This window comes from Lithobates pipiens, unplaced genomic scaffold (assembly GCF_037356315.1).
Source record: "Lithobates pipiens isolate NorthernLeopardFrog02 unplaced genomic scaffold, aLitPip1_a1.2 Scaffold_13, whole genome shotgun sequence".
NCBI lineage: Eukaryota > Metazoa > Chordata > Amphibia > Anura > Ranidae > Lithobates > Lithobates pipiens.
In genome coordinates, this window is record NW_027507718.1 from 499317337 (window position 1) to 499389425 (window position 72089).

The 72089-nt window shown below is 42.9% G+C and overlaps 1 long non-coding RNA gene across 1 annotated transcript; it reads left to right on the plus strand.

Moving 5' to 3' along the window:
* Positions 1-16088: 16088 nt before the first annotated feature.
* LOC143975558 (uncharacterized) lies at positions 16089-23714 on the plus strand. Its single transcript, XR_013272394.1, has 2 exons — positions 16089-16555; positions 21917-23714. It is a non-coding gene; the product is annotated as an uncharacterized LOC143975558 (long non-coding RNA).
* Positions 23715-72089: the final 48375 nt, after the last annotated feature.

Sequence of the window (72089 nt, forward strand, 5' to 3'; positions counted from 1 at the left end):
CCCTGATGAGTTTACTTCCTCTTTCATTCCCTGCAAAGGTAAAGCATAATGTACTACTATGCATCGCATAGTCACTTACCTGACACAGGAGCCAGCAAAGTCACCGCTGTCCCCTGTAGTCCGGCGCATCCATCTTCTCGGTGGGTCTCGCTGCTCCGCCGCTGTCATTCGGCGGAGCCGCGATGATGTCACTCCCGCACATGCGCACGGGAGCCGCCACTCGCGCCATATCGCCGTTGACTGCGGCTCGCTCAGTGCGCCGTAGACATCGGTGCCTGTCTTTCGGGAAATATCTCCTAAACCGTGTAGGTTTAGGAGATATTTCTTGGACCTACAGGTAAGCCTTAATCTAGGCTTACCTGTAGGTCAACGTTGGTTGTAAGGGTTTACAACCAATTTAATCTAGGCTTATCTGTAGGTTAAAGTGGTTGTAATGGGTTTACAAGCACTTTAAGCCCAGTATACATGAGGCCTTACTCCTCCTGGTCTAGCTCCAATGGCATCACCAACATTCGGTACAGTAAAGAAATTAGTTCCTACTGTACTATTGCTCTTTTCCAGTACTTTGAAAAAAGTTGAATGCAAATAAAAAAAATTTACATGCCGCCTCAGTGAACTACTTTTTTTTCTTTTTTTCTTTTTTTACTTTAAGCTCAATCAAATACAATCAATTGATTAATCAGTTCATTCACTTCTGTTCTCTAAAATTAGGAACATGTAAATGAATATTTATGAGAGTTTTTAATTGCAGACACTTGCTTGAATATATTATCCCAAGTTGCTTCTTGTATTTTTATTTTTTTTTTACTTTTATGCAATCCTTGCACCTGTGTATATAGTAATTGCAGAGGTGTAAGTATACAATACAGGTTGATGTAGGTGGTACTGAAGGGTCACATACTGATCACTAAATCAGAAATCTGTCATTTTGTAAATCATTGTATAGCATTGTATATTGGCTCGTTTAAAGCGGTAGTAAACTCTTTTTTCTAAATTGTACCTACAGGTAAGCCTATCATAAGACTTACCTGTAGGCACAGTGAATATCTCATAAACTTGTGGTGTTTAGGAGATATTCACACTGCATGCAGCCAGTGACATCACTGGCCAATGTGCTCTGAAGGTCCGGCATACCGTGGGTGTGACGTCTTCGCGGTCCTGACCATTCACACAGCCGGAGCTCTGGAACCCGGAAGGAAGACAGGGGAAAGATAGAAGCCCTGTCAGCGGTGACAGCGCGCCGCTGAAGGGCTTCTTTCTAAGGTAAGTATTTCATAATGTGCTAGTATGTCATGCATACTAGCACATTGTGCCATTGCAATTTTATTTATTTTTTACTTGGCACGGTCTACTACCGATTTAAAATGGAACTCAGCTATAGCTGAGCACCACAAAATGCTATTTAATATATTTCTTTTAACATAAGGAATGTTTATCAAGTCAATTGAACATTGCACTTGAGAATACAAAACGTATAACATAAACAGGAACACAATGGAACAAGTTATACAGTTTATGTTGGTATAGTCACATAAGCATACGTTAGGTAAGAGAAGCGTCCTGGCTAATATGATCTATCAATTTCAGGACCATTTTCCTAGGCTAAGTCTGTCAACATATAACCCATAGGTCAATGTAGCCCATACCTAAAAAGACCAACTTTCGTAACTAGGATCCATTCAGAGATGAACGGTAGGAAGGGGAAGGGGGCAGGGACAGGTGGGGTAAGGGGATGAAGGGGGATAGGGAGGGGGGTGGGTGCCAATCCTGCAGGGGAGCAATTAGGCGGACACCAGCTGAGGCCCCGAGCAGAAGGAGGGAAAGGGAGAGCAGGTGGGACGGGGTCCGGAGGGGAAAAGGGGGCTAGCCTGTTTAGCACACTGGAATCCGAGCCAGCTCCATATTTCTATAGCTCCCATACCATAGGGAGGGATATAGTCTACATAACATTCATTAAGCAGCTAACGTTTTAGGAGGAGGCCTCCCCCTCTATTAATATCGTAAGGTGTCTAGCCTCTATCCAATTCGTCCATATCTTGTCAAACTTTTGAGGGCAGTTACGGCCCATATAGGTAAGTTTATACAATGATAATTTATTAAGGCACGCCATGCTGTCACTGTAAGGGGGGGGGGGGGGTCCGGGAGCGTCCCCCTGAGCAAAACTTCTTTCCTGGCATAAGTATGCTGCATAAAATACGAACAGCTTTGCATGTTAAGCAGTGGCCAGGTTGTCCGTGATGCCCAAGAGGAAGACAAGTGGGTCAATAGTCAGGTGTAATCCTGTCACCATATTTATATTGGCCACCACTGCGCTCCAGTAGGTCTGAAGGACTGGGCATGACCAGACCACGTGAAAAAAGGTTCCCACCGACTGCCTGCATTTATGGCACATGTCCTCTACTCCAGGGTAAATGATGGACAACCTATGCGGGGTATAGTAGACTCTATGAAGAAACTTCAACTGCACAAATCTATCTCTGGCTGAGATCATAAGTGGAATGCATTGCTGCAGACCCTCCGACCAGTTCTCCTCGGTTAAGGCTGGTATGTCCATTTGCCATTTAGTGAATAGTGGAATAATTTTAGAGGAGTCTTTACATGTAAGTCTAAAGCAGATCAAGGACAGCGTGCGGTCTATATTAGCAGCCACAAGCAGGGATTCAACCGAGTGGACCACCAGTTCTATCCCGTCAGGAAATTGTGCTCGGGCAGCATGCCTAAGCTGCATGTACCGGAAGAACATCCACGGGTTTATACTTACGTTTTAAATCAGCAAACGAGAGAAGACGTCCCTCAGTAAATATGTGGCGCAATGTCCAGACTTCGTACCTGACCCAGACCTGAGGGTCAGGAACAGATTGGAAGTGCGGCATTGTGGGGTTACCCCATAGCGGAGTATATGGAGAGACAGCGTATCCTTTGTGGAAATATAGGGATACTTGTTTCCATAACTTTACCGTCACTTTCATAGGTATGGTGACCTGGGGGCTATATCTCGGGCCTCTATACACTAAATTACTAAGTTCAGAATACGAGTCTAGGATTGCTGCTTCTAAATTGACCGGTGGGTTGTTTTTGTCTTGGGAAAACCACCAACGCACCGAAACCAACACCGTCGCCCAGTAGTATTTCCTAAAATTTGGTAAAGAGAGGCCTCCTTCTGCAAGCGACAGCTGCAACGTGTGCCTAGCTACTGTAGGTGTTGCTCCCACCCAGACAAACGAGGTGATGATCTAGTTTAGCAAAAAAGGAATTTGGAATGGGGACTGGGGTATGGCAAAAGGCATATAAAAACTTAGGAAGGAAGGACATTTTAATTAGATGTACCCTTCCCACCGGGGTCAGTGGAAGTGTTTTCCACACCAAGCAGCACGTTGAGTGAACTGTTGCAGGATAAGGTAAATATTAGGTAGTGCTCCAATTTATGTTGGACTTGGATTCCTAAGTATTTAAATCGTGAAACGCTTTTCAGAGGAGGGGTATTTAATATATTTTTAATATTCAAAGCAAACTCCTGCTTATACGCTTCCTCCCCCCTTTGGGGTCACATTTGGCAACTTTCAAGGGGGGAACGGGGACCTGTTTGCGACAGGTCCCCTTCCCAACTTCCGGGAGATGGGTCGCGGCCCGACCTCCCAGAAATTCAGCTTCCCTCCTTTTTCCCCCGCCGCCGGGCCAATTAAAACACATGCCCAGTAGGGAACCACCAGTGATGCCGAAAGGTCAGGAATGGTGGCGGCAGCACCCGGGAGTCGATCCAGAGATCGGCTGGAGTACCGACATCACAGTACAGGTAAGTTCCCTAATATTAAAAGTCAACAGCTGCAGAATTTGTAGCTGCCGACTTTAATTTTTTTTTGTCCAGGTGACCTCCTCTTAAGTGTAATATTTATTAAAGATAATGACAGGTACAGATAAAAATAAAGAAAATATGACAAAAATACTTAACTAAAGATTCTGTTTTGCTACGGAGCCCCCTCCCATAAAGGCGTGGCAAGGTAATCAGACCAGCCACTTCCATGTTGCATGATGCAGCGCTGGATGAGACTAACCCTACAAGTTCTAGCTAGGGTATATAGGTCTTGTGTGTAGGAAATGGTCAAGTCCACCCTCAGAGCAAACTTACCTTACTAAGGAAAATAGCAAATTCCTGAAGGAGAGGGGACTGGCGTGTCCATATAGGCAGTTCACATTTCAATAAGATGAGTCATCCAAGATAACCAGAATAACCAGGATATCAAAGCGGAGGTCCACCCTAAAGTGGAGCTTCCGCTCATTGGAATCCTCCCCCCCTCCGGCGCCACAATTGGCACCTTTCAGGGGGGAGGGGGGTGCAGATACCTGTACAGTACAGGTATCTGCACCCACTTCCGGCATAGATATCTGCAGAAGGTACGCCCCTTTCCGCAGAATCTACGCCCCTTTCCGAAAGTCCCCCGCTGTCTGCTGGGAAACACACGGATCCCAGAGACAGCGGGGACCATCCTTATTGCGCAGCGCGACTCGAGCATGCGCAGTAGGGAACCGGGAAATGAAGCCGCAAGGCTCCACTTCCTGATTCCCATACCCAAGATGGCGGCGGCAGCACCCGAGAGACGATCGAGAGATCGGCTTCGGGTGCCGACATCGCGGGTGCGCTGGGCGGGTAAGTGTCATTATTTTAAAAGTCAGCAGCTGCAGTATTTGTAGCTGCTGTCTTTAAAAAAAAAAAAAAAAACTGCGGACTCCCGCTTTAAAGGCTTTATTAGATATATGTGAGGTCAACCTTAATATGGAATATGACATATGCAATTTCCTTAACAGCAAGCAAGAGGGCACACCTAGCTAAGAAAGTCCCTCCTCCACATAAAAAAAAACTCCCATTTAGACTTCCAGGATGCATGACATCATTGTGGCCTAGGCCAGAAACCAGGAACCAGAAACCAACTGAAGAAATGTAAAACAAAAGGTTAAAACAAATAAATATAATATACCTTCCTAGAAATTTACTAATGCTAGCAGCATAAGGATAACAAATAGTTCATGTTAAGAGAGTTTAGTTTCAATTTAAAGAATTAGAAGAAGGAAGAGAAAAATGTAAGTGTATGCCCATGAAGACTCCTGGCATATATGACATCATTTTGGCTTAGGCCAGAAACCAGGAAGCAACTGAAGAAGTATAAAAAATAAAATAAAAGCGTTAAAACCATTAGTCGACCAACTCACGCAGATATACTGCAGCAGATTAGCTCTCCTGTGCAAATCAACGTACCCGTACATCAGTCTGTGCAAGGAGGATATCGGGCACACGAGTTCTGCGTGCCCACGGGTCCCACTGACTCAATGTCCACCAGTGACCCGGTTAGGAGAGGCAGAACAGAGAACTGCCTATGTAAACAAGGCAATTCCCCATTCTGCCAGGTGACATGACAGAGATCTACTGTTCCCAGTAATCGGGAAACGTGATCTCTGTCATGTTCCAGTGAGCCCATCCCCCTACAATTAGAACACACCCAGAGAACACACTTAACCCCTTGGTCACCCCCTAGTATTAACCCTTCCCCTGCCAGTGTAATTTTTACATTGATCAGTGCATTTTTATAGCACTGATCAATGTAATAATGTCACTGGTCAAAGTGTCATTTGGGGTCAGATTTGTCCGCCGCAATGTCGCAGTCCAGCTAAAAATCGCAGATCCACGCCATTACCAGTAAAAAATATTTAAAAAAAAAAGTCCCTAAAACTATCCCATAGTTTGTAGATGTGATAACGTTTGCGCAAACCAATCAATATACTCCTATTGCAATTTTGTATACCAATAATATTTTTTATTAGATATGTATTACAGCAGAAAGTAAAAAAAAAAATATTTTTTTTAACTGTTGATCTTTTTTTGTTTGTAGCACAAAAAATAAAAAATGCAGGGGTGATCAAATAGCACCAAAATTTGTGGGTAAAAAGGATGTCAATTTGGTTTGGGTACAGCGTTGCAAGACCGCTCAATTGTCAGATAAATCGGCGCAGTGCCAAATCGCAAAAAATGACCTGGTTATTAAGGGGGCAACTCCTAAAAAAAGAGAGGCCTGGAGTCAGCCCAAAAGACATAACGGAGGTCCGGGCATGACAGGGGTTAACGGTGTCAGGAACCAAGGAGGAGAAGGAGGAGTGCGGTGGGGGGATGGAGAGGGGGACGGAGAGGGGAGGTAGCCTTGGAAGGGGAAGTGACATGGCACGAACAGGAGAGAGCGGAGCAACCTACATGTTGTGGTATTTTTCCTGTTAGTGCACTTGGTGGATTGCAAGGTTCTTTTAGGTCATGTGGGCACTTAAAAGGTATGGTGTAGGGACCTGTCTGAGGTATGGCCCCCATCACCTTCAGAACCAAGAATTTAACAACTTCAGGTTGGAATCTGTAGTGTAGGCCTATACGGGGGCCCACTACGGTGAGCTTACCATTAAATGAGCAGAATAAGTGGTCCCCCTCTCTGCCTTAATTATCTAATGGTCTTGTCTACATAGAATGCATTGCAGGTACAGACCATTAGGTAAGCAACTCCCCTCGTGCCACAATTGGCATGTTGGGGGGTGGGGGGATGTCCCCATTGGGAAGAATAAAGGTTTTACCTTCCTGAATCCAAGGACAGCGTGGACAATGACCACACCAGAAAGTACCCTGGGGACCCCCCATCACCCGGGGACATACCCGATAGTGGCTGCTGGTAAACCTGTCCCTAAGTGTGGTTGCTCTACGAAACACTAGTTCCAGATTGGGCCTTACATATTTGCCCAAAACATGGTGATCTGTTAAGAGATGCCAGTGTTCTGACAACAATGTACGTAATTGATTGTGGTGGGTGTAAAATTTAGTGACTATTTTCACTGTTTGGGATGGTTCTATATGAGGGGAGCCATATAAGAATGAGGATCTGGTCCGTGCAAGTACCCTATTGTAGGCCTTTCTAAGATTAGTATGAGTATAGCCCTGTGCTAATAGACACTCACGTAGAGCATCCGTTTGGATGTAGAAGTCCCTGTCCTCTGTGCAATTGCGACACAGACTCAGATACTGGGCATACGGGATCCTGCATATCAGAGGACGGGCTAGGAACTGGAGCCATAGAGCAACGTATTGCCCGCCGTGGGTTTCCAATATAACTTTTCTTGTAGTGGGGCAGCATTTTGAAGTAGCCCCTGATACACCCTTTTCCACAATCCTAATACAAAGGATGATGGTACCTGCCCCTATTCCATTGAATTACTTAGATTGAGGCAATACCATATATTCCGATATGGGGATATGGTCAGGATCATTGGTGTTCTCAATGCTGAAAAATACAGGCAGATATGTATCTGTAGCACCCTCACTGTTACTAGTGTAGGTACATTTAGTTTGGTTCCACTGTAGGCAGAGGAGAAATGGGTAATTGTGTTTAAGAGACTGCAGATTTTCAGAGAATAGTGGGTGGAAGGACAGTGATTGCAGCCTGAATATTTAATGAGTTCCCCTCAATCCCTGGGAAGGTGGGCTCAGGTGGGGAGACAACACAACCCATAAATACTAGCCTGGCAATCTAGGAGCAGAGTTCAGGGTCCAGCCATCTGGAGGAGGCCCCTGTGCTGGGGGCTCTGCCCCTGGAGTAGAATAAAGAGAGAGAAATAGAGCGAGAATTGGAAAAGCTTAAAGTCGTCACTCAACACAGTCTCAACTAGGCTTAGCTGCAGACTCCAAGCCAAGTCAGGAAGAGCCTGCCCAGTAGAGAGGCCAGTGCAGCAGCTTTCTAGATTTAAGAAACTACTTAAAGGGACTGAGTAAGTACAAACCAGCATAACACCCGATTCAACAAAGAGGAAAGTGTAGTGCAATACTGCACGTCTGGGACCTTAGGAGACAGCTTGAGTAAAGTGCAAGACAGCCAGAATATATCTTTACTTTGGGCCTAATACAGCCAAGTGCTGTGCAATACAATCAAGTGCTGTCTCTTGAACATTGATGTGTTTTTCAGAACCTTTATCATTTTGTTCAGATCCAGCATCACCCCCACTAGTATGCAGCATAGTTTAGTTGGATTTCAGCAGCCATTGACCTTAGTAGTTCCTCAACCGTTTGTTTGGAGTTTGCAAATTTCTTCAGTTCTGGGCATTCCATTGTACCAGAGTTCAACGTTCCCTAAATAAACAACCTAAACTAAAACTCCTAGACAGTTTTCTTGAGCCAATTGGAGTGTGGAAAATTCTTGTGGCCTGGCTGTGGGTGCTGTGTGGGGCAATAGGCCCAAAATCCAGTAGGTAGCACTACATATCTACCATGCAATTCCAACAGGGAGGTATCTGATAAGTCCCAAATGCATTTAGCAAGACAATGGGCGTTCTTTGCACTGCAAGTGTACTTGAAAGTGCAGTCGCTCTAAATCTAAGGGGTAGATCTGAAATGAGTGGAAGCTCTGCTGATTTTATCCTCCAATCATGTGCAAGCTAAAATGCTGTTTTTTATTTTACTTGCATGTCCCCCTCGGATCTACAGCGACTTTACTTCCAAGTGCACTTGCAGTGCAAAGTGGATTTTCCTTTAGTAAATAAACCCCAATGAGTCCAAACATACAGCCAAAGTTATTAACCCTTTCCCGCCGAGCGTATGCAGATGTGCGTACTCGGCTTCCGGGGGGTATACCGGGATGATGCCGGCACCTGCTAAAAGCCGCTCGGCTGTTATGCCGGAGGAGCGGGAGGGGACGTCCCCCCCTCCCGCCGCTGTTACCAGTGCTCCCGCTCAATCGGGAGCACCGATTCCTGCTGCGATGCCTCCGGCCGCTGGGGAGGAACTGGAACGAAGCCGTAATCGGCTTTGTTCCAGTCTCCTCATAGTGAACACGGAAGCGACGTCATGACGTCACTTCCCCTTTACTCGGCTGCCAATGGCGCCGGTTTAAAAAAAATATCCGGTATTCAGAATCGCCGTTTTCGGCGATCTGAATACATTGAAGTGTAAAGGAGAGGTGGGAGGTCTTTTAGACCCCCGATCCCTCCATAAAGAGTACCTGTCACCGCCTATTACTGTCACAAGGGATGTTTACATTCCTTGTGACAGCAATAAAAGTGATCAAATTTTTTTATTTTTATTTTAAACAATTTAGTCATTTTTAAATAAATAAAATAAATAAAAAAATAAAAAAACATTTTTTAAAGCGCCCGCCGTCCCCGCGAGCTCGTAAAGCAAAGAAAACGCATACGGAAGTCGCGCCCGCGTATGTAAACGGTGTTCAAATCACACATGTGAGGTATCGCCGCGATCGGCAGAGCGAGAGCAATAATTCTAGCACTAGACCTCCTCTGTAACGCTAACCTGGTAACCGTAAAAAATGTTTAAAGCGTCGCCTATTGAGATTTTTAGGTACCGTACTTTGTCGTCAATCCACAAGTGCGTGCAATTATAAAGTGTGACATGTTTGGTATCTATTTACTCGGCATAACATTATCTTTCACATTATGCAAAAAAATGGGATAATTTTACTGTTTTTTTTTTTTTTTTAATTCATGAAAGTGTCCCTTTTCCCAAAAAGTTGCATTTAAAACACCGCTGCGCAAATACCGTGTGACATAAAATATTGCAACAATCGCCGTTTTATTCTCTAGAGTCTCTGTTAAAAAAATATATATAATGTTTGGGGGTTCCAAGTAATTTTCTAGTAGAAAATATGGATTTTAACTTGTAAACACCAAATTCCAAAAATAGGCTTAGTCATGAAAGGGTTAAAGAACCATTTTCAGGGGAAAGAAGAACAAGAAGTCCTAGAAGAGATTTGAATAACCCCCACAGAGCCCTGATCTCATCATCTTTGAGTGGAATTACATAAAAAGACAAAATCATTTTTTTGGAAAAAAATACATTAAAATGAATAAAAAAAAAAAAAAACACAATATATACCCCAATTTTTAGTATAATGTGAAAGATAATGTTATGCCGAGTAAATAGATACCTAACATGTCACACTTTAAAATTGCACACGTTCAGGGAATGGCAACAAGCTAAAGTACTTAAAAATCTCCAAAGGACGACCCTTTAAATGCCTTCACAGGTTACATGTTTAGAGTTACAGTGGAGGTCTAATGCTAGAATTATTGCTCTCGCTCTAATGTTTGTGGCGATACCTCATATGTGTGGTGCGTACATCGTTTACATATGCGTACGTGACTTATGTAGGGCCGAAACAACGAATCGATTAATCGCCAACTAATTGATTATGAAAATAGTTGTTGATTAATTGGTCAGCCGATTAGATGGCCTGCATACAGAATGCATTATTTATTTACATATCAGGAAATACAGTGCAGCACACAAAAAGCTCAGTACACCATCCATACATGTCAGTAAGTGCCTGAGAACTTGTGAATGTGAAAGGAGCAATGCCTCATGGGACATGTAGTCCTGGGCAGGAAGTGAGTGGTTCTAAAGGCAGAAGTTTTTTCTTACCTTGCTATAGGGGCACTCTATATTATACTTTGCAGCTTGCTATTGGGACAATCTGAAGGCAGGAGGATTCAGAAGCTTAGGTGAGGGACCCCAGAAGAGGAGAATCAAGGCTGCTCTGTGCAAAACCATTACACAGAGAAGTTAAAGCGGAGTTCCACCCACAAATGAAACTTCCGCTTTAAGTGTTGGTGATCCCCTGACATGCCACATCTGGCATGTCTTTTTTTTGAGGGGGGGGAGCGGGTATCCTGTTCTTACAGGCTCCCACTTCCTCCCTTGGCGCTGTGACGCCTGAAGGAAGTTCAGCTATCGCCCCTCCCTCCCTGCAATCTTTTGGGACATGTCACAGGCCCCAGAAGATTGCCCGGCCATTCACAGTGCGCAGCACAGCTCTCACATGTGTAATGTGCACCCGGCTATGAAGGTACAGCCGGGGCACCCACAGTTAGGATGCGCCGCGGAGAGGAGTGGGAGAGGAGCGGGGCTTCGTATGCCCCCATTGCTGGACCCTGGGATAGGTAAGTGTCTGATTATTAAAAGTCAGCAGCTACACTTTTTGAGTATGACAAATTTGTTGTTTGAAGAAAAAAATCAATTTAAAGACTGTGTGCAGGGAAGATCAGCATCTGAACCCAGAGAAGGTGGAGGCTGATAGACTGGAGGTAATATAAGGCAATACAATTACATATTTATATATATGCTATAAGTAATATATATTGTTAAGCCCCGTACACACGAGAGGACTTATGTCCGACAGACTTCCGAAGGAGTTCCGTCGGAGTTCTGCCGGAGTTCCGACAGAGTTCTGACGGACTTTTCGGCTGAGCGGACTTGGCCACACACAATCACACTAAACTCCGACGGATTCGAACGTGATGACGTACGACTGGATTCGAATAAGGAAGTTCATAGCCAGTAGCCAATAGCTGCCCTAGCGTCGGTTTTAGTCCGTCGGAATAGCATACACACGAGCAAATTTTTCGAAGGGACCGGGTCCGGCGGAGTTCCTTCGGAAAAATTTGAAGCATGTTCCATATTCTAAAGTCCTTCGGACTTTGGCGAGTCAAAAGTCCGTTGCAGCCCACACACGATCGAATAGTCTGACAGAATCAGTCCGTCGGACTTTGGATGTTGAAAAGTCCGCTCGTGTGTACGGGGCTTTACTTTCACTGTTTTGCAGTATAAATTAACGTCTTTTTTGATCTTTTGGGACTCTTTGTCTTGATTATCTGCTCTTTTTGTACTATAAAGAGCTCACTTTCGTTTTTTAACCCCATTATGACCTGTAATACAGAAAAAAGCATGCTGCTGCTACTAGGCCTTCTTCACTCCTATGCCTTTTTTGTGCTTTTTGCAGAAACGCTTTACAGTTTATTTAATGTTTTTCGATTGTTTTTTATGCTTTTTTCAGCCGATGTGTATTTGGAAAGGGTCAAGGACTTTATTCAATTCATGCTTTTTTTTTTTTTTTGCTTTTTTACTTCAATAGACTTCATTGGTTGCAGAAAAGCATGTAGTGCGTTTTTTGCCACGATTTGCATTTTTAATCTTCCCAAGAAAAAGCATAAAAAAATGCAAATCACATGTGGCATTTCGCATGTGCAAATGCAAACAGCAAAAAGCACAGCAGAAACGGATCAAAAGCATTGGTATGAACTTAACCTTATGCTGGCCATACACGTATCAATTTTTGGATGAGAATATTCATACGAAAAATCTTTGTACATTTTCTGAATGAAAGAATGTCGTTTGAAAAATTTTCACTTTTAACATTCAGTTTTAAAATAAATGTAATTTCTCAACGAAAATTCCTGTGAGCAAGACGTTTTCTATTCTGCTCCCATGGGCGTCCGCAGGTAAGGGCAAGGGGGGTCAAGTGCCCCCCCCCCCTGGAATCAGGGATGAGATCTTTAATTCAACACAGTTCCATCCCTATCGGGGTGCGGGCAGCCCACACCCATGTGCAACCCGCCAGTGGGGTGACACCATCAAGGTTCTGCCAAGCCCCCCATCAGTGTAGAGTGACTGCGGGCTCTTTTGCGTGCTCAGTCCAGCAGAGAACTCGGCAGCGGTGCTATCAGGTTTACCCCCGGTCACCCCCTCCTTTCTCCTGTCAGGGAGAAGAGACGACGGCTCTCACCAGGTTCCTCGCCCAGCTTCCTGCCCGCTCTGTTCCTTCCCTATTGGCCATAACTGTTCCTGCCCGCTCTGTTCCTTCCCTATTGGCCATAACTGAGGGCCAATCAAAAGAGACTAGGAGAGGAGAGAATCATAGGACATGTAGTCCCAAAGATTGGTGGCCCCATTTTCCACAGGGAGGAGGATACAGCTTGATCGAGAGATTGAGAGACTGTAGCCTGGGAAAAAAGCTGAGGGACAGGGTGCTACAGGAAAAAGAACAAGGATTGTGCTGGGCAGAAGCCAGAGAGAGAGCCACGCTGCTCAGCGCCACCAGAGAGAGAACTACACTGCCCCATGCCACCAGAGAGAGCCATGCTGTCCAGCACCACCAGAGAGAAAGACTGAGTCACTGCCAGGGTACATACATGCTACACTACTGACTAGAGTCGCCCCCGTGGCGCGTGAGCAATCTTCCAGCCGGAGGGATCACTGGTGTTGTTTCGCTGGGTCTGGTAAGAGGGCCTGTTGGCCATTCTCCATTACCTATCCTAGGGATTGAAGTCTGCAGTCTCTGACCATGATAATCTGATAATGACATTGTCGAAAAGGGGCGGCGCATGGGTGACCCTAAAATTATGCCCCCCCTTGAAAAAAGTTCTGTGGACGCCCATGTCTGCTCCTTCAAATTTTCCCGTTATTGTGGTGGGAAATGAACGCCAATTTGACCCCTCTAAAGATTAGAAAATTGAACAAATGTTTTTTTTTGACAGAAGACATTGTTTTTTGTATGGCTAGCAAAAGTGACAGCAGGCGTAGGGAGCTTTTTTCAAGCCACCTGTCTATGACAATATAGTAGTATCAGTTCTGTCTGAAAAGCACCATAACAGTTTTAATAATTATTTTTTCTTTAAATGAAAAATTGATCTCTGAGTCTGATCATATTTACCATATTCAACCTCTAATGCCATGCACACACAATCGGAATTCTCATGGGAAAAAATTGAGAATTCCTCTCAAACTTGGCTTGCATACACACGGTCACACAAAAGTTCGCTGAACTTTCGACCATCAAGAACGCGGTGGCGTACAACACTACAATGAGCCAAGAAAATTACAGTAAGTTCAATGCTTCCAAGCATGCGTCGAATTGTTTCTGAGCATGCGTAGGAATTTTGTGCGTCGGAATTGCTACAGACGATCAGAATTTCCAATCAAAACTTTTTCTGTCGGAAAAATTGAGAACATGCTCTCAAACTTTTGCTGGCGGAAATTCGGCCAGCAAAATTCCAATGGAGCATACACACGGTCACATTTTCCGACTAAAAGCTCTCATTGGTCTTTTGCTGGTCGAATTTCCGATCGTGTGTACGCGGCGTTATAGTATATACAGTATATCTATTCTGTCTGTTATTCTCATAGTGGATTAGAGATTTTGCTCCCTTACCATTTGGCTGGATATTTAGCCTAACAAGTGATAGGGGCTGTTCCTCTCGAGCCAAATACACCAAGTATATTCCAATATACACACGGTAGCTTAATGATCATGCAAATGTAAAGGGTAGAGGAAGAATGCTCATTGCGCAAACATCTTTATGCCAATATGTATTAAAACAAAGTAAAATAAACTCACATTTGATAGATAATAAGCAAACATTGCAGAGCATACAGTGCTTCTAACCATAAAAATGGCCGCCGTCTCGCCGTCCTTCCGTGTCATTCGTTACACATCACTGACATCACCCAACGTTTCGTCATCAACATGCGTCTTCAGGGGCGTGATGATTATACCAAATAATAATATAATAATAATAAAAATTATTTAATAATGTAATCAAATCAAAAACACTGAAATTTGCTCAGTTGCCGAATTGTCTCTCTCATTACTTTCAGTGTTTGATGACGGATATCCTCACAAATCACTATCGCTCAATTCTGCGAGTGATTCTAATTTATTATCGCTGTTTTCTAGCTGGTCTACATCCACTTTTGATGTAAAGGGACAGTTTTGGTTGCTATGGACAATCTCCAGTTTCCAGGCAGAAAGAACAGTATTTATAATATAAAACTACATGTAGGGCAGACCACTGGGGACAAAAGGGATGTGAAAAAATGTCATACAGCAATGTAATCTGTATTATTTTGTGTGTTTCACTTTTTAAATTTGGCGCTGTTCTCCGTCCCGTACGTCGCAATGCTCGCAGGGAACGGAGCCCGGCTCCGTGATAGATCGAGCGGAGGACGAGCCGCTCACACTGCGGGGAGACATGGCAGGATCCAGGGGACAAGGTAAGTAAGCTCTTCCTGGATCCTGTGATGTGATCCAGAGTCTGGTTACCGCTTTTGGTTCTGAAATTCCACCCCGAGCCAGACTCGGGAATACCGCCAGGGAGGTTAATAGAACTAATCACAGCATGAAGATAGGCAGCTTCACCGATTTTTGGAATACAGTGGAAAAACACAAGGGGGTGCCTGGAAATGCAGTATTAAAACAATTTCAAAGTGGAGTTCCACCCAAAAGTGAAAACTCTGCTTATCTGCTTCCTCCCCCCCCCCCCCCTCCGGTGCCACATTTTCCACCTTTTGGGGAAGAGGGGAGAGCGGGTACATGTTTTTGACAGGTACCCATCCCCACTTACAGGGGATCTCACCACAACAAGATTACTGGAAAGTTTGCCCCCCCCCCTCCTCCTTCCCCCGACACCGGGCTATTTCAAAAGTGCAATGCGCTTTGGGCATGCGCAGTAGGGAACCAGCAGAGAAGCCGCAAGGTTTCCTTTACAGGCAATGGTGGTGGCAGCCAACATCGCTGGATTCCAGGACAGATAAGTGTCCTAATATTAGAGAGGAAGTAAACCCTGATGAGTTTACTTCCTCTTTGATTCCCTACAAAGGTAAAGCATAATGGACTACTATGCATCCCATAGTAGTCCATTATGTGTCACTTACCTGACACAGGAGCCAGCGATGTCACTGCTGTCCCCTGTAGTCCGGAGCGTCCATCTTCTTCCGGGTATCGCTGCTCTGCCGTTGTCATTCGGCGAAGCCGTCACTCCCGCGCATGCGCACGGGAGCCACCACTTGCGGCATATTGCCGTTGACCATGGCGCGCTCAGTGCGCCTGCGCGCCACTGTCTACGCCACCTGTCTACACCACCTGTCTTTCGGCAAATATCTCCTAAACCATGTAGGTTTAGGAGATATTTCTTGGACCTACAGGTAAGCCTTAATCTAGGCTTACCTGTAGGTCAAAGTTGGTTGTAAGGGTTTACAACCACTTTAAAAGTCAACAGCTATAGCATGTGTAGCTGCTGAATTGTATTTTTCGCTGGGGGGCGGGGGGGTGTGAAACGCCTCTTTAATATAGAAGCCAAATGTACACTCACATAATGCCGTGTTTAGAGCGCTTGTCAATATGGTTACATCTGTAAGAGGGATCGGCACCCCTCATAAGGGGTCGGTTGAAAAAGTTGAAAAACTTTCAACTGCTTGTTGAGAATGAAGGGATATTTAGCTTAACCGCTTTCATTATTTAAGAAATTTGGTTTCCATTTTGTGTCTTTCTCTAACATCCACCTCACAAAATGAATGCTCAAGTTTTGCTAGTCTAGTTTCGTTTCCCATGTTACTGTTATCTTCTTTCAGTTGTTTCGTTTCTTGGAAAGCACATGATTTTGAGGAATTGCTAGTTTCACTTTTATTGTAGGCTGTACTTGTATATGATTGGATAATCTGTATGACACGTTCAAAGGGCGGTACTTTCTGAAAGCCCCCTTTAAATATTCACACCAAAAAATAAAGATTAGATTTGCTCGGAGAGACTTTGTTGTTTTGTGTCATTGTCTCAATGGGCTAATCTCCCAGGCCTGTGTGGGGATTGAACGTCACACTTTGACAGACATGAAGGGGTTAAGAAATCACCTTTAGACAATCTACATTTCCTTCAGTTTGGGGGCTCGTCCGGGGTCGATTATAATATATGTCTATATGGTGAGTTGAATTGATATATGTATCTCTCACCGTGACATTATTCAGAAATCGTTCTCTGAACCTGTGATTTATGTAGAAGTTGTTTTCAGACCTCGTTGATAAGTTTAACTGCTCTGAGAAGCAGTAAAAAAAAGCTGTTCTGAGTTAACAGTGATAAAGCCTTGGGTGGGCTTTAATGGACTCTGAGAAGTTCATTTAATAAGACTGCTTTAAGAAGCAGCACCTGTTCCCGTGTGAACAGGTAGAGAAGCCTTGGGTGGGCTTTAATGGACTCCGAGAAGTTCATTTAATAAGACTGCTTTAAGAAGCAGCACTTGTTCCCGTGTGAACAAGGAGAAAGCTCTGGGGGGGCTTTCACGGACTCTGAGAAGTTCGTAGGAAAATGATTTATACAGTACTGTAATTATAAGAAAAAAGTCTGCTAAAGTGTGACGGACAAAACCCTTCTCTTTGCTTATCTTCCTATCGCCTGTAGAAGTTTATAAGATGATCTGTTAACTGTTTGTGTGGAATTTGTCAGCGTTGTAAGGTAAGACAACGCTTTCCACTGCACTGTGTTATAAGGATACGTAAATAAAAGGCGACAGACGCGTCTTGCCGTGAACTCCCGGCTCCTTTTTGTGATTGATGGAAGTTCCCCAACCGAAACGTAGAGCGATGCTACAGTATCCGGTGATGTATTTATGTTTTCTCTTAATGATTTACATATGAATGCTTTGACTCCAATGTATGAGATAGTGAGCATAGTAGCAGTGTTTATAACACTCTCTTAAGGTAATACATAAATTGGCATAGACGGTAGTATACTCTGAGGCTAACTTTTGATCAAAACATGCTATTTGAATAATTCTTTTTGCTACTGACATCTCTTGCACAGGGGAAGTCAGGTGCAAAATTTGGACATTTGGCTTTTTGCCAACAGGGTTCAAGTGCTAATATCTCACTGACCGTAATAGATAGTGAGGAATTGTTTGCGGCATTGGTACTACAGCAATTGAAAGTACTGTTTGAACCTGTTGGCACTCTGCCAAAAAAAAAAAAAAATTTGAAATATAAATAAAAATTGTTTGGTTATAAAAATAAGAAAAGTAATAATGCACAAAGCTTGCTTGTGATCAGGGGAACCTCCGGCCATAAGGAGTGCTTGTTGGAATTTTGCCAAAAAAATAAATAAATAAAAAATAAATAAAAAGTCAAAGAAATAAAAGTCAGAATGTTTAGAAAGAAAAATAAGGATGAAAATAAACATGCTGTGGAGATCCCCGGCTGGACCGAGGCTCCCTATAGCATCCTAGCCACAACATTGTCCACAATGGGTTTAACAGAGACATGAGATGGTGGATTTAAGGGTTAAATCAATGTTTTCTATGCATGTACCATGCACCCCCCTCCTCCCCCTTACATTCCACAACCAGATAAGAGTTTCATGAAAGACTTCATTACATGAGGACACACAGTAAATATCAGAGTGGGCTACAAGCACAATAACTGATTTCTGACAGCGAAGGATGCTGCAGGATGTTTTGACATCCTTAACCACTACAATAAAGGGCACTTTCGCCCCCTTCCTTCCCAGCCCAATTTTCAGCTTTCAGCGCTCTAGCGCTTTCAGTGAAAATTGCGCGGTCATACTACACTGTACCCAAATGAAATTGTTATCATCTTGTTCGCACAAATAGAGCTTTATTTTGGTGTTATTTATTCACGACTCCGTTTTTTATTTTTTGCGATATAAGCGCAAAAATAGCGGAAATTTGGAAAAAAAACAATATTTTCTTTTTTCTATTTGAAAAGAAATCCAATAAAATCAAATTTTGTCATAAATTTAAGCCAAAATGTATTCTGCTACATGTTTTTGGTAAAAAAAATTCCGTTAAGTGTATAATAATTGGTTTGTGTGATCACGGACATATGTACGCAAATGATCATGTACATATGTGTGCAGGTGATCACGTACATATGTGTGCAGATAATCATTGGGACATGTGATTTTAGTGGGACATATGTGGGGGACATGTTTTTATTATTAGGGACATGTGTTTTTATTATTTGGGGACATGTATGTTTTGGGGACATGTGTGTTTTGGGGACATATGTGGGGACTGTGTTTGTACTGTGTGGTGTGTTGTGTGTTTACACTACACTGATGATCAGTGAGTAAAAAGCTGTAAAAAGCAGCCCATACTCACTGATCATCAGCCGGCTGCAGCGTTCTGCTCTCCTCTCCTCAGCGGTGACTTCCGTGTGAGGAGAGGAGAGCCGATTGCCTAGCAACCGGCTGTTTGTTTACATCACATGACGGCCGTGATTGGACACGGCCGTCATGTGATCAGGAGGGCCAATCACAGAGCCCTCCTGCCGATCTGAGATGTGCCGTGTCCGGGTGACACGAGCACATCGGGATCGCGCCGCTGCGCGGGCGCGCGCTCGCACGATCCCGCTACTCCTGAATGACGTTCCTGAACGTCCTATCAGGAGTAGACGGCTCCCACCCGGCCGTATATATGCATTGGCCGGGTGGGAAGTGGTTAAACAAACTAGTGCAGACACATTATCAAAATGATTTCTCAGGAAATAAAAGGGGTAACTTTTATAAAAGGGAGGGGGCAAGGACAAAGAGGGGGTTACACACAGAGACAACCAAGAGGGAAATTGTCTCGCCCTACATTAACATTAACCCAGTAAGATGGCAAATGGTGACTATAGGTTTGTACAAGACCTAAGGGCCATCAATAGCCTAATGGTACCGATTGCCCCAATAGTGCCTGATGTGTCATCAATAATGCCATACCACAGGATGCAGAGTATTTTACTGTGATTAATTTATTGAATGCTTTTTTTATTTCCGTCCCTGTGGATGAGGAGACACAGCCAATCTTTGCTTTCTAACTAACATGGTGTAGAATGCCCCAGGGCTATGTAGACTCCTCTGCAGTCTATTCCATTGTCCTCCAAACTACTCTCAGAGCTTGGATACCAGGACACTGTTCATCCCTGCTGCAGTATGTGGCTCCTCATCTGCAGTTCTACTCGGTGGCCGCCCTGGAGGATGGGAGGGATCTTTTGAAATGTTTTTTTGAAAGTGGTCACAAAGTGTCAAAGAAATTATTGCAATGGTGTCAGGAAATGGTTGCATATCTTGGTTGTGTACTCTCAAAAGGAGAAAGGAAAGTCAATCACAAAAGAGCTATGGTTCTTGTGGGTCTGCCCCGCCCACTTACTAAGAAAGACATGCTTACCTTTCTTGGTATGATTGGTTACTGCCGCCAATGAATACCTGACTGTTCCTACTATGACAATCTCCTGAGACAAGCCATAGGTTCAGACATGCCAGACTGTATAAAATGGTCAGATGAAATGTGCAATGCTTTTGTGTATTTGAAAAATGCTATGGTAATGGCTCCAGGGCTCGGCCTCCCTAATTATGGAAAAATGTTTTATTTGTTTGCAAGGGAAAATTGTAAGACTTTGTCAGGTGTCCTCGCTCAGGAGCATGGAGGCAAGTTGCGCCGTATTTTTTTTTTTCCTCAAAGATGGTTCTGATGCAGGTTCAGGGCATGCCTGTGTGTCTCGGAGCTCTCGTGTCCTGTGCGATGATGGTTCAGATGACCACTTCTTTCACTCTCTCTGGGGCACGACACGACACTTCACACCACCAACAATGCATCAATCCTATTGAAAAATGTACATACACAGCACGTCTGCTCAGAGGTTGAGTGGCTATGAGGTGATCGTGCTGTCTAATCCAAAATTGCACATCAAATATGCTTCTCCCACTGCAGGACTAGCACCAATCTTAAATGCCCTTTAGAATTAAAAGGAGAGCAGGATGAGGTTGTGCCACAACATGATTGCATAAACCTCATTCACCAAGACACATCACCCAGGTCTGATTTATCTTTCACAGCACTGCAGAGCACACACAGGCCAACAAACAGATAGCCAAGGGCAATGCTCTGGCTGGTTTAGCTGCTAAACAAGCTGATATTTCACAAAATGCACAGATCTAAATGCCCATGCTAGCCCCAGAATTGCCCTTCTTTGATCAGGTTCTTTCAGATTTGCAGGGATGTGCAGTAGAAGCTGATCTCAGGGATTGGGACAAAATAAGTGTGCAGAAAGATCCAAAGACTGGACTTCTCTGCAAAGAGGGGAAGCCATGTATACCAGTAGCTAGTGCATCACTTTTTATTTCTCAGTACCATGGAATAGGTCACAGAGGCTGGAAGGCCACTTGTGAACTATTGGAGAAATATTTTTATTTTTCAGAACTTTCCTGGAGGGTTAAAGATTATGTATCAAGATGCATCACATGTATCAGGAGCAACCCACACAAGGCCAAACACTCCTTTTACACATTTTCAGACTGACTTCACACACATGCCCAAACTAGGCAAAAGACAGAAATATCTTTTGGTAATTGTGAACATTTTCTTAAGATGAGTTGAACTTTTTGTAACCACAAAAGAAGATGCACAAACAGTAGTGAGGATCCTCATTCAGGAAATCATTCCTTGATGGGGATGCCCACTTCAAATAAACTCAGACAATGGACCTGCATTTGTATCAAGGGTCTGCCAGGACTTGGTAAAAACTCTCAAGATAGAATGGTAGTTTCACATTCCCTACCACCCTCAAAGCTCAGGGATAATAGAAAGAACGAACAGAACAATTAAAAAGACAAAATAAGAAAGGCCACAGGAGGAATCTTTGCCAACTGGAAGAAGGTCCTCTCAGCAGTCCTGGCAGAAATAAGAATGACCCCTTCCAAGACAACAGGGTTTTCACCTTTTGAAGTCTTGATGGGTCTACCTTTCCCCACCCCATAGGCCAGAGCACCTTTAATGATGGAAAAGGTAGATTTAGACTTAGGCCTCTTTCACACGGGGCGGATCAGTAATGATCCGCCCCGTGATGATCCGCTTGCTCAGCGGGGATCGCTCTGTTGTCCCCGCTGAGCCGGCTGCGGACAGGGCGGTCCCCGCACACTGTGCGGGGACCGCCCTGTCAGCTCTCCGCTCTCCTCTATGGGGATCGGACGAGCATGGACCGTGTGTCCGTGTTCATCCGATCCGCTCTGCAGACGGAAAGAAAAATAGGATTTTCCTCCGTCTGCAGAATCGGACATTTGCGGAGGCGGACAATAGCGGGTGTCTGCGGATGCTCATCCGCAGACACCCGCTATCCCATAGGGATGAATGGATGTCCGTATTTCATCCGCAAACGGATGGATGAAATACGGACATACCATCAGCATGTGTGAAAGGGGCCTTAATACAGGAAGAATATGTAAGGAAATTGGTTGAAACATTGGATACAGTTGAGAGAAATGTTGCTCGCACCTCTCCTTTTTCTTCACAGGAAGCTACTCACCTCTTTAAGGTGGGAGACACCGTGGTGGTCCAATAGCTGAACAGAAGTAAGAAGCAAGAGTATCCCTATGGACCTCCTACCACAGTGGTTGCAGTGACCAGAACAGCCATCCCAGTGGAAAATTGCCAGTCCTGGATCCATGCCAACAGAGTGAAAAAGGTTGCCCAAAGCCCCAAGAGCTGGAAGGAGATCTTGGATACAGGAGACCCTCAAGCCGAAGTCCAAGCAGAGGAAGGAGGAGTTCCTGGGAAAGCAGGTCCGGCCAGAGAAGATGACCTCGCTTATTTCACCACAGACTTCTGGCAAGGCATTTTGCCTCCTGATCCTGATCTCTCTGGCAGTGTTCCTACCCACCTGAAGATTTGGGTGCAATTAAAAGTATCTGTGGGAACACACACACACACACACACACACACACACACACACACACACACACACACACACACACACACACACACACATACATACACACAAGAGAGCATTACAGTGACACAAGCTAGAATCAAGAGAGAGACTGGAGATAGTTTTACTGATAAGATGCTTTTGCTAAAATTTAAGTATGCTTATGCTCGGGAAAAAATCAGGGTATGAAGAATGTAGGATATGTAACAAATTACATCCTAGCACTGCCTGAATTTCCCTTTTGTCTGTACCTTTAAATATTTCCTCCTTTCTCAAGGAGACTCCTCCTCCGGTATTCCTGACTAACATATCCACTCTGTACATAAACAACTTTGTTACCTTTCCAATAGCAGGTAGAAGTCATTCCCCTGATTGGTGTTTTAATTTAGGGAATGAGACACAGACTAACCCTTCTTTCTGCAGCAGGTCAATATTTAACATCAAGACGTGGGAATGCCTGCTCACTGTTTCAAGTATCTGACCCAGGGCTAAACTGAACTTTGCATAACTTTTCTTCTTTCCCTAAAAATGTAGGTGAAATATTGCACCAATAATCGTGACACAGGACAAGTACACTCATGAGATTGTCGCTAAGAGACTTTTTGCACTAGGACAAAGTATTTATGTATGTTGTGGGAAAGTGTGTTATCCCTGGGTGCCCCTTCATGTTAAGGGATGGTGTTACCTTGCATACTTGGTACCTGTCATGGGAGTGGTAGGGGATGATAAAAGGGGACATCCCTTAGAGGTCAGCTCCAGCAGGAAGCTAGGGACATTGCTAAAACATGGAGCCCATTTGTCAATGCAGGATTTGGGCTTGGAGGTATATTTTCATGGTTAAAAGACATTGTCCTTGTTATTGTTATGATATTTATCCTTGCTCTGATTCTTTACCTCTGCTTTAAGTGTTACACTTGCATAGTTGCACGCCTTCAATCTCCCGATAAGGTTCTATCCTACATGACATACATGAAGAGTTATCAGGCAATCAACGCCACAACCCCAAAAGAAGTATTAAGACACAACATAGAATGTAGAGATCATCTTATATGATCTAAGAGGGGATTGAAGGGATATTTAGCTTAACCGCTTTCATTATTTAAGAAATTTGGTTTCCATTTTGTGTCTCTCTCTAACATCCACCTCACAAAATGAATGCTCAAGTTTTGCTAGTCTAGTTTCGTTTCCCATGTTACTGTTATCTTCTTTCAGTTGTTTCGTTTCTTGGAAAGCACATGATTTTGAGGAATTGCTAGTTTCACTTTTATTGTAGGCTGTACTTGTATATGATTGGATAATCTGTATGACACGTTCAAAGGGCGGTACTTTCTGAAAGCCCCCTTTAAATATTCACACCAAAAAATAAAGATTAGATTTGCTCGGAGAGACTTTGTTGTTTTGTGTCATTTTCTCAATGGGCTAATCTCCCAGGCCTGTGTGGGGATTGAACGTCACACTTTGACAGACATGAAGGGGTTAATAAATCACCTTTAGACAATCTACATTTCCTTCAGAGAACATGTAAATATTTGAATGCCCATGGTCAGGACAAAGGAGTACTTTAAAAGTGTGTTTTAATTTGTTGCGACAGATAAAATATTCCTTTCCGATTCCCAAAGCCAATCTGACAATTCCCTGCATCAACATTTAACGGTCCTTCAAGAACCAAGCTTGATCTAGGTGTTCGTGAACCGAACAAACCATGAATAATTGTTTTCCCCATATTGAAGTGGGATTTTTACTTAAAAGAATTGCAGGCTGCTCATTTTTAATTATTTCCGTGCCCTTATATAATACAGTAATTAATCTGATTGAATCATATGATTTCATTTTATATTAAACTATGATTAAATTATTATGCTACTCCAATCAAATTTATAATCTCTTAAAGCGAGGTCCGTGCTTGCTGTCTTGAATTCTAATTTAATTAAACCAACGTTTTTTTATGTTCTTTGTTAACTTACAAAATAAAAAAATTATTATTAAACTTATTTAGCTTTAGCGTTCATCTTTTTTTTGGGGGGGCAAATTAAAATACAACGTAAGTCAATGTGCTACATTTATGAAACCTGAGAGGAAAGATAGTATGGTGAATGTTGCCACCAGATTAGAATATTTTCTTAAGGTGGCCAAACAAGAGATGAGTTTGTTACATAATACAATGATTTGTGCGCCATCAATGGCAGTAGAAAGACCAACAGGAATACCCACATTTTACATTTTAAAGGCCAAAAAGCATTTTCCATCCTCAGTGGAAATCTCCATTTTTTTGCTCTGTGAAGATCTGGAGAGTCCGTTGCCTGTAACATGTTTCAGGGCACCAATAGGCTCCTTGGTACCCAATAATGGGTACCCTCATATTTGTATGTGAATGAGTAAGGGGTACATAGTATTCCTACTCATTCACCAAAAAAAAATTTAAAATGAAAAAAAAACAAACAAATAATGTCACATGAAGTAAATCCACCATCAATCACAGCAGGGTCTCCTGGATGACTTCATTAACCATATATAGATATATAATGCAGCTGCCACTGTTAAGTAGTGATACGCTTCAATGTATTCCATTTTTGTTTTTGGGTTTAAAGAAGTATGGACAAAGTTATTTGGGTCACAGGAATTTACTTTCTGCACTACCCAGATTCAGCAGACAGTGGGTTAATGTCTGCTGTTGGCTGATATCACGGAGCCAGTTCAGGCTATGCAAAGATACCGACAATAAGGATCCACTCGGATGCCTGACCTTAGCTGGCTCGGGCTCTCATTGTGCCACTGATAGACTAAGCCAGCCCCTCCCACCCCCTGCTTTCTGCTGGAGAGACAGAGCAGAAGTCAAGTGAATGACAATCATCGCTCTCTGCAGAGTGGACCCGAGAACTGAGAGATCAGCAGTCTTTGAATGCTCAGTTCTCAGCAAAGAGTCTGCGGGGTGAAGCTGCAGCATGGGATGGGTAGAGGAACTTGACTGGCCTGCCTGCACAGAGTCCTGACCTCAACCCGATAGAACACCTTTGGGATGAATTAGAGCACAGACTGCAAGCCAGGCCTTCTTGTCCAACATCAGTGCCTGATCTCACAAATGCGCTTTTAGAAGGATGGTTAAACATTCCCATAGACACACTCCTAAACCTTGTGGACAGCCTCCCCAGAAGAGTTGAAGCTGTTATAGCTGCAAAGGGTGGGCTAACTCAATATTGAACCCTATGGACTGGGATGCCATTAAAGTTCATGTGTAAAGGCAGGTGTCCCAATACTTTTGGTAATATAGTGTATGTGGCAAACGTTATTTGTACATAAAAACTGAAGGGAAAAAATAACCAGATCCAAAAACAAAAAACGACATAAAGATAGCTAGATAGATACCGTAGATAAATATCATGCGCTTTATTTAACCCCTTGCTGACCAGCCGCAGTCATACGGTGGCAGGTTGCCTTCCCTGCGCAAATCGCCGTAGCTGTACGGCACCCATTTTAAGGGCCGTAGGGGGCATACACCTGGAACGTGACGGCAGAGCCAATGCAGCGAATGGAGATCTGTGTATGTAAACAGACAGATCCCAATTCTGACAGGGGAGTAAAGAGAGATTGTCTGTTTCTAGTGATCAGGAACAGCGATCTCTCTACTGCCAATCAGTTCCCTCCCCCCACAGTTAGAAACACCTCCCAGGGGACACATTTAACCCCTTGATCGCCCCCTAGTGATAACCCCTTCCCTGCTAGTGTCATATATTATATTATATTATTATTTATTTATATACAGTAATCAGTGGCTATTTTTTAGCTCTGATCGTTGTATAAACGTCCCCAAAAAAGTGCTAAAAGTGTCCGATCTGTCCTGCGCAATGTCGCAGTCCCGCTAAAAAAAATTGCAGATTGCTGCCATTACTAGTAAAAAATAAATAATAAAAATGCTATAAATCTATCCCATATTTTGTAGAGGCTATAACTTTTTGCGCAAACCAATCAATATACACGATTTATTTTTATTTTTTTTACCAAAAATATGTAGAACAATATATTTTGGGCTAAACTGATGAAGAAATTTTTATTTTTTTATTTGGATAGCAAAAAGTAAAAACTGTTGTTTTTTTTTTTTTTCAAAATTGTCGCTATTTTTTTGTTTACAGCGCAAAAAATGAAAACCGCAGAGGTGATCAATTACCACCAAAAGAAAGCTCTAGTTGTGGAAATTAAAAGGACATTTTGTTTGTGTACAGCGTTGCACAGCCGCTCAATTTTCAGTTAAAGCGACGCAGTGCCGTATCGCAAATAAAATGGCCTGGTCATAAAAGGGGGCAAATCATTCCGGTCCTTAACTAGTTAACTTTCATGCTTCGTTGAAAATGATGTATTACAATGACCTTGTGTCGGTATCTTCAGATGATGAATGTGACGCCGTGTCTGAAGATCATAAGATTCCTCTCCCTGTCACTTCAGTCATTCTCAGCAGATCAAAGAAAGTCAAACATGCCCTCCAGTGCTGAAGAGAACATTTAATGATTTTATGGGAAGGAAATGTAGCAGAAGATACCTGCTCTGCCATAATGCTCACAAGATGTCAATGTAATGAATGTGGAAGTGACGAAAGGCCCCTGACTGGCCGTATAACTGACCCAAAAGAGTTTGGGATGAGCCTAACAAGCATGAAACTGCATGAAGATAAAATATTTCAACTACGAATGAAAAACGATCTTTGAAGTGAGTTTTTTTTTCTTTGGTTGGAAACTATATCAAAGGAAGTTTTTTTTTTTTTCTCCATAGTGTGCCATTAGAAAGTATATTTGTTTAAAGTGGCGCTTCAGTCCCATGTGTGAAAATCAGCAGCTACAAAAACTGTACCTGCCAGGGATTCAGCGCCATGCTCTCCCGACCGGGTTTTTTCCACTGCTCTTTAAAGTGGAGGGCCACCCTAAAAAAAAAAAAAAAAAAAAAAAAAAAAAAAAGCATTAATATTCAAAAAATATTAAAAAAAAAACATTTGAAAAAAAAAAAAAATGTTACCTGTCCAGAAATCCCTGTTGCTAGGCAGTCTTCCTAATCTGCCTTCTTCCTGCTCCTTGGTGATCTTCGGTCTTCTCTTCCTCCGCGCTGTCTTCTGGGTAATGGGGCGCGCTGTGTTCTGGGAACTGTGTGTTCCCTAACACAGCACGTCCCATTCACAAAGCGCCGCGCGACTCACGCATGCGCAGTAGCAAATGGGCAGTGAAGCCGCAAGGCTCCACTGCCTGTTTCCCTTAGTTTGAATGGCAGCGCTGGGACCCGAGAGCCGAGGGACATGTCAACCTTGGTGGCCGACATCGCGGGTGTCCTGGAAAGGTAAGTCTCCATATTAAAAGTCAGCAGCTACTTTTGTTTCAGCTGCTGACTTTTAAAAAAAATTTTTTAGGGCTGAAACACCGCTTTAATGCTGGCACCAGCAACATAATTGTGGACAGCCGACTGTGACTGCTTGTGGCTTCACAGCTTGACGCCTACTGCACCTTGTGAATGGTCCCACAGTCTCTTGGGACCTGTGACGTGCCCAAGAGGCTACAGAGAGAAGAGGGCAGGGGCGAACTGGATACCTGTCAAAACCAGTGGGAGCGGGTACCTGTCAAAACCAGGTACCTGCCCCCCCTTCCACCCCAAAAATAGGAGAAGAGGATAGTTACATAGTTACATAGTACATGAGGTTGAAAAAAGACACAAGTCCATCAAGTCCAATCCTGTGTGTGATTATATGTCAGTATTACATTGTATATCCCTGTATGTCGCGGTCGCTCAGGTGCTTATCTAATAGTTTCTTGAATTCCACATCCTTGCCGCTCTTATGCCCCGTACACACGGTCAAACTTTCCAATGAGAAATGTGTGATCGGATTGTGTTGTCGGAAAATCCGATCGTGTGTGGGCTCCATCTGACTTTTTCCGTCAGAATTTCCGACACACAAAGTTTGAGAGCAGGATCTAAAATTTTCCGACAACAAAATCCGATCCTTTAAATTCCGATCGTGTGTAGACAATTGCCGACGGACAAATTGCCACACATGCTCAGAATAAATTACGAGACGAAAGCTATTGGCTACTGGCCCGTTTATAGTCCCGACATACGTGTTGTACGTCACCTCGTTCTGAACAATCAGATTTTCCGTCAACTTTGTGTGACCGTGCGTATGCTACACAAGTTTGGGCCAAATACTGTAGGAAAAAAATCCAACGGATTTTGTTGTTGGAATGTCCGACCGTGTGTATGGGGCATTACAGTAAAGAACCCTCTACGCAGTTTAAGGTTAAACCTATTTTCTTCTAATTTTAATGAGTGGCCATGAGTCTTGTTAAACTCCCTTCTGCGAAAAAGTTTTCTCCTTATTGTGGGGTCACCAGTACGGTATTTGTAAATTGAAATAATTTCCCCTCTCAAGCATCTCTTCTCCAGAGAGAATAAGTTCAGTGCTCACAACCTTTCCTCATAACTAATATTATAAAAACTAATAATTAGCTTTGTTGCCCTTCTTTGTACTCGCTCCATTTGCAATACATCCTTCCTGGGAACCGGTGCCCAGAACTGGACAGCATACTCCAGGTGCGGCCGGACCAGAGTCTTGTAGAATGGGAGAATTATCGCTTTATCTCTGGAGTTGATCCCTCTTTTAATGCATGCCAATATTCTGTTTGTTTTGTTAGCAGCAGCTTGGCATTGCATGCCATTGCTGAGCCTATCATCTACTAGATTCCCCCAGAGGTTCACCCCCCAGTGTATAGATTGCATTCCTATTTTTGCCACCCAAATGCATTATTTTACATTTTTCTACATTAAACCTTATTTACCATGTAGTTGCCCACCCCATTAATTTGTTCAGATCTTTTTGCAAGGTTTCCACATCCTGCGGAGAAGTTATTGCCCTGCTTAGCTTAGCTTAGTATCGTCCGCAAATACAGAGATTGAGCTGTTCACCCCATCCTCCAGGTCGTTTATGAACAAATTAAATAGGATTGGTCCCAGCACAGAACCCTGGGGGACCCCACTACCCACCTCCGACCATTCCAAGTACTCCCCATTTATCACCACCCTCTGAACTCGCCCTTGTAGCCAGTTTTCAATCCATGTACTCACCCTATGGTCCATACCAACAGACTTTATTTTGTACAGTAATAGTTTATGGGGAACTGTGCCAAATGCTTTTGCAAAATGCAGATACACCACATCTACGGGTCTTCCTTTATCTAGCTGGCAACTCACCTCCTCATAGAAGGTTAATAGATCAGTTTGGCAAGACCGATTCTTCATGAATCCATGCTGATTACTGCTAATGATACCATTCTCATTACTAAAATCTGGATGAGGAGGAACAGCGGAACTTCCCCTTTTAGGCGAAGTTGCGCTTTAGGTCATTTATATATAGATTGATACATCCTTCAGGGCTTGATGCTCATAACTGTTCCTTCCTTCTAAAGAGCTTACAACAAACTTCCTTACTACAATCATACAGGCCAACAGTAGGGTCAGTGCAGTCAGTCAAAGAGTAACTTCACTTTTATTTGCGCAGTACAGTTACAATACAATTAATTACTTTATTGTAATAAAGAATATTGCTTTTAACCTTTCATATGCTGTCATGTCTATGGTGGTACCATGAAAGTCCACATTGCCTCAAAATTAATATTTTTTCCCTTAAATGAATACCCTTTAAAGTGGTTGTAAACCCTTACAAACCACTTTGACCTCCAGGTAAGCCTATATTTAGGCTTACCTATAGGTCCAAGAAATATCTCCTAAACCTACACGGTTTAGGAGATATTTATTAAAAGACCGTCACAGCTGTCTACGGCGCATGCGTCGTAGACAGCAGCGCGCAGCCGCGATATGCCGTTAGTGGCAGCTCCCGTATGCATGCGCGGCAGTGACGTCATCGTTGCTCCAGCGCTGTGAGTGGCCGGAGCAGCGATACCCGGAAGAAGATGGACGCTCCGTACTACAGGGGACAGCGGTGACATAGCTGGCTCCTGTGTCAGGTAAGTGACACATAATGGACTACTATGCGATGCAATAGTAGCCCATTATGCTTTACCTTTGCAGGGAGACAAAGAGGAAGTAAACCCATCAGGGTTTACTTCCTCTTAGGGTCCTTTCACACGGGGCAGATCAGTTCTGATCCGCCCCGTGGATATCCGTTTGCTCAGCGGGGATCACTCCGCCGATCCCCGCTGAGCAGGGAGATGACAGGTCCGTCTCTGCATACTGCGCAGGGACGGACCTGTCACAGCGCCGCTCTCCCCTATGGGAGATCGGGTGACGACGGACCACAGTGCCCGTCGTCACCCGATCCGATCCGCAGACGGATGGAAAAATAGCTTTTTCCTCCGTTACACTTTTTCGGATCGGAGCGGGTCGGATGTCAGCGGACATGTCACCGCTGACATCCGACGCTCCATAGAGCTCTATGGAGCACCCGTTCAGGTCCGCCTGAAAAACTGACAGGCGGGCCTGAACGGGACGTCAGTGTGAAAGGGGCCTTAAGGTTCTATACATGCTATCCAGCACATATCCCACTGCAGTTTCAAAATATAATTCATATTATAAACAACAAATATCGAGCCCTTTCCAACTATATCAAGCGCTTATGGATTGGCGAAATGGGAATCAGATATATCTTAAATGATTAATAATCAATAATAATGACCGTTAGGATAATAAGCAGCTACTATATAAACCTACCAAAGGTAAGTATTCTTAAACACATATTGAAACACACAAAAGCAGCACTAAAAAACAAAAACAAAATAGCAAGTGTGCATTGATTGGACAAAGGGTGCAGTTAAGATAATAAAGTCCCAATGCCGCAGTCCTGCAATGTATCACAACAACGTTGTGAGTAAAAATCAGTCCGAAATGGGTTCAGTTTCACGCATATGAAGGAAAGCTGTCACCAACACCTCCATGAGCGAAAACCGCCCCCTCTATATTAAATTCTTACCAGATCTTGCTAGATCATAGGCATACACAATAGATCTCAAATCAGACAATCTCTCCGCGGATCAGACTGCAGTCAGGATAGATCACACGCTAATGGACTAATCCCAAAGGAAAGAAATACAACTCCATAGCGTAATCTCCTTTAAAAATGTTATTGTGATCAACCACTCCCCTTAAAACTGCACTTACAAACAAGTATAAATAACAAGCATAATTGTGCATCCAGTGAGTGTACCAGTAAGGATCCTGCAGGTCCTTATCTGTAAATTACTGTATGTTGTGATGACGAAACCTGTCAGTGCGGGGCCATACTACAACCAACATTGAAGTCAGTGCGTTGAACTAGGATACCTGTAGCGCTAGAGAGCGGTGAAGTGTACGGTAAGAGACACCTGCAGGATCCTTACTGGTACACTGACTGGATACACGATTATGCTTGTTATTTATACTTGTTTGTAAGTGCAGTTTTAAGGGGGAGGTTGACCTCAATAAAAATTTTAACGAGATTACGCTATGGAGTTTTATTTCTTTCCTTTGGGACAAGTCAATTAGCATGTGATCCACCCCCCTGACTGCAGTCTGATCCATAGAGAGATCGTCCAATTTAAGATCTATCATTTATGCCTCTCACACGGGCGGACTGTTCGCCCAACTTTGTCCGCTGAACAGTGTTTCAGCGGACAGTCCGCCCCGCCCCCTTACGATGTCATAGTCCCCATGTGACATCAACCCATGTGACCAACCCATGTGACATATACCATGTGACACCGCCCCATTGTCACTATATAAGTGGCAGCGCAGGGCGGCTCTGGCATTCCGGCCGGAGAGAGCGTCGTGTCAACATCTCCTGGAGAAGAAGAACAACAAGAAGAAGAAGAAGAACGGAAGGCGGCGACGGCGACAGCGGCGACAGAAGAACGGGCCACCGCCTGCAAAAGAGCTATAAGAAGGCGCGGTGGCCCGGCAGAAGAAAGGAAGGCGGCGGCGACAGAAGACCGGGCCACCGCCTGCAAAAGAGCTACAAGAAGGCGCGGTGGCCCGGCAGAAGAACCGAAGAGGGGGACAAGACCCCCGAAGTCGGGAGAAGAGGCCGGCGGCGGGGAGGAAGAAAGCCGGACTCCTCCGCTAGCAAAAGAGCTACACGAAGATAGCGGAGGAGTCCGGCGAGAAGACCCCCGAAGACGGAAGACCCCCGGAGCTGTGCAATAAAATATTTTTTCTCGTGTGTTGTGTTTTTTTTTTGGGTACTTTTATTTTACAGGTGAATGGGTAGGGGTACATTGTACCCCATACTCATTCACATAGGGTGGGGGGCCGGTATCCGGGGGCCCCCTTCTTAAAGGGGGCTCCCGGATTCCGATAAGCCCCCCGCCCGCAGACCCCGACAACCAACGGCCAGGGTTGTCGGGAAGAGGCCCTTGTTCTCATCAACATGGGGACAAGGTGCTTTGGGGTGGGGGGGCCGCACGGCCCCCCCTTCCCCAAGGCACCCCCCATGTTGAGGGCACGCGGCCTGGTACGGCTCAGGGGGGGGGCGCGCTCGCTCGCCCCCCCTTTCCTGGCCGGCCGGGTAGCGTGCTCGGACAAGGGTCTGTTGTGGACTTTGGGGGAACCCCCACGCCGATTTTTTTCGGCGTTGGGTGTCCCTTTAAGTCCATTCCAGGCGGCGGTGCCCGCGACGTCTCCTTCGCGGGCCCCGCCTACCTGTACACGTGCTCGAAATGGGCGGACTTGCCTCCGCCTTACGTGGGCGAGTCCGTTCATTTCAAAAGTTGAGCGAACTGTTTGGCAAACAGTTCACTGAAACAGTCCGCTCGTGTGTGGGCAAGTCCGCTCATGCAAATTTTGAGCGGACTGTTGCGGCAACTGTTTGACGAACAAAGTTTCAGCGAACAGTCCCCGCGTGTGTACGCGGCCTAAGAATTGAATATAGAGGGGGCAGTTTTCACTTATGGAGGTGTTGGTGGCAGTTTTCCTTCCTCCAACTGAACCCATTTCCGATTGATTTTTACTTACAACGATGTTGTCATACAATGCAGGATTGCGGCATTGGGACTTTATTATCTTAATTGCACTTTTTGATCCATCAATGCACACTTGCTATTTGATATATTTTTTTTCTTTTTTTAGCGCTGCTTTTGTGAGTTTTAATATAATTCGTATTATGTTTTTGCAATCTCTCTTTAACCAATCGCTTACTATTACATGTCAACACAAATGGGCATTAAATTACCATATGTACCGCATGTCATGTTAAATATACATAACATGTCCCTAAAATCAATTGGATTGTCATCTACACGCTTTAGCATTTTAAATACTGTTGTGTGTATTAGGGATGAATAATAGAAGAGAGCATATTAGTGGGAATTAGCATGGAATGAAAAGACAGAAAATTAATTAAGAAAATTAATTCAGTATGGGAGAAAAGGAATAAGCTTAGGTAATCAGTATGAATGCAAGTTTTCAACAAAATAGCGAAAAAAAGTACTTTGTGCTTCTGTAAAGTATTATAAAATGATTAAATGATAGGTCAGGATTTAGAATTAATTACAGAGCTGCACATATTCCTTCTGATCATTTTTAAAACTAATAATGGCTTGCATAATAATTCAAACAGTTCAGGTTTGTGCATTTATCTGGAATCATTTAAGGAGCTGTACTAAAGCTTAGTGTAGGAAAGTGTTTTCCAAAGCTTGGCATTATACCCCTGGGGTAACATGCTCAATCTGGGCTTGCAGGATGAGCTGTGCAATGGAAAGAAGGTCTGGATGGAGCACAGACTTCCACAGTTTAAAAGATGGTATTTTTGATCTTATGATCTTAAAGAAGAATTCCAGGTATGTGCGTGATGAGAGGACAATCTCCTCTGTTCAGTAAGCAAAAGTTCAGCAGCTTGGCATGGGCCCCTGAAGCAGGGGCATGGATAAGGGTGTACCAGCAGTCCTCCTATATGGGGCCCAGGCTAGCAGGGGGGGCCCCAGCAGCTGGGTGAATCGGATGGGATATCGGCACAGCGGAGGGGCATTTACTGGAATCCATCCCCTGTATGACTCTCTCTGCAGTAGCTAAAAGCAGGCTTCTTCTTCTCTCCCTCCCGCTGGCTTTCAGCTGCTGCTGAGAGAGCCATACAGGGGAGGGGATCCAGTAAATGCCCCTCCGCTGTGCCGATGAGCCTCCCTACCCCACCCGATTCACCCAGCTGCTTGGGCCCCCTCTGCTGGCCTGGGCCCAAGACTGGTTCCAGAATTTGCCCCCCTACCACACCCATCACCCTCCCTTTGCACAATATGTTTCCCCCTGTGTAACCCCACTCCAGCAGTGCTGCCGGCTTCTGTCCTCTCCTTTTCACCAGCAGCTGCAAACACACAATAGATTCTTCTGAGAATCTATTGCCCTCAAAATCCATAAGCCTTCTGAAAGGTCCTCCAGCATGCTGGACACGGTCTCAGTGACCTGGTCGCTTTGTGTCTATTGTGGACTTTGAAATGCTTTTATTATTGACTTGTTTGTGAGTATACTTCCTTTCTTTTTATACTAGGGCTGTTACTGATTACAATGTTTGTGTTCGATTAATCGTTTTTTGTTTTTTTTTATAGATGAATCGACTAATTTCGAATAATTATAACGCACATACAGATCCAACTACTTTTAGCTGATCTCCTTGCATTGCAACTCTGCATCAGTCAGTGGTAAATGTGGTATACACTATATACAATCACCCGACACTAGTTATTTTCCATAATCCATGACTTAACTTCACAGTTCACACAAGTACATTTTAAATTCAAATGGTAGCACTGAGGTAAGTGATTTTTTTCCACAGTAACGCGACAATCCCTCCACCTCCGGTCTAACTAATCACTCTCACCTTGTGGCATGGACCCCTGTGCAAACAGGTGGTCATGCAAGCGGGTATCAAAGGGGTTAACGCGGACCAGAAATGTCTCTCACGTCTCCTTAGATCTCAGCAAGGACACCAGGTCAAAGGTAGAAAGAAAAGATCTAAGTGTTCACCGCTTAAGTATAAGATTTAATTTTTGTGTTCAAACACAAACTACTCACATAAAGATGATAAAAACACAGCATGTAAAGCGGACAATCTTGTTAGTTCTGTAGGGCAGCAGCAGGTGACGCCATGCGTAGCTCCTCCCCCGTATGCGTTACGTTCAATCAGATCTTCAATATCACTGGACTCCTCCCCCTTCCCTTTGTTAGCATATGGAGGCACTAGGGGAAGAGGGGAGGAGTCCAGTGATGTTGATGTCCGTGACATCAACAGATCTCAGACGGAACACCCTGAAGACCTGGAAGCTGGCGGAGAGGTGAGTACCGATCAAAAGAATTTTGATCGATCAAAAAAATGTATCGATTAATCAAGGAATTAATCTTTAATTTCCACAACCCTATTTTATTCCAATAAACAATACTTGGATAATGCGCAAGGTTGGTGTGCCCTCTTTTAGTTTTTTCTACAATAGATTCCTTTAGGATGGAGAGTAGGGAAAGGGTTCAGTAAATATGTTACCAGTCACTTCCTTTCCTGAACAAACACAATTAGTGATCTGTACAGATCATTCACTGTGTTCATTCGTAACGCAAGCATAATAATCTGTGGTTTTTTTTGTGGGTGGGGTGTCGTGTCAGGTTGGCTATATGGGGCCCTGTGCTTTCTAAAAGCAGCCCTGGCCTGAATCAAGTGGAGATCATTGTAATAGCAGTGTCTACCAGATTCCAGGGACATTGGCCAGGTATGGTTTATACATAGTTACATTAGCCCAAGCTAGAGCAATGTAACTATATGAAATACCCATGCCTAAAATTCTTCTTTAAGTTATCAAGGAAATCAAAGGATTTTTCAAATTGGACACGTTTTTATTTTTCTTTACTGGGTTTGTTTTCAGGAATAGTTGGAGTGATGCTAAAGTAAATTTACTCTTGAAACAGAAACATTTCTCATTGCAATTGCTTGGGCAAAAAATAAAATAAAAAATATTATTATTATTTTTTTTATTTAGATGTTTTTTTGCTTTTTTCCAAAGACGATTTATAAATATTTTCACATAAGATTCAATTAACTTTCACCCAGAATTTGCACATTTTACTAATTGAATTGTAATTGTGTTTTTTTTTCCCCTTTTGTGTATGGATTAGATTATTACTTTTACTGCTTTAACTTTTTTTTTCCTTTATTGTCTGTTTTTTTTTTCTCACTGTAAAATAATGAGGCCAATGAGCGGCTGTTGGGAAGGAGGCCTCCTTACCAAATCCTTCATTTGATATTCGGATGATACTACCCCCACTTAGTAATTAACTGTAACCTTGACATAGACTTACCCTAGTTACACAATGAGGAGATGTGTTTTAATACAAGAATAGTTCCAGGATAGTTAAAAGAAAGTTCCATAACCCTCAGGAGCCGTTTAAAGGCCATTGCATCCTTAACAACCACTGAAAATGACTCCAGTGCATTTCACTAAAATGGAAAATTTTCACTAAAATCTCCCAATTTTCATCAAGCCTTTGGGGAAATTAAAATTCTCAATTTTGCAAATTGAACATGCTTTACTCTTTAGTAAATAAGCCCTACGATGTGCTTGGATGTATGCTGTAAAAAATGTTTATTTTGAAAATGTATATTTTTAAATACCTTTCTTTAGTCAAATTCGACCCACACTCATAGGCGTGAGCACAGGGTGTGCCGGGTGTGCCTAGGCACACCCTAATCACTCCATTCGCATTAGCATTATTGCTCTGTGTGCCAGTGGGAGGGTGGGAGAGATCTCCCACTGAGCGACTCTGCCTTAAGGAGAAATGCGGAAGAATTTCCCTCTCTCTGAATCTGCAGGCAAGGAGATCATGGGGGTTATTTACAAAAGGCAAATACACTTTGCACTGCAAGTGCACTTGGAAGTGCAATCACTCTCAATCTAAGGGGTAGTCCTGAAATGAGGGGATGCTCTGCTGATTTTATCATCCAATCGTGTGCAAGCTAAAATGCTGTATTTTATTTTACTTGCATGTCCCCCTCTGATCTACAGCGACTTCACTTCCAAGTGCACTTTCAGTGCAAAGTGGATTTTCCTTTAGTAAATAATCCCCACTGTGACTGCGGGTCTGAATGCTGCAAGGAAGACTGTATGTGTGTGTGTGTGTGTGTGTGTGTGTGTGTGTGTGTGTTTGTATACATACACTATCTCACAAAAGTGAGTACACCCCTCACATTTTTGTAAATATTTTATTCTATATTTTCATGTGACAACACTGAAGAAAATACACTTTACTACAATGTAAAGTAGTGAGTGTACAGCTTGTATAACAGTATAAGTTTGCTTTCTGCTCAAAATTACTCAACACACAGCCATTAATGTCTAAACTGCTAGCAACAATAGAGAGTACATCCCTAAGTGAAAATGTCCAAATTAGGCCCAATTAGTTATTTTCCCTCCCTGGTGTCATGTGACTCGTTAGTGTTACAAGGTCTCAGGTGTGAATGGGGAGCAGGTGTGTTAAATTTGGTGTTATTGCTCTCACTCTCTCATACTGGTCACTGGAAGTTCAACATGGCACCTCATGGCAAAAAAACTCTCTGAGGATCTGAACAAAAAGAATTGTTGCTCTACATAAAGATGGCCTAGGCTATGAGAAGATTGCCCAGACCCTGAAACTGAGCTGCAGCATGGTGGCCAAGACCATACAGCGATTTAACAGGCCAGGTTCCACTCAGAACAGGCCTCGCCATGGTCGACCAAAGAAGTTGATTGCACATGCTCAGAGGTTGTCTTGGGAAATAGATGTATGAGTGCGGCCAGCATTGCTGCAGAGGTTGAAGTGGTGGTTGATCAGCCTGTCAGTGCTCAGACAGAACGCCATATACTGAATAACATTGGTTTGCATGGCCATCCTCCCAGAAGGAAACATCTTCTAAAGATGATGCACAAGAAAACCTGCAAACAGTTTGCTGAAGACAAGCAGACTAAGGACATGGATTACTGGAACCATTTACTGTGGTCTGATGAGACCAAGATAAACTTATTTGGTTCAGATGGTGTCAAGTGTGTGTGTTGGCAACCAGGTGAGGAGTACAAAGACACTTTGGACCCAATTTGGACATTTTCACTTAGGGGTGTACTCACTTTGTTGCCAGCAGTTTAGACATTAATGGCTGTGCATTGAGTTATTTTGAGGGGACAGCAAAATTTACACTGATATACAAGCTGTACACTCACTACTTTACATTGTAACAAAGTGTAATTTCTTCAGTGTTGTCACATGAAAAGATAATAATATATTTAAAACAATGTGAGGGTTGTACTCATTTTTGTGAGATACTGTACATACATACATGTTTTTGAGATTTGGTGTGCATACTGTACCCTAATGCAATAGGCTGCGCACACCTATGCCTACACATTATATTTCTTGCCTAGACAGGCTTGCTGTGCCCCCAGCTGCCTGCAGGCTTCATTACAATCTACAGGTCATATGCATGCACCACAGCATGTCAACAGAGAGCCGATTGTTTCTCTTCCTAGTGCTTGCAGCCAGCCCACTGAGGGTGTTCACCCTCAGTGTTCACCCTGAAAGGTTTACCTCCTCTTTGATCCCCTGCAAAGGTAAAGCATAATGGACTACTATGCATCGCATAGTAGTCCATTATGTGTCACTTACCTGACACAGGAGCCAGCGATGTCACCGCTGTCCCCTTGTGTACGGAGCGTCCATCTTCTTGGTGGGTCTCGCTGCTCCGGCACTGTCATTCGACGGAACCACGATGACGTCACTCCCACGCATGTGCACGGGAGCCATTAACAGCAGCACGCTCAGTGAGCTTACGCACCATAGACAGCGGTGCCTGTCTTTTGCCAAATATCTTCGAAACCGTGTAGATTTAGGAGATATTTCTTTGTCCTACAGGTAAGCCTTAATCTAGGCTTACCTGTAGGTCAAAGTGGTTTTGTAAGGGTTTACAACCACTTTAAGCCAAAATAGGAAAGAAGCTAAGTTCCTCTTTAAAAAATGTAATAATCTTAAAACCAATCTCTGGGTCCACTTTCAAGTGTGGAGAACTGGTAATCCAGTCTAGATGTGCATGTGCTAACCATTCCCGGTAAAGCCTCCTGCACTGACAAATAGCCACTTCAGTACGTCTTTCAGATACTGAGAGGACCCTGCCGTTGAACAGTCGATAGGAGCTGTCCAAGCTAAACATATGGTAAAGGCAAAACCCAAAGAAGGACCCTACCTCCTGTGCACAGAAAAAAAAAGACTCATAAAAGAATGTCCTGTGGCTATAGATTTACAGTAGTTGAGTTAAAGAGGCATTTTGTCATTTTTATTATAATTATTTTTGATGCCAAAGACAAGTTAAAGAGGGTTGGGGAGCAAAAGAGAAGGCCGAAATTCAATTTTGAATAGCATGATTCAAATTAAATGTATAAAATCATTATATCACTCTTTAAAGTGGTTATAAACCATCCCCCATAACTTTGTCCCGTGTAAATCAGCATAAAAAACCTGAATGAACACTGCTAGTAGAAATCTCCTTACTTGCTTAGTATTGTTGTAATCCTTTTTTCCTTTAGAATGACGTCACTGAGCATGCCCAGATCTCCCCTGATTTACGGCAAATTCTGTGTGCTTATCTATCTATTATCGGGACTTCCTACAGCACACAGCACTGAAATCCCAGGAGCCAGCAGAATCATTCAGAGCTTCCTCCTACACCCCATGTGACCATGTGACATCACATTCAGTGTAAACCAGGGCATCGGACAGCATTACTGCAGTCTTATCAGCTGAAGCTGATAAGACTGACAAAGGCAAACACTAGATAATCGGCATAAGTAAATACTATGAAATAAAACAAATCAGCTATGAGCAGGGAAGCAGGGTTGCCATAGAAATGGATTGAGAAGGAGGCTTGGTTAACAGCACAGGAAGTGCTCAATGTAAGGGCGGAAATACACTCCACTGGGGATTTAGAAAACAATACTTAAGATGGTGCTGCCTAACCCCTGGAAACAAGTTTTCTAAAGTTTCTTTAAACAGTAAGTAATATGCGATTTGGGCTGGATTACAGTGGCTATAGTTTGATAATTACTTATTATAATGGGCTAAATGAAAAGAAGAATCAGAGTCGGAGACTTTACTTTAAAAGAGTAATATTTATGTAAAATTGATGCAAACACTTTTTTTATGTGATGGATTCTTTTGATTTTAGATTTTTTTTTGTTTTGATTCTTATATTTGTACTATTTGTAATCAGAGACAGCATCTTTTTGCTTTCATCTTTTTCTTTACGAAAGCCTTTCTCAATTAAAGAATTACAGTGATCCATATTTGTGCAGTGTTGCAGCTTGAAAACATGAAAGGCGTAATAGATATGTGTTACTTCTACTAAGTTAGGCATGCAAATCCTATATTACTTGTCAGCTGCATTTTGTGGTTTGTTAACAGTCATGTTGAACTATATATTTAGTATATTGGCATTTACTGTAAATCATCCATAGTTTCAGAAGTACCTTCTAATTTACCCATTGACTTTATTGTATATTATATATATATATATATTATATATATATATATATATATATAGCGCTGACATGCTTGTTTATTAATGTGTGTTTCCATGTAATAATCAAAAGTCTATGGCTTAGGAGGAAGTGCCTGTTGTTTTGATCAGAAGGTTGACCCTTTTACCCAGGTGGCTTGCTAACCTACCCATGAACACTTTCTCAGGCAGTGCATGCTTGGTAGGACATAAAAGGACCCTGAGCGGCCATTTTAGCTCTCTTGGGATCGCATGGCCAGCCTGTGGGGATCTGTGTGAAGGGCCTCCTGGGAGACAGGGCCCACAGCCTTTGTGAATTGCAAACCTGCTTGTTTGCAGGGTGATTTGATGGAGCCTGAGAGCTGGTGATCAGATTGACGAGGCCGAGAGACGCTTATCGGAGTATCGGAGGACCAGATACAGTCAGCGGAGTGACACAGAGCATCTGCCCAGCTGATACAGAAGCAAGCTACAGTTACCAGATCAAAGTCATCACCCAGAACTCCGATCCAGTTGGTGAGCGGGTTACGTCCCGCCGTTTGCTAATTTGATGCACACAGTTAGACTCACTTACAGGCCTCGCTGGAACCTGTTTTCCACGGAGGCGTAACAGAGCAACTGACATTGAGCAGGCTTGAGGCCTACTTCACTTTAGTGCCCAAGCGTTGTGTATAAGTTCTTGGAGTTATACCTGGAGTACCTTAAGCTAACTCTTACCTACCTTTTGGATTACAAATATCAGAGGAGTCATCTCTGGCTAGCGAAAAAAGAAGATATGGGAGAGAGTACTTTAAGTGAGGCCTCACGTATAACTTTTAAGTAGCGGGAGCTCCCAGGTTTAGATACATAGAAATATATATACATCTTTCATATTGTATTTGTCTGTTGATTTATATTGTACTGACACCCTATGTTGGGATGGCAGTGCAATCTCTGTAACCACCTGCTTTAATATACTTGCAGTAAAAATATTTCTGGTGAAGTGCCCAGTTGTGTGGTGTGCTGTTTTTCCCCACCAGGTGGAGCCAGAGGATCCTGAAGGTATTATACAGGTACTTTACATTGTTTTATATTGTACTGTATTACATTGCACCACAGCTGTGCCAAGGGGATTGAGTCAAATGAGTGGGGTTTATTGGTAGAGTGCAGGCCCAATTCAAACCAGCAGTTCCTTCGGGGGTCAGTGCTACATATATATATAGGCATTTGTAGTGACCTGCTTCTAAAGGGGTGGGGGGGTGGTTAATTTGTCAACCATTACCCCATTACAATAGATCCTGGATCTCTCAGAGGGTAACTGTACATGAAGATGAGGGGTTCACAGCAGAAACCAGTTGGAACAAGGAGGAGAGATGGGGTAAAGGCCTATATCAATATTTTTAGAAGGTACGTTCAAAACCTAGCAGATGGCAAGTATTCCATAGAGGGTACTTAATCACTTAAGGACTTGAAAGATTTTCCCCCTTAATGACCAGGCCATTTTTTGTTATACGGCACTGCATCACTTAAACTGTGACGCTGTGCGACGTTGACATCCTTTTTTTCCCACAAACAGAGTTTTCTCTTGGTGGTATTTGATCACCTCTGCAATTTGAATTTTTCGCGCCATAAACAAAGAGCGTCAATTTTGAAAAAAATAACCTTTTTTTTTTTTGCTCTAATACATATCCAAAAAATATTTAATTTCGTTTAGGTCGATATATATTCTTCTACATATTTTTGGTAAAAAAAACATAATAGGCGTATATTGATTGGTTTGCACAAAAGTTATTGCGTCTACAAACTATGGAATAGATTTAGGGACTTTTATTTTTATTTTTTTATTTTTTTACTACTAATGGTGTCAATTTGCAATTTTTAGCGGGACTGCAACATTGCGGCGTACAAATCTTACCCCATATGACACTTTTTAGGAACCAGTGACATTATTACACCCGTGCTATAAAAATGTAAAAATTACACTGGCAGGGAATGGGTTAACACTAGGGGGCGATCAAGGGGTTAAGTGTGTTCCCTGTGTGTAGGGGGGGATGGACTCACTGGGACATGACAGATCACTGTTCCTGATCACTGGGAACAGAAGATCTCTCACACGTCCCCTGTCAAAATGGGGATCCGCTTGTTTACACTGGCAGATCCCCGTACTAGGCGATCACGGGTCACCAGCGGGCTTCGAGTCTGCCCGACCTGCAGGCACGCTCCCGTAGCATGCAGCAGGAACAAGATTGCGTGTCCGCCCGCAACTGCTCCTAAGCGAGTCACTGTACAGGTACGGCAATTCACACAGTGCTGCCAACCTGCCGCAGTAAATGTATGTGAGCTTGTCAGCAAGTGGTTAAGGAGGAGCTTCAGTCTACCTCAAAAAAGCTCAGCAGATAAAAAAGACACTTACCTGTCCAGGGGTCCAGCACTGTCCTTATCCAAGCCTGTTCCTCATTGGGCTTTGGGTCCCTAGTGCCGATATCTTAACAAAGGCACTCTGGGCCCCATAGTCTTCTGGGACCTGGAATGTGTCCCAGAAGTCTGCAGATGACGGGAGGGGGCAGAACTTCAGCTTGGATCGCAGGGGCGATCTTGGTGGGTACCTGTCAAAACCAGTGCCAAATGGTAAAGAGGGGGGGAGGCAAACAAGCAGATCCTCCCCTTTTGGGTGAAATTTCATTTTAAAGCCTATAAAAAAAAATTTGAGGGGCAAGTAGACAGCAAGAATCATGATGATGGTACACAGTGAGGTTGATTTACTAGAACTGGAGAGAGCATAATCTGGTGCAACTCTGCATAGAAGCCAATCAGCTTTCAGTATTTTTTGTCAAAGCTTAATTGAACAAGCTGAAGTTACAAGCTGATTGGCTACCATGCACAGCTGCACCAGATTTTGCACGCTCCAGTTTTAGTAAATCAACCCAATTGTGTAACACCAAAGCTCTTGAATATACCACAAGAAAATGAGAGATATTTGGACTGCCATTGCTTACTTCTCCCTCGAAAAACGCGAGTTGCTTGACTATCATGCTGATCCTCTAGCATCAATACTTTCTGAGTTACTGACCCAGAACCGGCATGCACATTTGCAGTTCTCATTTAAAGCATTTCTAAAGACAATTTTTAAAAATTTAAATAAATATTTTATACATATCTTTACACAGAGCTGCCCTGAACCTTCTCTTCTGGGGTCCCCCGTGGAAGCCGTCTACTCCTCCTCTATTCTGTCTTCCCTGTCTGCCCCTAAAGACATGAGGGCTCAATTCTAAGCCAGAGTGTGTGCGTCCATAGACAAATACAGTGCAGTTCTGCCCTGTCTCCTGCTTCCTCTTCACAGCCAAAGGCTGCTTCCTTGGTCCCTGTGAGTGGAAGGAAAGAGGAGAGAAGAGATGCAGCCATGCACAGCGCTTCATCGATTGAGGACACCGGTAAGTATTTACGTTGGTGAAGGGGGGTTGGGTACAGGAAGTTGTAAAATGTTTTTTGCCGTAATTCAGGGAATACATTAAAGTAAAATATGTGTTTTAGCTTTAGAACCAATTTAAATGTAATTCCAGCCTAAGCCCAATTTGTACCAAAATATTCTCTCCCCCTCCTACAGGGGCGGACTGACAACTCATGGGGCCCCCGGGCAAGCAGAGATTATGGGGCCCCCGGGCAAGCAGAGATTATGGGGCCACACAGTATACAATCACACAGTATACACAGTATACACAGACATGTTTCTATTGGCTGAGAAGGTACTGGAGAGGTGAGGCAGCTATAATCTCAGGATTTTTAGACCAAAGGGATGTCGGTAAGGGACATTTCAGAGACAGATGTAAAAAAAACACAGATTTTTACATACTGTCCCTGGTTTACTGAGGCTGGCAACCCTGATGGGGCCACCTAGTGGCATGGGGCCCTAGGGCAGTGCCCGAGTGGCCCAATGGTCAGTCCACCCCTGCCCTTCTAACACCAAAGCTTACTAACCTGTGTATGAAAGTATATACTTCCCTATTTACAGCTCTTTCTGGTCCAGTCATCTACGCCTTGTACACACGGTCGGACATTTCGACCACAAAATCCATCAGATTTTTTCTGACGGATTTTGTCCAAAACTGGTGTTGCATACACACAGTCGGAGAAAGTTGTCGGAAAATCCGATCGTTTCGGAATGAGGTGACGTTAGTTGCGTACGACGGGACTACGTAGAGGCTAGTAGCCAATAGCTTTGGTCTCGTAATTGGATCTGAGCATGCGTGGCACTTTGTCCGTCGGAATTCTCTACAAACAATCGGAAAAAGTCAGATTGGATTTTTTCCGATGGAGCCCACACACGATTGGCTTTTCCGACAATATAATCTGACCGGACCTTTTCTGTCATAATTTCCGACCGTGTGTACAGGTCATTAGTCAGCCAGTGGTGGCTGCAGGGGAAAGGAGGGACGCATTACACAACAGTTGGGACATGGGAGTCTATGGGGGACGTCACTGCTCCCAGCTACCCCAACCATTGTCGGAGTGCTCTCACCTCTCCCCTACAGCTGCCGCTGGCTCCTACAGGCAATCACGTAACTAGTCCAGGGAGGGCTGAAAATAGGTAAGTATATACAGTACAATTTATTTACACAGGTTAGTCAGCATTGGTGTTAGGAGGTGGGAGCAGAGCCGTTGCTACCACTAGGCGGATTAGGCAAACGCCTAGGGCGCACTGCCGCCTAGAGCGCCCAACCGCTGGCTATTTTACTCCTGCTCTGTCTGTCCTCCGTAGAGCCATGTCAAGCAGCGCCACCAACCCCCGCCCCCCTCCTCCCCGCTCTCCGCTCTACAGTACAGTGTTAACACACAGTAATCCCTCCTCTCTGCTCTTCTATCATATGAGCGACCAGCAAGTGTCACATGTCTGTCCAGCAAGGCGGTGCCCAGGGCGCTCTCTGGTCGTTGTGTATCACAGTGTCACTGTCAGGCAGCAGCAGCCCCCCTTCCCCCCTCTCTCTCCCTCTCTGCTCTCCTTCTGACACTGTCAGTCTGTGACATATCATGTGACTGTCCCACCGTAGAGCACATAGCAACACTGTCCATTTCCTGTGTGTGTGTCCAGGCCAGCAGCACAGCCCCCCTTGGCTCTCCCCCACACTCTCCTGGCCATCACTACTGGAGCGGAGTACATGGATGGAGGATGCATGATGGGAATTGGATATAGTATGGTGTGGCAGTGGCTCTCTGGGCTTGGGGACAGATATAGCTTGGGCTGGCTGGAACTGGAAGAGGCATCAGGCACTGCACCGACACAGAACAGAAGCAGCAGGCAGGTGCACAGGCAGTACAGCAGAGTTGGTGCAACTGCAAGCGAGGAACAGGTGTTACTTGTGTGCTAAGTAAAAACTGTTGATTTAATGAGATTGTATATGCGATGACAATGAAATGTAGTTTTAAAATGTGTGTGTATATGTGTTATATTGACTGATCTGCTCTGCCAAATGTCCCCCCCCCCAGGCTGCATTTGATGGTCACTGGCGAGGCTGTATTTGATGGGCACTGGCTGTATTTGATGGGCGCTGGGGAGGCTGTATTTAATGGTCGCTGGCAAGGCTGTATTTGATGGTTGCTGGCGAGGCTGTATTTGATGGTCGCTGGTGAGGCTGCATTTGATGGTCGCTGGTGAGGCTGCATTTGATGGTCGCTGGCGAGGCTGCATTAGATGGGTGCTGGCGAGGCTGTATTTGATGGTCGCTGGCGAGGCTGCATTTGATGGTCACTGGTGAGGCTGCATTTAATGGTCGCTGGCGAGGCTGTATTTGATGGTCGCTGGTGAGACTGTATTTAATGGGCGCTGACGAGGTTACATTTGATGGGCGCTGGCGAGGCTGTATTTAATGGTCACTGGCAGGGCTGTATTTAATGGTCGCTGGCGAGGTTGAATTTAATGGGCACTGGCGAGGCTGCATTTCATGGTCACTGGCGAGGCTGCATTTGATGGTTACTGGCGAGGCTGCATTTGATGGGCGCTTGCGAGGCTGTATTTGATGGGTGCTGGTGAATTTGTATTTTATGGGCGCTGATGAGGCTGTGGGGGGGGGGGGAAGGGGGGGGCAAAATGAGGTTTCGCCTAGGGTGTCAAAAATCTTTGCACCAGCCCTGGGTGGGAGAGAACATTTTTAAGACTAATTAGGTGTAAGCTTGAATTCTATTTTAACTTGCTATATGCGTGTTCCAGGACACGTTTGACGTTCAGCAATAGTGGCCCCATATTTTATTTAGGAAGTGATATATGTGTCCCTAAATACAGTTTAAGCATGTTGGAAGATAGCTTCTCACATGAACAGTTTTTTTTTTTTTTTCGAAAAAAAATTTATTGAAAAGTTTTCATCACAAACAAAAAAGGGCAGATAAAGACAAACAAAACATACTCAACAAAAAGATGATATGAAAGTGCTACCCACGCAGGGGTGCTAATGTGATAACATCTTGTATGCACAGGTATCACTTGGAGCAAGAATGTGCAGTTGTAGATCATAAATGTGGTAAGGAGATATACAAGGATGCTCCGTAATGATCCCCATACAAGCGATAGCAGCGGGAGGTTAAGGGAAAAAATCCGCCATGGCAATTTAATAACCAATCAAAGTGATGCCGTGGTAGGGTCAGCTAGCCATTTAAACCACTCTCTTTCGTACTTCTCCAAAAGGAGATAGGTGGGAGGAGCTTGTTTTTTCCAATGTAGTGAAATAGTATTTCTGGCATAGAAAAGGAGAAGACCGACCAGTGTCCTTTACGCCACAGTGGGAATCAGGCTCTTCACCAAACCTAATATACAGATCTCCATGGTTGAGGGTATCTGAGTTAATGACACAGAGTTGATTACAGACAACACATCAGTCCAGAACCCAGTAATGACCGGGCAAGACCAAAGACCAAAAGATATGGGAAAAATCTCCTGGGGAATGACCACATCTCCAACACTCTGGAAGATGGGAGGGATCCATTTTGTGTAATCTAGACAGAGTAGAGTAGGTACTATGTACTACTTTACATTGGATGAGCCTGCCTCACAGAGGAACTAGAGTGTGGAAGGGAAAGTCCCAAATGTCATCCTAATAATCATTGTCCAGGTGTTGGATCTCATGCTGCCACTTAGCTCAAAGAGACACTAGGGTGGGTAAGGATATTGGAAATAAGTAGGTACATAAATGAGAGGTGGGTTTCTCCATACATTCAGTCTGAATACTCATTCCAAGGCAGATTGTGCCACTACAAGGGAGACTTGCAAAGGCATGGGAGAGCTGCAGATAGCAAAACAGATATGAAGTGGGAACATTAAAGTCAGACGATAATTGTGTCAGGGGTTTCAATGCTTTATGTTGTATTTCGCCCATGCTCTCAGTTCGGGCAGCATATAAAAATGGGGCATTGAGGGGCTCAGCCAGATCGGGTATTAAGTGAGATTGCATGCTCGGCAAAGCATTCACACCAAAGGCTAACCTTCCAGGCTCTAATGGTACCAAGCATGGAAGGTGTAATTGGGTATGGGGCCTTCAGGACTTCAGTCTTCAGGAACAATAGGAGCTGCAGTGCTTCAAGGGAAGAAACCACTGCTGCACATTAGCAGTTGAAAGTTAAAAAAAAATCACTAAAGCATAAATAATATTTTAGTTATGTTAAAGTATAAATACCTTAAAATATTGAATGCATTCAGAAATTATTTATGATAAACCTACACTATTTAAAATAACATATAATAAGGTAAAGCAACTAACTGGGTGCTTGGTAAGCGTTGGCCCTTACAAAGGGGTACAGATTGGACAGATTGTGGAGACTCTATTAGTGTGAGAGGAGCACGGGGCAAATCAGTTTGGCTAGGAAAGGATGCAGGGTGTTTCTTAGAAACGTGAGTAATGAAGGGAAATCGGGCTACTGCTATGATCATTCTGCATAGGATGGGCAGCTGCTCTCACTGAGTTGTCTATCAAAGATTTGCCCAAACACCTAAGGCTATGGTATGTTCACAATGATCCAACACGAAAGTTGTATGACTTCTGATCCGACTTTGCCCTGCAATTTCATGTCCAACTTCCATGTGATTTCAATGAATGGGAACCTACTTTGATCTAACCACACCAGGCCCTTCAGCCTGGTATGGATTTGATGGGAACCCCACAGCAAAAACAAAAAACGGCATGGGGTCCCCCCAAAATCCTTACCAGACCCTTATCCAAGCATGCAGCAGGTCAGGAAAGGGGGGGGTGACAAGCGAGCAACTTCCCCCCCCCACCTGGACCATACCAGGCCACATGCCCTCAACATTGGGTGGTGTGTGCCTTTGATGTGGACAGGGGCCTCTTCCCGACAACCCTGGGCGGTGGTTCTGGGGGTCTGCAGCAGGGGGCTTATTGGAATTTGGAAGCCCCCTTTAATAAGGGGTCCCCAGATCCTGCCTCCTCATGTGAATCAGTATAGGGTAAATTGTACCCCTACCCATTCACCCCAAAAAAGCAGTGTAGTGTAAATAAAAACAAGAGACGGTTTTGGCAAATCCTTTATTAAAAATAAGGAATGTCTCCCATCATAGCTCCAACGTGTCTTCTTTCTCCAGTTCCTCCACTGATTTGTTCTTCCTCTGGTCTTCTCCAGCACTGCTTTCTTCCCTGGTGCTGCTGTCTGCCTTTTCTGCCACTGACCTGGTCATCCTCCGACGCTGGCTTCCGCTGGTGTGTCATCTCCGATGTCTGCCAGCTCTTATATAGACATAGGGCGTGGCCATCTGGTAATGTCACCATGAGGCCCTGCTCCTTGTGACGGCACGTGATAAAATTATCTTCACATTATCTTTCTCACAATAACAATCATGCAGTCATTTTAGGTTTTCTCACTCCTCCTTTGCCTTTAGGTATGATTTAAAGCACATGTGTCAAAGACAAGGCCAGTGGGCTGAATCTGGCCCTCCAGGCTATTTCATGTGGAAGCTGCAGGAGAGCCCTACCCCTCCCCTGGCCCTCCTCCAGACCCTGCACTTTCTGCCCAGCAACATTCCCAGCAGCAGCACAAGGTAAGGGGGGTGCACTGTGAGACAGACCATGTCAGAGAGGTTACCTTGCTGGACAAATGGTTGGCCGCTGTGGTGCATGCCAATGCGTGTTGGCATGCGGGTTCCTGTGTGCACGGGTGTGCGTGCTCCTGTGGGCACGTGGGTCCCTGTGGGCACTGGTTCGCTTGCATCAGGACCTACATTACCAGGCTCTCATACTTCTCCGTACTCCCGTGCTTTCTGTCCTCTCTATCAGGGGCCGCGAGTCGGATACGTAAGGGAGATCACCCTCTGCCCAAGTTCTCACTGGTCCTCACTGGTCAGGTACGTAGCAGTCTGATAGACCACTTGGCACCCCGCTTGGGTGCTTTCTGTCCTCCAAACCCATCCAGCAGACTGAGAGCTAATACAAGCCCTTTTACCCCAAGCATTGTACACAGACAAGATGTTGAGGTAAAACCAAAAAGAATGACTGTTTATTGAACAGAAATACAGATTTTTGTACACTTCAAAAGTAAAGTAGGGCAGTCACAACATGAACAATAACACCAAATATTACCCAAAACATCACACAATGGTTAGATAATGAGGTAGAGTTGAAACAAGACTACTTCCATTATGTAGGAACCTCCAGGAGGATTATCCAATAGACAGAAACAGTAGGTGACTCAATTAACAATCTAACGTCACACATTGGAGACACACAATGGGAGAGACACACCTAACATTAAACACATAACACCAGCTTATAGGAGGAGACCCCAGCATCAAGTTATTTTGAGCTGATTATATTAACATCCGCTCTGAGTCTAGGGGGTGGTAAAGCAGTCAATGCTGGTTTGGGTCATAGAGGCCCCAAATCTGTATCTGGGTCCTCCAGTTCCAATCTGTGTGTTTCGGGGAGACATGGACTTGAACCCGAAGTAAAACTACTCCAAAGGTCCCCCAGGCACACACCTCCCATAGAATAGAGCCAGGGCCCATAGTCAGTTTACAAGAGGCTAGCCTGCAGTCCCCTCCAAATGCCCCTGTCCTGGTTGGGTCTGTCACACACTGTATTGTAAGGGAGGATGCCGGACTCTTCACTTCTGATGGTTGGAGGGGGCTCTTGATATCTGGTGTAATGGGGTACGGGCGCTCTGGACATCTAGTCTTACAGATACAATCAAACTCATTGAAAATCTTTAACCACTTCCCACCCGGCCAATGTACATATACGGCCGGGTGGGAGCCGCCTCCTGACTGGACATTCAGGAACGTCCGTCAGAAGGAGGGGGATCGCGCGCGCGTGTGCCCACGCAGCGGCGCGATCCCGATGCGCTCGTGTCACCCGGACACAGCGCATCTCGGATCGGCAGGAGGGCTCTGTGATTGGCCCTCCTGATCACATGACGGCCGTGTCGAATCACGGCCGTCATGTGATGTAAACAAACACGGAAGTCGTCGCTGAGGAGAGGAGAGCAGATCGCTGCAGCCGGATGGTGATCAGTGAGTATGAACTGTGTTTACAGCTTTTTACTCACTGATCACTAGTCTAGTATAAACCTACAGTGTAAACGCACATGTCACCACAATACATATCCCCAAAACACACATGTCCCCAAATAAAAAAACACGTCCCCCACATATGTCCCACTAAAATCACATGTTCCAATGATTATCTGCACACATATGTACTTGATCACCTGCACACATATGTACATGATCATTTGCGTACATATGTCCGTGATCACACAAACCAATTATTATACACTTAACAGAATAAAAAAAAAAAAAACACATGTAGCAGAATACATTTTGGCTTAAATCTATGACAAAATTTGATTTTATTGGATTTCTTTTAAAATAGAAAAAATAAAATATTTTTTTTTTTTCCAAATTTCCACTATTTTGCGCTTATATCACAAAAACTAAAAAACCCAGTTGTGATTAAATACCACCAAAATAAAGCTCTATTTGTGCGAACAAAATGATAAAAATTTCATTTGGGTACAGTGTAGCATGTCTGCGCTATTGTCATTGAAAGTGCGAGAGCGATGAAAGCTGAAAATTGGGCTGGGAAGGAAGTTGGCGAAAGTGCCCTGTATTGTAGTGGTTAATTTCTCTTTAATCTTTAATTTCTCAATCCTCCCAGTGATGCACAAACTTGGAAGAGCTCAATTCTGAGCAATTCCAGGTTCAGAGTTATTAGACCCTGGCCAATACTGCTGGAAAAACAGTTGATAAAGCACAGTCAGAGCTTGATCGGCTTGAATGGAGGGCAGAGGAGGCAATATGGATCTAATACAGTATGTCCATAAAGAGAACTTCTGTGAAAAAATATAAAGGGGTGAAAAAATAAACAATACACATAAACAATACATAGTAGGTAAAGCAAGTTGGAGCAGAAAACATAAAAATAAAATCAGTATAAGAAACAAGGAGCATCCATCACCTACGGAACACTAGCAAATAATTGAGGACAGCTGTTAGTGGGAGGGGTTATAATGGGTCCTTACAGTTCTGTTTCCCAGTATCCAATCACTTGAAAGTAGCAACATATAACCCATCGTGTAAGAATATGCCTGTGTCCTGTGCTGTACAATCAAGAAATAAGATTTAATAAATCAAATAAACAATACATGTTAGGCATTGCCATTCACACCAGAGTGGGAAGATTAATTCTAGGGCCATTATTAATGGTTTACTCTAAACTGATGACCTGTAAGGGTTTTTAAAGTGTAGCCTATGGAAAATTGTGGATGTCGTAGTATTTTGCAATTTCATCGCCAGGCAGTTTTCTTTTGACATCATTGGTATCCATTTACTCTGCTCAGTCCTATCTTTTTTTACGCTATTATAGTGTTTACATGCACTAAAATTAATTATTATTTTTTTATTGAAAATATACTCAAGGATTATACCAAAGTTAATGTAAAAAGGCATAACTTTTTTTGCTTTATCTTATATAGGTCATTCAAATTTCACATTTTGGTAGAGTAACTTTTTTTTTTCTCCATAGTAACTCTTCTTCTAATTTGTCATTGCAGGTAAATAATGGATTTCAAGCAGAAACAATTTTCCATCATTGGGTTCTTGATGAAGGAGTGGTGCATGCAGTTCGACATCCACAGAAAGCAACAGAATGTTTAAGGGGAAGACCCATTGACAAGAATCTCCAATGGCAAGATATTGCTTTTGTAAATGGTGTAATCTCCAATATTTTGTAGAATATATATATATATATATATATATATATATATATATATATATATATATATATATATATATATATATATATATATATATATATATATATATATATATATATATATATATATATATATATATATATATATATATATATATATATATATATATATATATATATATATATATATATATATATATATATATATATATATATATATATATATATATATATATATATATATATATATATATATATTTTTTTTTTTTTTTTTTATATAAAATAATGAAAGGTAAATGTAAGCAATACAGAGTTTTTTTGTTACTTTATATAATAAAAAATAAGAAAAACCCCAGTTTGTATTAAATGCAGTGAAAAAGTATTTGTCCCCTTCCTGAATTTTTTATTTATTATTTTTGCATATTTGTTACATTTAAGTGATTCAGATAATCAAACAAATTTTAATATTACACCTGAGTAAATACAAAAATACAGTTTTTAAATGATGATTTAATATATTTAGGGAAAAAAGCCGTCCAAACCTGACTGACCCTATGTGAAAAAGGCGCTGCCCCGAAACAGGTTTTTCCCACCCTTGTCGGCAATAACTGCAATCAAGGCTTTGCGATAACTGCCAATAAGTCTTTCATGTTGCTATGGAGGAACTCTGGCCCATTCTTCTTTGCATGATTGTTTTAATTCAGCCACACTGGATTGTTTTCATGAATGAACGGCCTGTTTAAGGTCATGCCATAGCATCTCAATCAGATTTACGTCTGGACTTTGACCAGGTCACTCCAAAACCTTAATTTCGTTTTTTTGAGCCATTTAGAGGTGGGTTTGCTAGTGTATTTTGGATCATTGTCCTGTGGCACAACCCAAGTGTACTTAAGCTTGAGGTCACGAACTGATGGCCGGACATTCTACTTCAGGATTTTCTGGTAGAGTGCAGAATTCATCTTTTTATGAATTAAGACAAGTCATCCAGGTCCCGAAGCTGCAAGGCAGCCCCAGACCATCACACTACCACCACCATGTTTGACTGTTGGTAATGTATGATGTTCTTTTTATGCCAGATATAATGTGATGCACAGCTTCCTAAGAGTTCAACTTTCTACAGAGTACAGTCTACAGAATATTTGCCAAAAATTCTTCAACATAATCAAGATTTTTTTGGTAAATGTGACACAAGCCTTTGTGTTCCTTTTGGTCAGCAGTGGCTTTCACCTTGGAACTCTCCCACGGATGCCATTTCTGCCCAGTCTCTTTTTTACCCTTGGATCATGAACACTAACCTTAACTGAGGCAAGTGAGGCCTGTAGTTTTTTGTTTTGGTTTTTTTTATGACCTCCTGGATAAGTCATCGTTGTGCTCTTGAAGTCATTTCAGTAGGTAAACTTCTCCTCTTTTCCAAGTTTTCTCCATTTGTGGGTAATGGCTTGCACGGTGGTTCGCTGGAGTCCCAAAGCCTTAGAAATGGATTTGTAACCCTTTCCAGACTTATACATGTCAATTACTTTGTTTCTCATCTGTTCCTGAATTTCTTTAGATCCCGATATGATGTGTTGATTTTTTAGATCCCAATATGATGTGTTGATTTTTTAGATCCCGATATGATGTGTTGATTTTTTAGATCCCGATATGATGTGTTGATTTTTTAGATCTTTTAGTGTGCTTCACATTGTCAGGCAGTTTCTATTTAAGTGATTTCTTGATTCAACAGGTCTAGCAGTAATCAGGCCTGGATGTGGCAAGTGAAATTTAAGTCAGCTTTCCAAAAAAATGTGGTTAATCACAGTTCATTCATCATTTAGGAAGGGGGGAGGTGGTATTACTTTTTCAAATAGGGCCAGGCAGGTTTGGACATCTTTTTTCCCTTAACCACTTAACAACCGCCCATAACCGATTAACGGCTTCAGGGCGGTTGTTTAACTCTGGGAGGCTGTTAATTAACGGCCTCCCAGAATTCTGCTCTCATGCGCCCCCTGGGGCGCGCAAACGAGAGCATCCGTGACTTGTCGTGGCCGTTTACCACGTGTTCGCTCCGTCAAATGACGGAGTGATCACTTGTAAACAAACCGGTTCCTCCCTCCCCCTCTCTGCAGTGATTGGTACAGCGGAGGGGAAAGAGATCGGTGTCAGCAGCGCTGTGGGCTGCATCTTCACTGCCCACATCGCTGCTCACCGAATTTAACCCTTCCATACCCTGGGAATACTCTGCAATACCAGCCAATACTCTGCAATACCAGCCAATACTCTGCAATACCCAGCCAATACTCTGCAATACCAGCCAATACCCACCAATACTCTGCAATACCCGCCAATACTCTGCAATACCCAGCCAATACTCTGCAATACCAGCCAATACCCGCCAATACTCTGCAATACCCCGCCAATACTCTGCAATACCCCGCCAATACTCTGCAATACCCTGCCATAAATTGCCATACCCAGCCATACTTGGAGATACCCTGCAATACCCAGCTATACACGGAGATACCCAGCCATACTCAGAGATACCCAGCCATACTCTGAGATACCCAGCCATACCGAGCCATAGACGCCCCCCCCCCGCCACCCTCCTTTGCTTCCACCAACTTGCCAATACGATCAAAGCCAGAATCTTTTTATTTATTTATTTTATTTTTATTTCAGGCTTCCCAGCCTAGAGGTGAGATGTGGGGTCTTATTGACCCCCAGATCTCACTGTAAAGAGGACCTGTCATCCCATATTCCTATTACAAGGGATGTTTACATTCCTTGTAATAGGAATAAAAGTGATCAAAAATGTATTTTTGGGGAAAAAAATGTCAAACTAAAATAAATAAAGTAAAATGAACAATAAAAAAAAAAAAATTTAAGCGCCCTTGTCCCCATGTGCTCGCATGCAGAAGCGAATGCATACGTAAGCCCCGCCCACATATGAAAACGGTGTTCAAAACACACATGTGAGGTATCGCCGTGAACGTTAGAGCGAGAGCAATAATTCTAGCCCTAGACCTCCTCTGTTACTCAAAACATGTAACCAGTAAAAAAAATTTAAAGCGTCGCCTATGGGGATTTTTAAGTAGCGACGTTTGCCGCCATTCCACGGGCATGTGCAATTTTGAAGAGTGACATGTTAGGTATCTCTTTACTCAGCATAACTTCATCTTTCACTTTATGCAAAAATTGGGCTAACTTTACTTTTTTTTTTTAAGCACAAAACAGTTTTTTTCCCCAAAAAAAGTGTTCGAAAAATTGCTGCGCAAATACCGTGTGAGATCAAAATTTGCAACAACCACCATTGTATTCTCTAGGGTCTTTGCTAAAAAAATTATATATAATGTTTTGGGGTTCGATGTAATTTTCTAGCAAATAAATGATGATTTTTACATGTAGGAGAGAAATGTCAGAATTGTCCTGGGTGCTCCAGAACGCCTGCTGGCGCTCCCTGCATTTTGGGCCTCTGTATGTGGCCACGCTGTGTAAAAATCTCACACATGTGGTATCGCCATATTCAGGAGTAATAGCAGAATGTGTTTTGGGGTGTAATTTGTGGTATGCATATGCTGTGTGTGAGAAATAAACTGATAATATGACAATTTTGTGGAAAAATAAATAAAAAATAAAAAAAAAATCTTGATTTTGCAAAGAATTGTGGGAAAAAATGACAACTTCAAAAAACTCATCATGCCTCTTACTAAATACCTTGGAATGTCTTCTTTCCAAAAAGGGGTCATTTGGGGGGTATTTGTAATTTTATGGCATGTTAGGGTCTCAAGAATTGAAATAGGCCATCAGTATTTGGTACAGGTGTGATCAATTTTCAGATATTGGCACCATAGCTTGTGGACTCAACTTTTAACTTTCACAAAGACCAAATAATATCCACCAATTTGTACTTATTTTTACCAAAGACATGTAGTGGTATAAATTTTGGCCAAAATTTAGGAAGAAAAATTACTAATTTGCTAAATTTTATAACAGAAACGAAGAAAAAAACATTTTTTTACCAAATTTTCGGTCTTTTTTCTTTTATAGCACAAAATATAAAAAACCGAGAGGTGATTAAATACCACCAAAAAAAAGCTCTATTTGTGTGAAAAAAAGGACAAAAATTTCATATAGGTCCAGTGTTGCATGACTGAGTAATTGTCATTCAAAATGTGAGAGCACCAAAAGCTGAAATTTGGTCTGGTTATTAAGGGTGTTTAAGTGCCCAGTGGTCAAGTGGTTAATAAAATAAATAATAATTTAAAAACTGTAACCTTTGTGTAATATTCAAATTTATTTGATGATCTGAAACATTTAAGTGTGACAAATATGCAAAATAATAAAAAATCAGGAGGAGGGCAAAATCTTTTTCACAGCATGAGTGTATAAGATGAAGAGGCGGCAACTCGTCCTCCCAATAAAAGTTCTTTATTGATAAAGGGCACAGTGTGCAAGTTACAGCAGCTTACGGTAAAAAAGAACAACAAAAAAAACGTATTTGTAGCCCACTGAAATGCATAAGCTGCTGTAACTTGCACACTGTGCCCTTCATCAATAAAGAACTTTTATCAGGAGGATGAGTTGCAGGCTCTTCATCTTATACTCTCATGCTGTATCAAGCGCCAGGAAGACACCATGAGCTTTGGAGCACCGTTGGTCTACCTCCAGGGGTAATTAACCTACACATATAGCTTTGTTTGTGGACTTTTTCACACCACTGTATTTAGTGGCAATAAAAAAAGGTGTCATGTTAGCACCTAAACTGCTAGTCCCCTACGGGACTTTCTATTTCCTCAGTAATGGCAACACTGATTCCAAAGCCTATCCGCATACCATTAGCATAAAAATTTCAAGACTCAACACAACCAATATAAATTTATATGTGGCATTTCGGCTTCTGCTGATCACTTAGCACTAAGTCCATAACGTTAATAATGCACAGCGGTTAAAAAAAAAAAAAAAGATCTTTTATGCCGTTAGCTCAAACAGAACAACTTGGAGGTGAAAGAAGCTACAAAGTTTGGCATTGCAGGCAGTGCTTTCATTTTATGAATATACAAATTATTTATACGCTGCAGATATCATCATAACAAACAATATTGCAAATTAATGTCCTCTTCCATCAAAAACAACAAGCTTATGTTCTTGAAAATGATTCTCAGACTGCTGTGCTTTTCAGATCTCTATTTGTTTCGGTGCTGCCTGTAATGACACAGGCAAAAGAAGACAACATTGAATTCATGGAACATTTATCATGCAGGAACAAAGGATGAACAGCAGCTTGCAATGTATATCATGGGAGTAAAGGAGGACTGCATTACAATATATGAATTTCAATCAGTAACCTTTCTAGGACATGAATTTTTAAGATGAAAGCACCAGATCATAATTTCTTGGGAAGTTCCCAAGGATCAGCTAAGTCAGCAAAACTTCATAAGAGGCCTCGGAAGATAGTTTAGTCATATCTCACTTCAAAAATTCTTTTTAAATATAAAAGGTACAGTAAAGACTGCATCCAGGTATAATTTGCAGGGCAGCCCTCTGTAGAGCAGGAAAAGCTTGTATTAGTTAGATAGATAGATAGATAGATAGATAGATAGATAGATAGATAGATAGATAGATAGATAGATAGATAGATAGATAGATCTTTCCAAAATTAATATTACTACTAATCTGTGATTGAGAGATAAATAGATACTGTAGATATTAAATAAGTACAGTGCCTTGAAAACGTAGTCATACCCCTTGGAATTTTCCATGTTACAACCAAAAACATAAATGTATTTTATTGAGGTTTTATGTGATAGACCAACACAAAGTGGCACATAATTTTGAAGTGGAAGGAAAATTATAAATGGTTTTCAATTTTGTTTACACATAAATATGTGAAAAGTGTGGTGTGCATTTGTATAGCGCCTCCCCTGAGTCAATACTTTGTAGAACCACCTTTTGCTGCAATTACAGCTGCAAGTCTTTTTGGGGATGTCTCCACCAGCTTTGCACATCTAGAGAGGGACATTTTTTCCCATTCTTCTTTGCAAAATAGCTCAATCTCTGTTAGATTGGATGGAGAGTGTCTGTGAACAGCAAGGTCTAGAGCTTGAATGGGCCATTCTAACACATGAATATGCTTTGATCTAAACCATTCCATTGTAGCTCTGGCTGTATGTTTAGGGTCACTGTCATGCTGGAAGATGAAGCTCCTCCACAGTCTCAAGTCAAGACTCTGACAGTTGTTCGTCTAAGATTGCCCTGTATTTGGCTCCATCCATCTTCCCATCAACTCTGACCAGCTTCCCTGTCCCAGCTGAAGAAAAACATCCCCACAACATGATGTTGCCACCACCATGTTTCACAGTGGGGATGGTGCGTTCAGGGTGATGTGCAGTGTTAGTTTTCCACCATACATAGTGTTTGCTTTTAGGCCAAAAAGTTCAATTTTGGTCTCATCTGACCAGAGCACCTTCTTCCACATGTTTGCTGTGTCCCCCATATGGCTTCTCACAAACTGCAATCGGGACTTCTTATGGATTTCTTTCAACAATGGCTTTCTTCTTGCCATTCTTCCATAAAGGCCAGATTTGTGGAGTGAATGACTAATAGTTGTCCTGTGGACAGATTCTCCCACCTGAGCTGTGGATCTCTGCAGCTCCTCCAGAGTTAACATGGTGTCAGGCTAGGAGCAGATAACAGGTAACAGTTCAGGTGTGCTGATTATACAAAGAGTTCAAAGAACAAGAGCACATACCATGAGCAGGTCTAAGCAGAGCAGGTCAGCTGGGACTTGTAGTTCACCGCTGCAGATGAAGGTAGATGATTGCTGGACCTTGTAGTTCACTGCTGCAGATGAGGGTAGATGATTGCTGGACCTTGTAGTTAACTGCTGCAGATGAGGGTACTACAGTAGAATCAGACAAAGCATAGTCTAGGCAAGCTGGGTCATACACAGGTAGATCAGAGTCCAAATGGTACCGAATCAGAAGCGAGCAAGGAGGGTCAAACAAGCCGGGTCATACATGAAAGACACAGAGCAGATATCAGCTGAATCAAACACAAATGTAAACTCTAACACGAGCACTGACTGAATGCTGATACAGGTGATTTAAAGGTGAGCTGGCCAATCACTGTTGTTTCCCAGACAAAGGCTGTGTCAGGTGAGTTGTGCTGGGTCCTAAAGGGATTCTAGTACTGACACATGGACCCCTTGGCTGCTTCTCTGATTAATGCTCTCCTTGCCTGGCCTGTCAGTTTAGGTGGACAGCCATGTCTTGGTAGGTTTGCAGTTGTGCCATACTCTTCCCATTTTTGGTTGATGGATTGAGCAGTTCTCCATGAGATGTTCAAAGCTTGGGATATTTTTCTATAACCTAACTGCTTTAAACTTCTCCACAGATGTGTCTTTGCTTTGACAGTTCTTTTATAACTAAGGGTTCCCGGGTGACCCCGCCCCCCTCTGATGCACAGGGACTTCCCTATGGCTTTCCTGGGGCGTCAGAGAGGGGCGGAGCCACCTGGTATGGAATTTGGGGGGGACCCCCATGCAATTTTATTATTATTTTTTTTGGTTTGGGGTTCCCTTTAATATTCATACCAGACCCAAAGGGACTGATAATGGACTGGGGCATCCCATGCCATTTTGTCAATGACTTATTTTATCTATATTGCCAGGACCAACAATTCATTATAGCCGCGAGTAGTTTTAAATGACTTTTTTTCCTTTTGAAATGTAATTTTGCTCTCTAACTTTTGTTTGCATTAATATGGGACATGGGACAGAACCCAGGTCCCCAAACACTTTTTATGAAAATACCATGCATATAAGCCTTAAAAATGAGCACTTTTGATTTCTCCCATAGACTTTTAAAGGGTGTTCCGTGGCTTTCAAATTTGCCGCGAACACCCCAAATTGTTCACTATTCGGCGAACAGGCGAACACCCGATGTTTGAGTAGAACTTATGTTCGACTCGAATATCGGGCTCATCCCTAATAGTGATACCACATATGTGAGACTTTTTCACAGCCTGGCCACATAGAGAGATCCAACATGCATGGAGCACCGTCAGGCGTTCTAGGAGCATAAATTGCACATAAAATTTCGTAGCGACCTATAACACTTTTGAAGGCCCTGGTGCAACCAAGACAATTGAATTACCCACAAAATGACCCCATTTTGGAAAAAACACCCCAACACAGATTCTATGAGGCATTATGAGTCCTTTGAATGGTTCATTTTTTTCTAAAAGTATTTTAAAAATGTGGAAAGAAAATAAAAACATTTTTTTTACACAAAGTTGTCAATTTATATGATATTTATAACACAACATGTATATAGCCAAAATTACACCCCAAAATACATTCTGCTACTCCTCCTGAGTATGGCAATACCACATGTGTGAGACTTTTACACAGCCTGGCCACATAGAAAGGTCCAACGTTGAAGTAGTACCTTCAGGCGTTCTAGGAGCATAAATTACACATATAATTTCATTCCTTCCTATCACACTTTTAAAGGTCCTGGAGCACCAGGAAAATGGAATTACCCACAAAATGACTCCATTTTGGAAAGCAAATACCCCAAGGTATAGTTTATGAAACATGGGCTGCAGATAGGTAATCTGATGAGCTGCAGACATGTATTCGGGTACTCTGATGGGCTGGTGACAGGTACTCGGGTACTCTGATGGGCTGGTGACAGGTACTCGGGTACTCTGACAGGCTGGTGACAGTTACTTGGCTGGTGACAGGTTCTTTGATGGGATGGTGACAGGCACTTTGACGGATGGTGACAGGTCCTCTTTATTAATGGGGACAAGCAGTGTGATTGGTGTGCACTGTAAGCGGTAACAAGGAGCTGTTATCGCAATCTCCCCCTCACATACAATCAGTGTGTGAGGAGACCCCATAACAGCTCGTTACCGCGTTTTGTTGACATTCTGTGACCAGCTGTGTTGGACACAGCCGGTGACATGGTAAAGAGCCAATTTAATTGTCTCTTTACCGCGATCTGGGATGGGCTGTGTCAGGGTGACAAGCCTTGCCCCTCATCATCGCTCTGTGAGCTCCTAGGGGTGTGCACAAGAACAGTGCATGTGTCCGGCTTTGATTGGACACAGCTGGTCATGTGGTAAAGAGACAATTTCTACTGGCCCTTTACACTGATCTGGGATGGGCTGTGTCCGAAGGACACTCCTCATCCCCGATTGCCGCGATGTGGGCCCCCGGAGCGCCAAATAGCAGAGGATGCCATGTGACACCCGTCCAGGGTGGCAGAGTGCTACTGCAGATGTCATGTGACTATAGGCAGGTAGGGAAGTGGTTAAACTAATACTTTGTTGAAGCAACTTTTGATTTTGTTACAGCACTCAATCTTTTTTGGGTATGAGTCTATCAGCATGGCACATTTTGGCTTGGCAATATTTGCCCACTCCTCTTTGCAAAAACACTCCAAACCAGCCAGATTGCAAGGGCATCTCCTGTGCACAGCCCTCTTCAGATCACCCCACAGATTTCCAATCGGATTCAGGTCTGGTCTCTTTAATATTCTTTTGGTGAATCCATTCCTTTGTCGATTTGGATGTATGTTTTGGGTCGTTGTCATGCTGAAAAATGAAGTTCCTCTTCATGTTCGGTTTTTTAGCAGAAGCCTGAAGGTTTTGTGCCAATATTGACTGATATTTGGAACGGTTCATAATTCCCTCTACCTTGACTAAGGCCCTTGTCCCAGCCACAAAGCATGATGCTGCCACCACCATGATTCACAGTGGGTATTTTGTTCTTTTAGTGATTATGCAGTGTTGTTTTTGCACTAAACATATCTTTTGGAATCATGGCCAAAAAGTTCAACCTTGGTTTCTTCAGACCATAAAGCATTTTCCCACATGCTTTTGGGAGACTTCAGATGTGTTTTTACAAAATTTAGCCAGGCCTGGATGTTTTTCTTCATAGGAAAAGTCTTGTCACTCTACCTCATAGCCCAGACATATGAAGAATAAGGGAGATTGTTGTCACATATACCACACAGCCAGTACTTGCCAGATATTCATGCAGATCCTTTAATGTTGCTGTAGGCCTCTTGGCAGCCTCCTCCTTACCAGTTTTCTTCTTGTCTTTTCATCAATTTTGGAGGGACGTCCAGTTCTTGGTGTCACTGCTGTGCCATATTTTCTCCACTTGATGATGACTGTCTTCACTGTGTTCCATGGTATATCTAATGCCTTGGAAATTCTTTTGTACCCTTCTCCTGACTGATACCTGATACCTTTTAACAATGAGATCCCTCTGATTCTTTGGAAGCTCTCTGCGGACCATGGCTTTTGCTGTAGGATGCAACTAGGAAAATGTCAGGAAAGACTTACTGGAACAGCTGAACTTTATTTAGGGTTAGACAGTTTAAATGATGGGAGGTATGCACTGACTCTTATTTAACATGAGTTTGAAAGTGATTGCTTAATTCTGAACACAGCTACATCCCCAGTTATAACAGGGTGTGCACACTTATGCAACCGCATTATTTATTTATTTTTTAATCCCCCGCCAAAAAGATTTTGGTTTGTTTTTCAATTGAGTTGTACAGTTTATAGGTCCAAATAAAGGTGGAAAAAGTTCAGAAATTAGTTATCTTCGTCTCATTTTTCACATCACAGAAACTTGACATTTTAACAGGGGTGTGTAGACTTTTTATATCCACTGTAGGTGGGTATCAAAGGTATAGTGTGTATCTAAGGCAGCACTCTTATACTGTATTCCTCAATTGGAGTTAGTCCTCATGAAATGGATTAAGGAGTCTCCCAATGAGATCTAGAGTGTTCCTTGTTTTTGGTGGTTTGCTGGTAAAGCTAAACCCATATACCCTTAACAGGGTGAATACACCTTGCCTCCCCAGTCTGGATAGTAAAAGTGTCCCCGGCGTTCATAGATAGATACACATTATACCTTTGATACCCGCCTATGTTAATTGGCTGAATTTTGGTGGCCTTTTCACTTTTTTGCGCTTCAACCAGTCCACAATCATCTGTGATCATGGTCTGTGTGAAGGCAGTATATATACATCTCTGTCTTCCTCCTGATGAGGGGGTTATATACATATACTGACCACTGCCCAACATTTACACTGGGTCCCCGACAAGATTGTCTTCGAGTCGTAGTCCGTGTTGTGTGGTACCCCTTTATAGTTTGATCCAAGGCCCATCAGCACTTACCCAGTATGTCCTGAGGAAGCTACTACTATATTGCGAAATGCTTTGACAAGCAAGCGTGGAGAATTTGTGGGATCATATTTCTCTACACAGATTTAATTATCTACAGTTATATATTCAAAAATTTTTCATTCACATATGCAAAGATCCAAACTTCATGGTTGGTATATTGGGTATCTGTCGACCTTGTCAAATAATAGGGTGTTGTTTTAATGTTATGTGTTTTTTTTTTAATCATTTTTGCAATACAGACATAATTTTTACACAATCACTGCCTCATGATGTGCCCACAAAGTCAGCTTTTTATTTGAAAATGATTCTCAATCCTTCTATATAGTCATTGGAAGTTGGCATAGTGGGGGTCTTCCTTTCCCATTTATCATTTTCCTTCCGCTTCATAATTATGTGCCACTTTGTGTTGGTCTATCACATAAAATCCCAATAAAATACATTTACATTTTTGGTTGTAACACGACAAAATGTGGAAAATTTCAAGGAGTATGAATATTTTTTCCAGGCACTGTATCTTCCCCCAAATTAATATTTGTTTGTGATTTATTGTCATGTACCTGGTGATGGAGCCTGACGTGGAGAGTAAGGGGATCTCTTGTACCTCTGGCTCAGTAACCCTGGTGACGTAACAGGAGGCACTAGAGCCTGGAGTGGCTTGAGTGCCTGGCAGTTCAGGTGATGATGACTGCAGATGAGAGGTTTGTGAGCACTTGGATGAAGGCTGGATCGTGATGCAGGGCAGCAGGCACAGCAGGCACAGCAGGCCGGTAGACAGTCAGCAGGCACTTGGCGGGTTGGCAGGTCACAGGCAGCAAGCCCTTGGCAGCCTGGCAGGTCACAGATGGGCAGTACTGGCAGGCTGGCAGGTCACAGGCTGCAGGCACTTGGCAGGCTGGCAGGTAGCAGACAGCAGGCATTTGGCAGGCTGCAGGAGTAGGGATGGCCATCATAGGCCGGACACAGAACAAGGTCAGCCACTAGCAATTACATCAGGAACAGAGCAGCAGTCAGAAAAGTAGCCAGGTTCAGGCTGGAGTTGGCAATGATAAGCAGACAGGCAAAAGGATAAGGTAGGGGAGTGGTCAAATAGAAAGCCAGGGGCCAGTTGAGGCTAAGTTCAAGCAAGGTCAGACGGATCAGGACGGCAATAGTAGATCAAGCACAGGAACAGGTAGCTAACAGAAATTCCCATAACTATGCGTCTGGGCACATTTTCTTTTTCCTGACACTGATTGATTGATTTTCAACAGTAGTACTGTAGCACTTATAAGAACAAATAGTTCATAATTATTCAAAATTGCAAAAATGTATCCTTCACCATAGTGCTTAGTATTTATAGACATATATTCAGGAGATACAGCACTGAAACCTCCACAATAATATGAAAATCATACTCACTAAGTCAACGAGTAAGTTAACAGTGAGAAATCCTATATGGATAGCTTTAGTCCTCCTTCGGAAATGGTGCATGAATGCCTTGGCAGTGCCCCTACAAAGGACATCCTCCAACCTACCTTGACTCACTTTACCTGCACTCCTCCCCGGCCAGCACTGAAACTGCCAGGGACCTAGGGAATCAGCGATGTCACTCCCCAAGTCATGTGACAGTGCTCAGGCCCCCGTGATAAGCTAATAGGCCAAGGCACTGCCCAATGGGAGAAGGTCACATGCTCCCAAATACTTGGACGTACTGGATATTCTAGCCATCTGTGGAGATTGAGAAGCAAAGAGTCATGAGCCATTAGCTCAGGTGAGATGAGTGTATGAGTTTTGGGGGATGCCCTTTGCAGAAACATTTGCTTTTCTGTTTGGCAGGGTTACATTGTCTCTTTAGCCTATGGAAACAATGGAAGAATCTCCATTCCAGATTCTTACCTCCTTCTGTTCTTTACATACTAAGAAAGTCAATTCTACTAACTTCCCCAAACTGAAGGAAGTAAAAGGGCCTGTTAACTGTAATCCAATGTTTAGTGCCAATTTTCTAATAGGAGAAAAAAATATGGGAAAAGCAGTACACCACTATAAAGAATGGGAAAAAAGATTTGTGGTACAAAAACTGTATATAGTAAGCCCCCAGTGTTGTCAAAGTTACCCATAAGAAACATTTGAGATTTGTGGCAGTTGTAGAAACCCACAGCAGATTGAAATAAAAAGGAAATTTAAGTTACAAAGTGGTTTGTATAGTAATATTATATGCACATATACATTTTTAATGAAGCTATAATTGTCCTGTAATTTCTATCACTTTTAATACATAACACATATAAAATAATGGATAGCGATTGGAGCATTTATATAGTCAGTGCTACGTAATGCAGAGTCCTGGAAAACTCACTTCTCCAGGGAAGTCTATCCTGTCTCCACCTAAAAACTGAACTTCTACTTTTTTCAATAGCTCACCCCTCATAGTTATTACAATTTTGCTTGCCCCTCCCTTTTAGATTGTCATCTCTAAAGCCTAGTACACACTATCAGGTTGAAATTTTTATAAAGATCTGATGTTAGTACAGCGATCTCCCCACTGAGCTATTGTGTTCTTTTAGGGTGAATCCAAACCCCCTCCCCCCGCCCCCGTGTCAGACCACTCCGGTCAGTGCTTTCAATCATTGGCTAAGAGCACTTATCAGGAGCTGTCCAGTTGCTGGTTTTCCAGCATGCTTGTCCAACCAAAGCCGGCCAAAGGATGTCGCCCAACATTCGGCCCATGGGTACTAGGCTTTAGGGTCCACTAACTACCCTCTTGTATTGAATTGTATTATAACCATCTCCCTTTATTTTGTCAAGCACTTGACAAACTGTTGGCACCATTTAAATCCTGTATAATAGAATTAATAATAATAATACATTTAAAAATGTCACATTCAGAATATCAGTATTCTTCATATTCTTTATGTTCTTCGTGTTCTTCATGTTCCTGCTCAGTGTTTCTGATCACCTGCATAGCATCCAGCATCTCACAAAATCCAAGGTGCTCTGTAATGCATACAGCAACTAGCTATGGATTTGCTATGGTGTTTTTATCACGGTAGCCCTGTGACCATTCTAGAGTTTCAATTCTTTTTGTTCTCAATGCATGTTCATGTTGACACATACACGTATCAGCTACTTCTGTTGTTGTTTTTTAATATTGTTAGTTTAATACATTTTGTATCAATTTTATTATTTCTTTCTCAATGCCATTGATCTAAATCTATAGGGCCATTGAAGTCCCGTGAAGGGGGAGCCTTTTCCATTTTTTCCATTTGTTTGGGATGCGGGCCCACTTTTGTTCACCCATACCACCTTTTCTTTTTGGAATATCTGACTGTGAGCCCAAGAAAAGAAGCCCAAAGGACCTTCTCCATTTTTTCACAGTCACACATGTAGCTGCCCTGAGACATGCAAAACACCTGTGGACTGTGGTATCTTCAGAAGCCCCCTGCCCCTTGTGTGTGGGTTCCCTACCCTTCAGCTCATTTTTCTCAGGTCTCTCCTGCAGCTCAGGTCTGGTGGGTGGGGTCAATTATCTGGCGTGGGTGTAGTGCCCTTCCTGTGCTATCCATCAAAGCAAGGAAGATTAACACTCTGCTGGGTGGCTTAAAGAGGCCACCAGTGTTGGCTACAATCAAAAAATAAATGAGTAAAGAGGTACGTGGCGCTAACTAAAAATAAATAAGTAAAGAAAAATAAGTGTGATAAACACACTTAACACTTCCAGAACCGTGCTAATGGGGGTGTGCTAAATTAGTCAGGTGCTAATAATCTTCAATATAATATAGCAATAAAAAAACACAAATAAACTATGAATACTTCCAAAAACGTGCAAAAAAATGATAGTCAAGTGCAACAAATCTTCAACATGATACACAATATTAAACGTTCATAATCACCCTTTGATGAAATCATGTGATCAGTGACGCAACGCGTCAGGAAGGAGCCAGGTGTCGTCACTTCCAGTCACGGCTGAGACCGGAAGTATGCTACTTAGCTGTACTCAGGATTTTAAGATTGCAAGTTACTACTTTTGGGTTTAATAAATTGATTGATTATACTACACTATGGAGCCCCCCCCCCTCTTTATTACATGACCCTACAACATTGGATATGCTTGAAGTCCATCTTGGTATTGATATTGCTGTGATCATCTGCGTAGATCGATTGATCGCTGAGGGTACTAGATATATTCATACCAAGGCCTGACTTGACCTGTAGGGGTCTTTATATGAGGTGAGAGGCTGGGGGAAATGAGTGACACACCACGGATTTTGATATCTATTGGATGAAGCGGATTTCCTTCAATCATACTGCACAGTTATAGCAGGGGTGCCCAACCTTTTGAAGAGCGAGGGCCACTTAATCGACTTGGTAACCGGTCGCGGGCCACAATAAGTGGAGCGCGTGGATGGCATGTCTGTGTCCACGATACATTTGGAGAGCGGACACGGACGCAGCCCACCATACATTATAGTGGATCGTTTTGGAGGTAGAACACAAGACGGTTTATGTCTGCCACTACTTAGAGGTGAATGGAGGGTCCAATTGTTCGGAATGTCGGCCTGACCGCGTGAAAGGGGTCCAGGGCTGCTTTCACACTGATGCGCTGCAGTTTACCCACGCAACGTGTGCAACGCAGTGTACCTTTGGCTTTCCTGTAGTTTGAAATAGACTTCTATTATATTCTGTAGGTTTGGTGCACTTTCAGAAAGCTCACCAAACTCGCAGGTAATAATAGAAGTCTATGGCTCAGTGCAGGTAACCCGCAATTAAATTGCTCTGCACCTGCGGATCAGTTTGAAAGCAGCCCAGTAACCACTGCAGAAAAGATATGCCCATATATACACTGTGATTTTAGTAATAAATTGACCTTTAATAACAGTATTCTTTCTATTCTATCCCAGAGCATGAGGTCGCGGGCCACATCAGAGGGCTCCACGGGCCACATGTGGCCCCCGGGACACTGGTTGGGCACCCCTGAGTTATAGGTAGTCCATAGCTCCCAACTGTCCCTGATTTCGAGGGACTTTCCCTCATTCCTCCTCATTTGTCCCTCAGTTTGGTCTGATCTATATAGATGTATATAAAATGCAATTTTTATCTATCAAAAAATGTTTCCCAGTGCTAAACCTTTCATCTGATTTCTAAATTGCTGCATTTGTAAATTCCAAAAGCCAATATAAAGGAATAGTAGTGGTAAAAAAAGCACTTGTGGGTTTAACCAATCTTGTTTTTTTGCACAATTATTTTTTAAGGGGGTGTGGCAAGGGGTGTGTCCTATACCTGCATACTTTTGCTGATAGGTATCCCTCATTCTCATCTCAAAAAGTTGGGAGGTGTGGTAGTCTACTGAAATTGCTTCAGACTGTACTCTCAAAGATATAGCAGAAATTCAGATAAAGCCTGCCTCATTTCCTGTCTTTCAGTTCTTTCAATTATGAAGGCTCAGGGTCACAAATTGCATGCAAACGAAATCAGCCTATGAAGGGTCACCTGCCAGAATGACATCACTTTTTTCTTAACCCTTTCAAGAGCAAGCCCACTGTTTGCATCAGGGCTGAGGGTTCTTGGGAGGGATACTGAAGCAAGGGTGCTGTCATTTTTTCAGGAAGCTAGGTAAAGCACTCATCAGCTCCTACCACTATCCATGATCTGCCTGCATTACATAGCAAAGCACAGAAACCCAGTGATGATATCACTGGCTCTAAAATAGGGTATGAGATAAAAATGGAAAGATTTATGTAAATGAAGCAGGTAAGGCACAATATAAGCATAATAAAATTTAGATTTTAAAATATCACCCTCATCCCACTGACCATTTCTCAGCCTTTTTGCCAATGATAAATTCTAGCACCACTAACCTGTGGCTGGTAGAGGTAGTACAGACACTAGAAAACCAGATTTTTCCCCATTCTCTATACCTGAAAGAAGACAGTTGTGGTCATAAGGAAACATAAAAAAAAACGTATCCCGTGCCATCCCTTTTCACAGAAAGAACCACAGTTAGAGATACAATGGCAGTTATGCAAGCAAAACTGAACATTTTAGTCTATTTCAAACAGAATAACCACTTTAAATGCTTGATCCATTATGAATCACAATGAGGTCACAAATTACAAGGGAATTCTAATTACTTTTTTCTTTCTACAAAGAACTTCAACAAAGCTTAAACTGAATAAAGAGCAGCTGGGGCATGATTATAACTGTACAGACTCTTCCTGCTCTACATTTTAATGAAATGTTGGAAAGTTTTGCATGCTCATTTAATGCAAATTACACAGGTCTCATTGTGTTTGGACAACTTTTCATATCAGTTCGAACTTCAGGGTTCTTTTTTCCATATCCATCTAATTAGGTACCCGTAGGCGTCTAATGTCATCAAAGGCAAAAAAAAATTAGATGTACGTTTCCATTATGTATCTCATAGTTGCCAACTTGTAATGAGTGTCCATCCCTTGAATTACTAATTTGTGTTCACATAATTCAGAGTATTGAAGTTTGTCAGTACTTGTGTGACCTATGTAGAGGTTTTTTTTTTATAATAGCTTAGTATAAATAATGTTAATGATAAAGTTTCTGAAACAAGAGGAGACACCATGCAACTCACTGTCTGCCGAAAAGTCACTCTACAGTCTTTGATGAGTCTTGTGCTATGTCCAAGAAAGGACCTCATAAACATACAGGATGATGGCAAATTCAAAGCGTTCTGTCCCAGTTGACCATAGCAAAGTCAAAACTTTCTGTGCCAAGTTTTTTTTGTTGACCATATTCACCAATGGTCACCAAGACCAATATAATCTCCTCAATGAGGGCACAGAGAGCAATAAAACATAGAAACATAGAAGAGTGACAGCAGAAAAAAGACTAATGTCCTGTACACGCTACCGGTTTTCCCGTCAGAATAAACTCTGAAGGTTTTTCCAACGGAATTCTGACAGAATTCTGCTGAAGCTGTCTTGCTTACACACGATCACACCAAATTCCGACCGTCAAGAACACAGTAACGTACAACAAGTATGACGGGACTAGAAAAAGGAGGTTCAATAGCCAGTAGCCAATAGCTTCCGTCTCGTACTTGCTTCAGAGCATGCGTTGTTTTTGGTATGTTGGAACAGCATACAGACCAGCGGTTTTCCCGATAGGAATTTGTGCTGTCGGAAAAACATAGAACATGTTCTATTTCTAGGTCCGTCAGTATTTTTGACGTAAAAAGTTCGATGGGGCATACACATGGTCAGAATATACGATGAAAAGCTCCGTCTGACTTTTTCTGTTGGGAATTCTATCCTTGTGTATGGGGCATAAGTTGTCCATCAAGTCTGACCCATTTTTTTTTTACCTTTTGTTTCTTTATTGAGTATATATCTGTGTTTGTCCCAAGCATGTTTGAATCCACTTACTGGTTACTGACTCACTACGTCTGCTGGAAGTCTATTCCAAGTATCATCTAATCATTCTGTATAATAATACTTTCTAAAGCCTCATACACACGATCGGACTTTGAACAAACTTTCCTGTGGACTTTTGTACAAAGGGTATAGTACACAAGTTTGTATTGCATACACACGATCAGACTTTTTAGGCAACAAACACGAACGTAGTGACGTTTCAACGTACTGACAACACTTCGAAAGAGGACGTCAATTACTCCAGCGCCACCTTTGGTCAACTTCTATATTGTTGTCTGATCTTTTGCATTGGTTCTGTGCATGCGTGTTTGTACCTTGTACAAAAGTCCGATGGTTTTGCGTAAACATGATCGGACTTTGCTCCAAAAAGGCTAAAAAGTTTGTCCGTTCACACAGCCAAAAAAAGTTAGATGAAAACGGAAAAAGTTTGTCCGATGGAGCGTACACAAGGTCGGATGTTGCTCCAAAACAGCTAATTTGCATGTTTGTTGTCAAAAAGTTGGATCGTG